Genomic DNA, 72,089 nt, shown 5'->3' with positions numbered 1-72,089 from the left:
TCATCAAATCTGTCAAACCTCAGTCATATCCTCAGTATCACGAATCCATAAGTCTTTCTGTGATTACTCACCTGAATCTCTTCCTTCATGGTGAACAATTTTGCAGTGCCATCCACCATAAACAAACCATGTGTTTACAAACAGAGCTGGGAGGTAACTCGGGCATCTTCAGAATTTTGTCACAGCGTGCATTGTGGAAAGCGGAGGTTCATGCCACCGCCTGGTAGTGGCAGTGCAACCATATGATATTATATGAATGAAACAAATGTGACGCGGAAACGGCTGGAGGGAAGCAGAGCTCCACCTGGCAGCAGCAGCTGCAACAAACACGACGCGGAAACAGCTGGAACTCCACTTCCCACAATGCACTTCGCAACAAAATTCCGAAGATGCCCAAGTTACTGCCCGGGTCTGTTTCTAAACACATGGTTTGTTTATGGTGGATGGCACTTCCAAATTGTTCACTGTGAAGGAAGAGATTCAGGTGGGTAATCACGGAAAGACTTACAGATTCGTGATACTGAGGATATGACTGGGGTTTTACAGATCTGATGAAAAATTGGTGACAAAAGTCTCCTGCACCTTTAAACATTCTTAGTGTTACAGATTTTCAAAGTGTGGGGTTAAAGCTTTATTTTTACTTCTGGAATCATGCAACATTATGTCAACAGTTTGTATAAAGGTCAAACAGTTACTTGCAGTAATGAGTCCTGCTGCTGAAGAGACTACCATGTTTTCCTCAATTTGTAATGTAGGGTGTCGAGTAGAAGAGGACTGATCTGTGCATGTGCAATGGTACAGGACGTAGAATACTGACATGCTTTACTGTAATGATAAAAGCAATAATACTCTGCTAATGCTGTCAATATGTCCCATTTATACTAGTTATAGTAAAAGTCCTGCACATAAAATGCTACTAAAATAAAACCAGCCTATGTGGAAAATGTCTATCCAAATAACAGAACAAAATTCTAACTCTCTCTGCATCACTATTTTGCTGCTTTACTACTCAAAATATGATTGTAATTATTATTAAAATAGTTGCAAGTGATTTGCATAGTAAATCGTCTAACTAATTATTGTGCTATTAGTTTTGGCTATACAGGTCTAAAATGTTGAATAGTTTCACTAATAAATACACTACATTTTACTAACTTTACTGAATTCTGCGTTTGCAAAGGTAATTAATCTTTGGACATACTGTGTCGCATACTACGCACCGCCCTCAGCGGTGTTAACAATTTATGTTTGTTGGTTTCGTTCATTTCCTGTTTTATTTTGGTGAGGGGTTTTGTTCGTCTGTGTGCACTGTGTCTGTCTTGTCTGCATCCTCCCTGATTCCCTGATTGTCTGCACCTGGGGCTCATTATCTCTCCACCCTTTATATACCCTCCTCTCCTCGTGTCTGCTGTCAGTGCGTCTTCCATGCTTTGCTGAGTCAAGATCGCCTTTGACCTTCTCCTGTGCTGCTTTTCTGTACTTTGTAAGTTTATTGTTTCCACATTTGTGAAGATCTTTTTGTTATATTTTTTGATACCTCAACTGAGAAGATTTTAGTGTTACTTTTTGATTCCACATTTTGTGAAGACCTTTTAGTTAGATTTTTTTGATACCTCATTTGAGAAGATCTTTTTCTTAATTTTCTGATACCACGTATGTGAAGACCTTTTTGTTAGACTTTGATACCTTGACTGAGAAGATTTTTGTGTTAATTTTGTGATTCCACGATTGTGAAGATATTTTTGTTACTTTTATATTTTGAGTTAATAAATACTCAAACTAAGCCTGTTTTGTCTCTGTCTCATGCATTTGGGTCCAAGCCTTGTGTACTCATAACACATACTGGAGTAAAAAAGTACAAAGGACCATTTCTAAGTCAAATAAACTCAACTACATTGAGTAACTCAGCTGGTATGACCCCATATAGTAGTAACTTACTTAAAATTAGTGTTAATCACAGGTTGATCAAAACTGAGTTGGGTTCCCTTATGTTTTTTAATGTAAAAACCAATGTTACCTTTTATGATGTAGTATCCCAGTTATGAGGCTTGTCCTGGTTTTGATTATATTCAGGATGTCTCATACATGGAATACAGAGACACCTGGATACTGATATACCTGCCTACATGATAAATATTAGCATCCCTGTTACTCAATACTGTCACTTTTTGCACATACATGTGATGTTAACAGTATTTTATGTTCATTTTATGAAATTAAATGTATTTGACATCGGAGACAAAGCCACTTTGATTTTTTTTTTTTTTTTTACCTGACTCTTTATTGAATGCCAACATCATGTTGTGGATTTGCCTTATCTCCATCTACTTCCGACAATGGCAGATGAGGTCAACAAATAAACATGTTCTATTTTTCTGTCACTGACACCTCATAGGGCAGGGAGGATGAAGATCTGCATCCATGACCGACGGCAGAGGGTTGTCATGATGGAGCCTAATATTAATCCACATGGTAATGTTTGTGTAGTGTGTTCCACCATGACTGAACCTGTTGTACTGTTTGTGTTGTTAAACCAGTGTCCAGTTGGATGTATTATGGCAGACTTGAAACCAGCCAGTACAGCCAAGTACATTTAATTTTTTCCTTACTAACAGACAAACTCCATGTCTCTGTTAGAAGTGAGATACTCTTGATGCCATGTTTGTATTTCTGTTACGTCATTTAGGGCCTGTGCAGTAATTCATAACTGTGACCATGATAAGATACTGTGTATTTGTGTAGCAGTTTCCAGGAAACTATCATAGTACTTCAGCTAAAGACTAGTTTGCCAAAACCATCATAGGGTGTTATCTAGGTCACTGAAATGGGATATGATGTTTACATGTACCAATACAAAGATGGAATATTTCAGAAACTTTCCAATATCTGGGATACTGATGAACATGTTCATAATGTAGGTTGTTTTATTGTACAAAAATCCTCATGCTCACTCCTGAGGTCTTCAGGACCTTTCTTCTGCTCCTCTACAAGACCAACACGTTGCAACACTAGATCACTTTATCTTAGGAATGGAGTTAAGGGTAACTTCAGCAACTTATAAAAAGCTTTAAAAGTCAGAGTCAGCAGGCGGTGAGCTGTTAATCCAACAAAGCAGTCATGGACAGCACTCAGCTGTCCCTCAGTGGAGTCACATCCTTGTTGTTATGCATAAATTAGACATTAATACAATTAAAATTAATTCCTGCACAGTTTTCATTAACTGGGAAATTAGCTATAGCGATCATTTGTATGAGGGTGTTAATATGTCCCATGGATTGACTTGTTTTTGGAGTCAGCCTCATGTGACCATTCATTGGACTGCAAGTCTTGACATTTCTGCATTTGCTACACTTCCCACCCATGGAGGCAGGGCTGCACAATTTTAGCCAAAAATTAAATCCAGATTTCGTCCTCTAAAAACTTGATTTTCGATATCAATTTCAGTTTTTGGGTAAAACTACAAAAGACAACAGAAAGCGGCATGTCATTTTCAGAAGCAGCCCGCAATGCAAGGGACGGCTCCCTACCTCACATTTATGATGGTATCACGGAATCCCAGAAAATTCCGTGATGGGCCCACAGAAGTTATACTAATGTAAGTTAGCGACAGGTATCACACATGAATGTGTGTGTGTGTGGGCCACATATGATAAGTGATCCCCATGCAGTTATATTTAAACTGGGGGATCCATGCATGGAGGAGACTCACCTAGGATACACTGGAGGGATTATATCTCTGGACTGGCCTGGGAATGCCTTGGGATTCCCCAGGAGCTGGTGGATGTGGCTGGGAGGAGGGCTGTCTGGGCTACTCTGATGAGGCTGCTGTGACCCAGACCTGGATCAGAAAAAGACGATATGATTTTTAACAAATCGTCCCAATTTAAAAATTCAATTTCGATTTAAAATCAGTTAACCATGCAGCCCTACATGGAGGTTAACATTAGAATGAAACATTACCTGAGACTACTGTGTGTAAAAGTGTTGGTGGTGGTTTTGGGTAGAAGACATACTGTGAGACTAACTAATAAAATAATGTGCTGCACACTTATACCCCTCAGCCAGAATGGACAGACAGACGGACCAACAGACAGATGACAAAAAGATTACAATACCTTTTCAGCCTGAAGTTGGCTGATGGGTAAAAAAAAAATGTAACTCATTGTGATTCTCGGCTGGTAAACTGATCCAAGTACAGAGCAGTGTTGTATAGTAACAAAGTAATACTTCACTACTGTACTCAAGTATGTTTTGGGAGAATTTGTACTTTGCTGAGTATTTTTTTATTCTGCTTACTTTCACTTTTACTTCACTACATTTCCTAACTCAATTACATACTTCTACTCCCATACATTTTTCATGCACAGTATTGCTACTTGTTAGAAAAAATAAATGAAAGAAAATTTGTGTTTTCATCACTGAGATTACCGATGACTGCAACAAAGTCAGGAAAATGATTAGTCATTGGGCTTAATCACATAATGCACAAGTGCAAACGACAGTCCACACTCAAACTGGGGGTGAACTATTGACCTGAGCAGCGTAATATTAAAAATTCTGACTGTCTTTGGTTGTTATTAACATTTACTTGTACTTTTACTTTCATTACTTGAGTACATTTGATTGTAGATTACTTGATATGCTTGAGTACAGTAAATACTAGCTAGGTGCTTCTATGAAACTGGGTTCATTTTGGTACCTGGCACTTTGCCAGCTTTTTTAGATCCAATAATAAATGAGAAATGTAGACGTATTTCCACCCAGGAGTTACCTATTGATCACCTCAGACAAATGCACAAAAAAAAAAAAAAAATAAGGACCAAAACTGGGACAGGAAAACCTACCTACGTGTCAGTGCATTTGATGTGCAAAACATGGCTGTAAATGGTCTTACATACCGCTATAAATAAAGACACTGTCTTAAATTTGATGATCCTAGTGGTTTTTCTAATCCAGACATTCGGGTTTTTTATGAATCGGCAGTCTCATTTCAGGTAACCCATCGTGTCCACTAGTGTTACATGCAGAATCTGCCCATTTAAACACAATAAATTGTGAGTGATTTTGCCACAGCGGTCATTTTTGTGAAACACTCTCCCAAAATGTACCTGTGAGAGAATAAAAAGATGTTCAAAAATAGTAACATGTAAATTTTGTGTCCTGTTGACCTTGTTACACACGGATTTTTGCATTAAAAAAGTATATAAAAAAATATTAAAATGTGTTTTATCTGAAAAATAGTAAGTATTTATTTTTAAAATAGACCCCAAGTGCTTCCAAACTTGCTTCATAACAGTAGTCTATGTCTTATTTGAATTTTTAGCCCCTCTGTCCTGTTTTTTGGACCAGATACTTAAAAACTTTAACTTGAGTAGCATTTCAGTGGGTGACTTGCAAGGTTTTAATAGTTTTGGATTGTTCATTATAGTTTAGTTTTATTTAGTTTTGAATTTTTTTCTCCAATTCAGTAAGTTTTAATTAGTTTTTAGAGCAGGTTTGTTAGTTTTTATTAGTTTTGGTTATTTTCTAAATGCTTAGTTTTAGTTTAGTTTTAGAATTAATTTCATTTTTGTCGTATCTTTTCTCTTCTTCTCCATCATATTCAAGTAAGTCCCAGACAGGACTCTACTGCTTTCTCCCAACTTTAGTCTCCATGTTTCCAGGTAGAGTGGGGACCAGAAGACAACTCTAAACCACAAGTGATGAGAAGTGACGGACCGTTAAATATCATATGGTGCCAAAAACTAAAATTGCTCGAGAGAAATAAATTGCTTTCGTATCAATCCGACATTGACAAAGACAAAAACTAAGGGAATTTTATCCATAATTTTTATACATTTTAGTTAGTTTTGTAAGCACACAATACAGTTTCAGTTAGTTATCATTTTTTCTTTTAATTATAGTTTTTATTTATTTCAGTTAACAATATTTTTACAATTCTAGTTTTCATCATTTCGTTAGTTTTCATCAACAATAATAACCTTGGTGACTTGAAATTCTACCAAAGTCATTTTTTGGTAGCCTACCTGTGCTTCTGCTCAAGTGTGACTTTCCAGTACTTTATACAACACTGGTACAGAGGGAATTTTGTCTTTTAACTTTTCAATAATTCAGTGTTGGGTAAAACTATTCTCAAACTCACTCTAAGAGCAGGAGCTGTGTTGCCTGTCAACCTGGAGGAGCTCTGTGTGTTTATCCACCCACAGTGGAGACATCTACTTCATCTGTTTCACAATACCACAGATCTGAATATTTCACCATTTCATTACGGAATGACTGAGGTAAAAGAGTCCTCACCACAGGGATGTCACCACCAACATCCAGGACCAGGATAAAGGATCCTCTCACAAGTTATTGTGACAGAAGTGGGAGAGGAGACAAATGATTTGCTGCATGTGTCACAGGACATGTCAAGCATTTTCTACCTCTCAGTAGGTTTTCTAATGTGTGTGCAACCAATGCCACATTCCATCCATCCTTCAGAAAGACGACAAGGGAACAACTGTGGTCCACCACCCCTAATTTATTCAGCCTCCAAATGAGTTTTCCTCAATATGTTCTAAGAGAGTACGGGGTGTGTAGTAGCTATTATCTTCGCTCTGTTCAATTATTGATTTGCAAGTGCCACAGGGTGAAAGCCATAGCACCCCACGCAGAGGCCAAATAAATCTGTTGGTGTGTTTTAGTCTTCACCCGCCTTTCAGATCCCAGCTTCACCAGCAGAGGCGTAGACTGTGAACAGGAGAAGGCAGACAGGAAAGCAACTACTTAGGGGCCCCGGGGTTATTATAGGGCCTTTATGACCTACAGAACTACCACACAAATGGAGCATGTGCAGCAACAATAGCATCTCAGTAGGACACGTCCCTGAAGGGGCCCCATGTCATTGTCATCAAACATCAAACACAGAGATGAGAAGCTCCAGAAAGTGGGCTTTAACTAATAAATCTGAAAATGGAAGTTATTACCAGCTTGTGTTTTCATCGGGGGTTTTCTGTCTGTCTGTCTGTCTGTCTGTTGGTCTGTTAGCAAGATAACTCAAAAAGTTATGGACGGATTTTCATGAAATTTTCAGGAAATGTTGATACTGGCACAAGGAACAAATGATTACATTTTGGTGGTGATGGGGGGGGCTGATCTGCCTTGGCGGAGGTCTGCACTCTCTGAGTGCTTTTCTAGCTGCTATTGTATCTAACTTTCATATTGGTTTATTGCTTTTTTTATGATTTATTGTGCTACATATCATGACCTTCCTAAAATAATTGTGTTAGTCATTTTTACCTCGGCCAAGGAGGTTATGTTTTTGCTGGCGTTGGTTTGTCTGTCTGTCTGTCTGTCTGTCTGTCTGTCTGTCCGTGTGCAAGATAACTCAAAAAGTTATGGACAGATTTGGATGAAATATTCAGGAAATGTTGATACTGGCATAAGGAACAAATGATTAAATTTTGGTGGTGATTGGGGGTGGGTGGGGGGGCATGGGGGCCCACTGATCTCCCTTGGTAGAGCTCTGCGCTCTCTGAGTGGTTTTCTAGAAAAGAGAGCCAGTATCAACATTTCCTGAAATTTTCATCCAAATCCGTCCATAACTTTTTGAGTTATCTTGCACATGGACAGACAGACAGACAGACACAGACAGACAGATAGACAAACATGGGGGGGGGGGCACTGATCTGCCTTGGTGGAGGTCTGCGCTCTTTGAGTGCTTTTCTAGTTTGTTTTTGTTTTTTTCAGCTTTTCAGCTCAACACGCAAAAAAAAACTCTACCAAAAACTGCATATCTGATGATTTAGGCAAAAGAGTAAAAGCAAAAAATTATTTTTAGGTAACTTATTGCCTTCTACTCTGCTAATATTTCTGTCTTTTGAATGAATGAATGAATGAATGAATGGTTTATGTTTTGGGTTGTACAGTAATTACCACACAGATTGCAACAACTACAATAAACACAAAAACCAAAAAAAGGAATAGGCCAGAAGCAGAAGCTTATTTTTTGCCTATCCTTCTCACCTGACACAGCGTTTACATTCAATTAAATGTGTACGCCATTGAGGATTTGCATTATAACAAAAGAATCAATAACAACAAAAACTCATCTACCATCTCCACTCTATATTCCTGAATGACCTTATACTTAAGGCATTTTTTAAAACTCTGTCAGAGAAGTGAACAACTTAAATTCATCATCAAATCCATTCCATAATTTCACACCCCCAACCGAAATACATCTGGACTTCACATTTGTCCTCACTTTCATATATTCAAAAATATAAAGAACTCACACTATGTCATTTATCAGCCTCTTTATTATTATATTATGTTATATTTATAGTCTCAAAATTCTACCCTGAACTGTGAAACAAAAAGCACATAACTTTCCATTCCCTACATTTTTGGTTGGAGTCAGAATATAACGGTGAGGAACACTGGTTTTAGACCCCTCTCTTGGGAATTTTTGCCCAGGGCCCCAACACACTCTGCAATCACCACTGTTTGCCTGCAGGACTAAACACTCAGCATCCCTGGGTTTCCTGAAAGCAGCATCTCAGTCTTTTCTCTCCGTATTGTACGAGGGCTCTTACCTTGGCAGATTTCCCCTCATCCTCATAATCTGATCAGTCAATGAGTCGGTAACAACGGAGAACACACTGACATCTTTCTGTACTCAGTCATTGCCTGCCACAAGGAGATTTGTCTCCGCCTTCTTGGCCCGAAGAAATGTTGATATAATCGCCCACAAACTGCTATAAAAGTCAGTTGTATCACTGTAGCAGACATTCTGCAACTGACATCATATATCACTAGTATTTAAAATGTGGTTCTCATATATTAAACATTACACTGATCTGTAAATTGACAATTGACTAAAAGTAAATAAATTTGTTCTATTTGGTCCTGAAGAGTGGAATGTCTTACAGAGTAACAGAGGCTTCACTAAATGCATTTCTATCCAGTTGGTTTTTATGCGCATTTTCAATTTGACTGTAAAAACAACACTTGGCAGAGGTATAAAAGTTAGTAAAAAAGGTGTATACACAATAAGTATATGGCAAATATGACATTTTGAGAACTAGTGTCATAATGTTGCAAGAATAAAAATGGAATGTTTTGAGAAGATGCTGTTATGAGAATAAAGTAATATTTTGAGGGAAAAGGTCAGAATTAAGCGAGAAAAAAGTACTGCAGTAATATTTTGAGAAAAGCCATAGACTGATTATACAAAAAGCTGTAATATTAAAAGAAAAAGGTTGAAAGTTTAATACTATAAGCACTGTCAAAATATATATTGTTTCATTATGTTGTTTGATGTTTCAGCTTTTCTGAATTTCTCAGACATTATTTTTTATATTTATTTCTAAGATATTTCATTAATGACACAATTATAAGGTAATTCTTGTTCTGTAATTAATTTTGTTGTTACAGCTAAGTCCAACCAGATGGTTTATTGTTGTATGAAAATTAATACAACCTGCTTCTTACAAAAAAAAAAAAAAAAAAAGTTTTTTTCTCTTCTGAAGGCACGTTTAGTCTGCAACAAATCTTTGCTGTGTAAAAATGAGTTAGCTAATTCCGTTTTAATTATACAGTGGATACAATTTCATTTATTATTTGAAAACACAAATACCAACTTTTGTAAAAAAAAAAAAAAAAAGTACTATAGATTTAGTTTAGATTTGGAATAACATGTAGGGGCTGGATTTATGACCCATACTGCAGTGGGCCACCAAGGGGAGATCAACATATTAAGACTTCCCTTTTAGGGAGTTGTCCTTATCCTCGTTTTAGCCACGCCCTCCATTATGACACCCTAAATTGCACCTGCCCATCATCCACTTGTAACGGCAAGTTATTCATCCCTCCCCAGTACCTCCATGTAAAACATCTGCAGGCAGTGATAACTCCAGACCTAGGAACCAAAGTCTAACTTGCCCTAAAATTCTACTGCACTACAGTCTAATGTGAGTTGATGGACTGAAATAGTTCTTGGCAAATAAGAAAAGAAATTAATTTTATACAGAAAAGAAATAACACCAAACAGATGGACTGTCCTCCTCATTAACCCACATAATTATCACTCATGTTTTTACAGTTTATGGGAGTGTTGGGGCAGACACCAGAGACACAGATGTTCAGACATTTAGGTTAAATATTATAATCTTGATAAACCATCATAGCTACACCAAATTGTTTTTACACCTAATTTAAAACCTTGAATTGAGTTTCACTAACACCATCATGGATATGTGCAGCCAGAAGTGACCATATTTAAACAAGGTGTGTAACAGGTGATGGATGCTTTAATGTTAATAATAATAATAATAATAATAATAATAATAATAATAATAATAATAATAATAATAATAATAATAATAGTAACTCATCGAAACAGTAAAATTGTAAACCTCAATGAAAATTTACGCAACAGAATCTTTTGAAATATTTACCACAACTGCAGTAGAGCTGTGTGTGAAAAAAAAAAAAAAAACACAGGAAAATGTTTTATTCAATTAACAAAAGCTGCTAACATCTGAGCTGTCAAACACACTTGTGAGTCAAAGCTCAACTCAGCAGACGTCAAATCCTTCTGCTAACCCTTTCACTGCATCTCATATGCACCTTCAAGCAGCAAAATTAGCTGCCATATTGTGTCTTTGTGACTTATTGCTGGTTTTGAACATACATTTGTGTTTTAACAGCTGATGGATGCAGGGAAGATGTAGTTAAATCTGTAGTGCAGTTTATTTACTGATGGTGATAATGTATCAGTGGGATCAGTTTATTCAGTGGGATGTTTAGTCATTTATCTTTAGCGTTAGTCTTTTGCACAAAAAGAAAATTGTTGACCATGCAAGAAAAGAGGCTAGCTTGGATCCTAATGATTGAAAAATGACCTTAAAGAACACTGTTGCACATTATATACATAACAAAACATGTATATATGTATATTGTGCAAGTGCAGTATGTATCAAATTGCCTATACATATATTACAGTATTGTTTGGACATAATTTGAAGACTAAACATTTATCCCCCACAGTAACTTCCAACCCAGCACCTGATAAGGAAGCTTTTATTTCTTTAATAAAAATTGTCAGATTTATCTATTATTAACTTGGCTACTCATAATGGCAACATTTATGTCTTGCCAAAATGGAGCAGAATGACTACCAGTTAATTAGCCTCCCTCCAGGTTATTGATTTTGCTCCTGCAGAACTCATTAACTTGAAACAGACAGTCTGAATGGCATGGTTGCAGTTTGCTTTGTAATACTGCATGAGATGCCCACATCGCAGGACTTTCATTCCCAGACTGTTATTAATCACACGCATTGCTTGAATTATTTCACGTGGATGGAACTTATAAGCTTTAGTGCAATAATAGCAGCGGGTTTGCTCGAAATGATTGCAAAAACACAATAGTTGAATTTAGAATCACTTTGTGTCGCACTGAAAAAAGACTTTAATCCACACAGTTGTGAGTACTTCGGTCTGATTGAAAAACCTCTGACAACATTAAAATCTCAACTTCTTAGAGACTTATAAATCTAAATCAGAGTCTGATAATCCACACTTTCCTTCTGCGGCTCTTTAATTTCAGTGCAAATCTAAAGACCAAATACAAACACTGATGACTTGATACTGGCTCCTGTTGCTGTGGAAAATAAAAGACACTTTCCAACTCACATTACTGTAGAGTCACATGTGAGTGTATCTGATCAGTGATTGGTAATTACAGTCGTCAGTTTAACTGGTGTTTGACCTCCGTACCTATCTGAAAACACCAGTGCATCATGGGATAGATTATCTACATCTGTCTGATGTTGAAAAGCTAATCAATACATTGTTTAAACCTTTTAGTATTTGTTATTATACACTGTAATGCTCACATGGTAAAACTTAAAGGTGGGGCGCATTTCCTGCAGCATTTTTTACTATATTGCGTAAAATCCCCTTCACACCCCGATTACAATCAATTAATTAAATCCTCTAACACAAAAATAAAAAAATGTAGTCACCTGTGGAACGGACAGGACTGAAAAAACACCATCCAATCATTTTGAGCACCCAATCTATGATATGTCTATCAAACTCAACTGCCATTTGTCCCTCCCCCCTCCCCCCTTTGCTCATATCCCTCTTCGTGCAAGAATCATGCGTTCTCAGAGGTTTGGAGCACTTGTTCAGGAAACGAAGCCAGAGCCAGAGCTTGGCTATATTAGTTATATTAGGATGGAAAGTTCACCAGCAAACTGTTTTGTCACTAGCATAAATCACTAGGAAATGTAACGTGGATTGGGGCCGGAGCCGGGCGAATTGTTGCTGTGCAGCGCTCGTGAACCCTCGAGAGCAAGCATTTCATGTGCCAGTACTCTGGAGGCGTGGCTTCAGGGGGACGTCTGAAGAAAGGGGTTTGGACTTTCGAATTGAGTATTTTCAAAATGTAGCTTGCTCAAACCGATTTTCTAAGATCTCATACCCCACCTTTAACTCTTTATTGGGCAAGTGACTGTTTTTGGTCATTTCCACATACATTACAAGACGGTAACAGCAACAGTTAAAGTGAGGACAGTGAGGCAACAATCTCAGGTCCAATGTGGTCTACAGGGTCTGCAGGGTCAGTGAGTGTACCTGCTTTGTTAGGTACTCTGTAATGGTTCTAATGTAAAGAATGATGTTCAAAGGGATAATGTGGATGTGGACAGGTGTCTAGATCAGCACTTATGTTGTTGTAATACTCTAAAAGTGCTGTTCTTTTTACTTTACATGTCTTTTCTTGTATATTTTATATATACTTTTTTTTTTTGGTGCCGCTTATGGGTAAGGAGCCAAATATGGTAACTTCATTGACCTTGATTTTCTACATAACAATACATTTTTTTGAAAATTTCATAAGAGTAATACATTTATACAATAACACACTCAGGTTGAAATAAAGAATTTCAGAGTATTTCTATGATTGAACTATAAAGTGTTAACCTCATGTACAAATACTAGTTCTCTGATACAGGTTTGTGATGTATCAGTACTTTCACATTTCTGTCTGTAGCAAAACATGGCATATTTGATTCCTTAATAAATATTGTTTGGTTATAGATTAAAATTTCCCATTTTACTGCAGACATGCTGTTTTAAGTGATATAACTGTGTTTGCAGTGATCATACTTAAGCAATATACTGTGCATTTGAAATATAGGGTTTTTGTTCATTTTAATCCATCCAACTTTATTTGTGAAGCACTTTAAAACAACCACAGTGGACCAAAGTGCTGTACAGAAAAAAACAAAATTAAATAAAATAAATAAATAAATAACAGAGTAAAATACAAGAATAGATTAAAAATAAATAAATAAATAAATAAAAATACAGAAAAATAGATAAAACCTTTAATGGCTCAGAAATCTTTTTTTTTTTTTTTTTTTGAGGAAATAAACACTTAAAATTTGGTACCACAGTAGTACTACAGCATAACAAACTTTAAAGATCTGATTCGCTTCAATGTGGAGATACACCTGGCCAAAATTGCACTGAAGCACAGAAGAAATTTTTTTTCTGCAGGTTCAGCAAAGCTATAATTTGGCAAATATGTGAATGTGAATGTGAAATATGTGAATGTGTAAACTGTGAATCTTCTTTTACAGAAGTTAAAAACACTTGTACCGTACAACAATTCCTGAAAATTTCATGCATCTGTCATTAATAATTAAAGTCATGACTTAGCATTTTTTAATAACTCGTTTTTACAATTAAATCAGCATCATATCCCATTTTCAAAGCCTTAAGAATTTATGAAGATATAAGGCAGAAATTTTATCTGACATTTTCTTGAACTACAAACATTATTTTCTGTAAGTTTGGGTGAAAACTGAGCTGGTCAGTCAGAAGGACTCCAGTGAGTCTGACCCAATTATGGAATTTTAGCCCAGTTGTGCCAAAAAACTATCAAGTCCTGCAGTTTAAACATCTGGCAAGGACATGAAACACAGTCCTGTAGGACAAATCATTACCATAAAGTCAGGCTCAAAGCTGCTTTTGCTTTATCATTTTATTTTATTTTGTGTTGAAATTATGAGCTGCAGCTGAAGAATGGAAACTAGTGCTATTAAACAGAGTCCTTTTCAAAAAGCTGTGTAACAGTTTCCATATATTCTATTGTGATCCTTTTGCCATGCGATGGAATCAGCTTTAATGCAGTTGAATGTAATGAGTTCAGCTTTATCTGTGTTTAAAATGAGGTCACAGAGAAAGTTTGAAGTGATTAAAAAAAGATCTGAGTGAAGAGGTTAGACTTAGACTTAGATTTAGACAAACCTTATTGATCCACAAGGGAAATTACTTAGCTCAGTCACATACAAAAACACTCTTGAAAAAACACTACCAAAAAGCAATAAAAAAAAGGAAATAAGTGTGAAGAGATAAAAGCAATAAATATAAATAGAATACACTAATAAAACAGAAAAGAAAAAAGTTGTTGAACATGTTGGTTGATGCCATTGGAGAACAGCAACTGAAGCGACTGAATACTTGGGATCCAGTTTCCATGACACCGAGGTCATTGGTAAGGGCATTTTCAGACTGGGTATCCGGATCCGTGCTGTACCTGGATATGCTCATGCCTTTCCCACAGATGTTGCACTCAAAAGCATGTACCAGGCCCGTGCCCGAGAACGAGTATGTGTTACAGGGCTGAAACAGTAGGTGGCGCTGTGGAAGGAATTCTGTAGCTACACCACTAACACGGAAGTGACAAACCTTTATGTCATCAACTGAGCAACTGTTCTGTTCTCAGGCAAGACTTTTCTATCTGTTAGCCTGTTTGAGGTGAAGAGAAGAAGAGCGACCCTCGTTGTCCCTGATATATCACAGAGTGGTTCGATCGATAAAGCGAGCCTGTGCCGTGAGGATCCAAGTATTTTTCAGGAGACCACAGGAGCGCCGTCTATGGTCTTGTGGTGATTAGGACGCATCCGGTCTCAGGTACGCATTGCTTTCAACACGCCAACATTCTGTATTGGAATCCACTTAGTCCATACCCAGGACTACCTTCTCAGCTGGACTCGGGTACAGTACTTGCACCTGGAACATTTATAAAATTAAGTGGACTTTGGGGTCCAACGTACTTGGATACGGACTCAGATACCCAGTGTGAAAACGCCCTTAAAGGTGGGGTGTGAGATGTTTTCCTGGAGCATTTTCTATTATATTGTTTAAAATCCCCTTCACACCCTGATTACAACCAATTAATTAAATGCTCTAACACACACACAAAAAAAAAAGTAGTCTCCTGTGGAACAGACAGGACTGAAAAAACACCATCCAACCATTTTGAGCGCCCAATCAAAATGATTGAACGGTGATATGTCTATCAAATTCAACTGCCATTTGTCCCTCCCCCCTCTTCATACACGTTCTCAGAGGCTTGGAGCAACTGTTCAGGAAACGAAGCCGGAGTCAGAGCTTGGCTATATTAGTTATATTAGGATGGAAAGTTCACCAACAAACTGTTTTGTCACCAACATAAATCACTTGGAAAAGTAACGTTAGTCAGATAGATATGAACTGGGGCTGTTCTGTAAGAGTGGAGGTGTTGGAGGAGACTGAATGAGGTATGCATGGATCAGAGCCGGAGCCGGGCAAATTGTTGCTGTGCAGCGCTCGTGTAACCCTCGAGAACAAGCATTGCATGTGCCAGTACTCTGGAGGCGTGGCTTCAGGGGGATGCTGAAGAAAGGGGTTTGGACTTTTGAATTGAGTATTTTCAAAATGTAGCTTGCTCGAACCGTTTTTCCAAGATCTCATAGCTACCCCACCTTTAATGGATGGTAACGCACAGAAAGACAGTATGAGTCAAGTTTTCAACATAGCTGTCACTATTTCCAACCCAAATATTTTTCTAACTGTGTGATCCAACTTGAATATTAAAAGTGCTCATCGGAAGCTGTCAAACAAAAATGAAAACACAGCTGTCAGGTGAATGACACTCATGACATGAACGGGGAGCATCATCAAATGCTAATCTGAGCGGAGATGTTTGACTGATCTGTGAACACAACGTCTTTGTTAAGTTCTTTGTTGAAACGATAACTGAATTATGAGCTACGTATTCATCCTCCTCAGACACTCCCTGTGCTTTATGCCATCCTGAAGCAGGGGATGAGTGATGACAGTGAGCGCTGAGCAGTTCGTCTCCAACACTGTGTCACATGAGTCTTAGCAGGCCTTCTCTCCTCTATCTGAAGAGACCAGGATGAAATATGGAGGTTCAGTCTCTGTACAGCCCAAACTCAGCCGCCACTGAGGTGGGGCGCCTGACAAGCATAAATTATGTTAATAGAATTTAATAAAAAACACTTTATTCCAAAGGTTTCAGTACTTTGAAATGTCAAGATGATCTAGTGTGCTACCTGCAGAGAATTCTGAAGCTTAAGTTAGAGCACTAAAATATTAAAACAAGAAATTGTGATCCCTCGTGAGGAATGGCAGCGCGTGATGAAAAATGGAGAATGCATGAGTGTGTCTCCCAGGTGGAGTTTTCTCCATTTATTAATTGATCTGTGCGCTGAATCTAGTCCTCCATTATGGCTCAGTATAATGAAGAAGATATGAAAAAGATTTGGGAATATTTTAATGAAAGAATTGCCGGTATCATTTTTTTGTCTATTCCACTCTGTAATTTACAATCACACTGTCCTTGTTATCTAAAAACAGCAAAATTGTAATTAAGTGAGAAATTGGGCTTTTGTGTTAAGGTTGGTGATTAGTAATGACAGTCTATTGAAGAGTGGAATTATCAGAAAATGATTCTTATGAATACAGAAAAACACTGTTTTTTGTGTTACAGCCCCAGCACACACACACACACACACACACACACACACACACACACACACACACACACACACACACACATACACACACATGAACAAACACACACATGCACACACAAAGGAAACTAATGATGGTGAGACTGTAAATTATCCTCTGCTGGTTGTTAATTGAACAGTTCCATTGTTACCATGACAGACTGCCTATTGATTGGCTATCGGTCCTTCCACCACTTCTCTTGGCCTGGGGATACAAACTGACAGAGGCCGACAGTTTACGCATTGACAGTGATTTGAGTCGAGGAAGAACACGAAGCTGAAATGAGGCTGAAACATTACAAGACTTTAAAAATGCTACCTGGGAAAATGCAAGAGAAAAGGCTCAGAAATGAAATTTTACAAATCACAATGGGTGATACGGGGGGTGAGGTTGTGCGCTTGGTCACAGTGTTCAATTACAGCATGTGGGAGGTTAAATCAATAACATTTAAATTGCTTATGGTAATCACCTGCACTCCAATCACTGGGATCAGCATAAGCAATCTGCTGACCCCAGCCATGCTCAGCTGCAGATTGAAACATATGAAGAGGAGTGGGCTGTTCGGAGGGTTCAGACCCGACGGTGTATGTCTGTGGAATTGTGTGCTCGTACAGACGTCCAACAGAGTCAGGTCTGTATAGCGACAGTGAAAAAAACAAAGCTGCCTAGAAACAGGCTGCATTTTGGCACTAAAATACAGGGTTTTGTCTTCCAAGGTCAGTCATACTTAACCAAAGCGCTTCAGCTGAGGCTTGTACGTGAAGCCAATGCACAAGTATCGTCAAGTTTAACACCATTTCTGGCTGTCTTCTGAAAATTTACAGTAGCATTTGTTATGGTCTCATTCACTTTAATAGTACTTTTGGCTATTTTGTAAACTACTCTTCTTTTAATCAGAGTTTAGGGGTATTAGAGGGTCTTCATATCTGGCATGTTGGAGACTTTCAGAGCCAGTGTTTATTTAGTAAAATACTTAAAGTTTTCAGTTTTACAATGTTAGCACGTTGGCATTAGCATTAACCCAGTCCATTTGTCCTAATACAGTCACTTCTGGCGTCAAAAAGCCAACATAAAGATGAAATGCCAGGCTTCAGAATGGTCGTCTAAAGCTCATAAGGTCATGGCAGAGTGATTATACCCACTTGTACCTTTAAAATAAAATCCAAACTCAAGTCAAGTCAAGATTTTTAGTAATATGACCGTTATATTATTACTGTCCCTATGCCTTACCTATCTATCTATCTATCTATCTATCTATCTATCTATCTATCTATCTATCTATCTATCTATCTATCTATCTATCTATCTATCTATCTATCTATCTATCTATCTATCTATCTATCTATCTATCTATCTATCTATCTATCTATCTATCTATCTATCTATCTATCTATCTATACACTACCGGTCAAAAGTTTGGACCCACCTGTTTTTTTTTTGTTTTGTTTTTTTCATGACTATTTACATTGGAGATTCTCACTGAAGGCATCAAAACTATAAATGAACACATATGGAATTATGTAGTTAAAAAACGTGTGACATAATTCAATTTATATTTTAGATTCTTCCAAATAGTCACCCTTTGCTTTTATTACTGCTTTGCACATTCTTGGCATTCTCTGGATGAGCTTCATGAGGTAGTCACCTGAAATGTTTTCCAACAGTCTTGAAGGAGTGTCCAGTGATGCTGAGCACTTGTTGGCCATCTGTGCTCCATCTCATGCCATTTAATCCTTGTGTGGTGTTCATATTTGTGTTATTCAGCTGGTGTTTGTGGGTCTGGTGGACCCGCTGCTTTTGTGGGTCTTTAATTCAACATAATCAAATATTTTTATGTTAAAATACTCAACAGATGTTTACTTCATCCCAATTACAAGCAACATGAAAAGCATGTTTAATATTTGCCTTTTGCATTTGCTAGATCACATTTATGAATTGAAGTGCTACCCATTTTTAGTTTGTTTCTGTTCATAAAATGTAATATAATCAAGATATGAGAGGAAAAAATTCATTAAAAAAAAAAAATTACTTATCATTTTTCTTTTAATAAAAAATTAAAACAGGTCCCACAGACCCAAACACCGTACAAGGGTTAAATGAGAAGGCATGTCCAAACTTTTGACTGGTAGTGTATATATTCTATTTTTAAACATCCAGTTTGTAAAATTAAGGGGGGTTTAAGAGACTGTAACTGCAAAATGGAGTATAATCTAAATAATGTTTAAATGAAGCAAATGAAATCATTGTTGTGTTTTTGTCATCCACATAGTGTCACCATGTTTACTCAATGCTTTTCCTTGCCTTTTGGTGAAATCCAGTGTTTGGGTGCACCAACATCACCCGTTATTCTTTACTGTGGACCAGATTTAATATCCCCATACCATAACTTAATTCTACTGAGGCTCTTAAGTACTGAATGCAGTTGGTTGCAGTCATTAGGTTTGCCACTGGATATCAGTAAATATCACACACTGATCCTTTTAAGTAGAGTTTGTAATGCACAATTTACTGTAGATGTATTGTCACAAAAGTCTCTATATAACTCTTATGATGGAAACCTTACCTCACAAAAGATAAACACCCCCACAAAAGTCTTAGTCACCTTTATTCCACAGCAAGGCAAGGCAAGTTTATTTGTATAGCACATTTCAGCAACAAGGCAATTCAAGGTGCTTCACACAGGACATTGAAATACAACGACAAAGGAAAAAGAAACACATTTAAAACATTATAAAAGAAACATGTAAAAGGTGATTAAAAACAGCAAGTAAGAAAACAACACATAAAATCCAAAAATATAAAAACACACACATATTTAAGTCAGAGTTGCAGTGCAGAGTTTCAAAAGAGAATATAAAATTTAAAAAGTCAAAAGCCTTTTAGTCAAGGCAGCAGTGAACAGGTGAGTCTTTAACCTTGACTTTAAAGAACTCAGACTCTCAGCAGACCTGATATTTTCTGGTAGTTTGTTCAAAATATATGGAGCTGAGAAACTGAACGCTGATTCTCCATGTTTAGTTCTGACTTTTGGAACACAGAGCACACCTGCACCTGACGACTTGAGTGGTCTGGATGGTTCATACTGGACTAGAAGGTCTCTGATGTATTTTGGGCCTAAACCATTCAGTGCTTTATATGCCAGCAGGAGAATTTTAAAGTCTGTTCTCTGAGAGATAGGACAAGTACATCCTATGAGCCCTAATTTCAGTGAACTTCAACTTGGGTTTGACTTCAAAAATAAAAGAGAGATTAACTTTGAGACAAGGGGACCTGATGCAACCACCTTTTGTTTTCAGAACAAGGTTAACTTTCCTTATTTGTCTCATCCCTGGTGTGTAAAAAGACCTTGAGGACCATGTTTATCCAAGAATCACTTCATGTCAAGTCACCACACATGTAGATAAGTTAAAAATTTTAATATACGTATGTAGATCATAGTGGAGCATGATACACCTGTATTTCTGTTGAAAAGGTGGACGTTGTATCTCCTTATATGACTTTTTTTTTTTTTTTATGAGAATGAGAAGAAAGGCAGTGCAGAAAATGTGGCCTCAAAATGTCCACTGGTGCTACCCAATTGATTCATAATTCTTTTTGCCAGCCATGTTGGATTCCTTCTAACCGTTCATTAATTTTTCAGGACCTAGGGTGCTGTTGTAAGATATAAATATCCGCCTCACCTCAGCGCCGGTGTGGAGTGTGACTTTGAAGTTGTGCCTAATTAAGCGTCTGTACAGTTAACTAGCTAACAATAAGGCACAGGGCAGATCTTAGTGATATGGATGACAGCTAATGAAACACAGGCACAAAGCAAAGTGAACAGACGTACAGAGGTAACATCTTCAATTGAAGACACTACTGAGTGTGATGAGGCTGATGAAACCGTGCACACTGTGCTACAGTACAGTTGGCAGACAATGAGTAGATCAGAGACAGGCATAGGCTACACGCAATTACTCTGTTAGTTACATGCTTGAATCTGCAGCCAAATCAACGCTGTCTTTTCCAAACTATAGTCTACAATCATGTATGTTCCAGAGAGACTGTATTTGTTTTGTGGATAACAGAAGAACACGTTCACTGCTGACAGTGCCCCTGGACCAGGAAGTGTGACGTGGTTACACTGATCAGTACCGGAGTGAGGAGGTCACATTTAGTCTGATAACCAACATGGATGTCTGAATTCACCTTTTAGTCCAGAGGTCTCAAACATGTGACCCAGGGGCCAAAGGGTCCAGCCTGGCCCCTGGGATGAATTTGTGAAAGGCAAAAATTACACTGAAGATATTAATCATTTTAGTTCAGGTTACACATACACAGGGTGCGATTTGTCAAAAAAACAGAGGGGGTGTGTTTTTTGTTTTTTTAATTTGTCAGAGCCGGGGGGTCCATAACTAACAGAACTAATGCTGGAAACAAAAGTGAAACTTTACATACTTTTAACGTCCAACTCCTGGGTTCTATTCTTCTATTAAACAGCAGATCTTACAGGAAATTTTCACAACTTCTAGCCTGTATCCACTGGACACACAAAGGCTGGGCCCCATGAATTTGTCACGCCCCAGTGCATGGGGACGTTCGCGAATTCTGAGACTGCCAACAGTTTGGTTCAGGTGAACGTTAGTGCCAGTAATGGAGGTGTAAGGTGTAAGAAAACTGTCACAACCTGCCTTTTATTTACATTGGCTGATTGTCCCCCCTCGAGGATGAAATTCATTGAGCAGAGTAGGGATGTAAAAACCAGAGGGGGGTTGATCCCCCCAAACAAATCGCACCCTGCACATACAGACCAATTTAATCTCAAGTGGGTCGGATCAATAAAATACTATCATAATAACCTATAAATACTCACAACTCCAAATTTTTCTCTTTGTAAATGTAAACATTTTCATGTCATTTTACTGTATTTACACTAAAACTATCATTTCACAAAAATGCAAATAACCTGAACAAATACGAACATTTTGAAATGTCTGAAGAGCAACTTTACCAATATTCTGCCTATTAAATGTTTTGTGTAATTGCAGATCCACTGTGATCTGTGAGTTAGCCCAATAAAATGAGACATAATATTATTAAAATTGCACTTAGTTTTCTTAAGCAATTTCAGTTTGTTCATATTATTCACATTGTTTTAAAGGATAGTTGGTAGACGTAAACATTTTCATCACATAATTTTACTTTTTTCACCCTAAAACATCGAGGAAAGTTTGGAGTTGACATTATTTATATATCATTATGTTATTATTTCACTGGTCTGGCCCACTTCAGGTCATATTTGGCTTAATGTGGCCCCTGAACTAAAAGGAGTTTGACACCCCTGTTTTAGTCCTACATAGCTGTACCATACTTCCTCAGCACTGTACCAGCACTTAGAATAGGTCTGTCAACATCCACTATCATTCCGGAGAGAAAGAATGTGTACAGTTTTTATTTCTCCAAACAAATCCCACTGAGCACAGGACATAGAGCAGCAGCGCCTTTGGAATATGGTACCAGGATAGAAGTGATGTTGGTCAAATCTGTGAGCATCAGGACGCAAGCTACGGTTTTAAAATCATTAAATATCTCCAATGGGGACTCAAGACGCGTATCTTTGTCAAAACCTGCCGCTTTCAGCATTTCAGTTGCAGCTTAGAGGTTGTTTTTCACTTATTGAAGGGGCCTTAAAATAGCAACACACAGGTAACAGAAGAAGTAGAATAGTAGTTAATTTCAGGTCTGTACAGGTGATAGTGTTATGCTATAGCATGATTAGTGGCTTGTTTATGAGACCTTGAAAACTAAAATTGATGCTGACCACTCAAGTTGCATTGAATATCTGTCTAGACGCACAATATGCTGAGGAATTTTAAGGATTTTGATAAAAGGCATTAAAACTGCAGGAGCCAAAATTACAACAAAAAAAAAAAGAAAAATACCTTCCCTCTGCTCTCTCTTCTCAGTTCAGTCCAAATCAATATAAATACAGATTACATGACACTGTTTCGTGCCACTTCTGCACTTCCACATTGAAACACTGTGTACAGCAGTAGAATCAGGTCCAGTTTACATCTGATGGTATTCTACCTCCCTACCAGTGTCTAAAGACTGAGTATATATTAGTATAACTCAGGGATTGAACAGACATGGAAGTCCCGTTTCCTCTCAGACCACACGGTTGTTTTGCAATACATTAAAAGATAATAATGAATTTTTTTGCCCAGTTATGTTAAAAATTCATCAAACACTGCAGCTTCAATTGTATATTTTGTGAAATGGAAGGCATGTATTTCCAGGGAATCATTTCCATTGATGCTACGTTTACACATAGCCATGTATTTTTGAAAACAGAAAATTTTCTCTGCATTTGTGCCTTTCATTTACACAACGACAGGTAGGCATACCAAAAATGAAGGTTTGTAAGAACTCTGGCCAAAGTGGAAATTTCAGCAAATCTCCGTTTTCCCACATAAACAGAGGGAAACATGAAAACGGAGATTCTCAGACAGACATCACAGTTTTTAGAGGAAATATTCTACCACTTTACATGAGATGATACAGTATAGAGCAGTGTTTTGGGGGTCACCTGGAATTCAAATGGGGTCGCCTGAAATTTCTAGTAATTAATAAAAAAAATTTTAAAAAAATTACTAATAAAACATATGGTGAGTTGAGAGAGACAATCCTAATACATAAAAGACATGACAAACTCTGAAGCTGAAACTGAAGCATTGTGGTACTGTTTATCTTTCAAATGTTCATTGTGGTCGGTTTAAGATGCTGCAGCTGTTTCATAATTCATTAACATTTATTTGCAACATAGTATAGCAAACTATTACATGATCAAAAACAAATTAATTTTAGCAAAAAAAAAAAAAAAAAAAGTCTCTGTTTTGAATGTCTGGGGTCGCCATGAATTTGTGATGTTAAAATGGGGTCGCGAGCCAAAAAAGGTTGGAAACCACTGGTATAGAGGAAGAGGATGGAGCTGATAAGTGAAGTTACAAGTATTAAATGAGAAAATAAGGAAGTTTGGTGCTTGCGAATGTTAGCATCTTTGCTAATTAGCGCCCACTACATCTGCTTAACAGGACCTTCATGTATTGTCTTGATATAAAATAAGGCTTTAATGAGGTGTTTTCACATCTTCAGAGTTCATATTTTATCAGTCAGTTATCTGTTCTGTCCAGTTCAGTGGATGGTAAATGAAGCAATAATTTACATCTGTGCACAGCCGGTCCTCATGAACTATTAAAGACAAAACATGATTGAAAAACAGGCAACTGTTAAAGACTAGTGCAGTTCTACTCAACAGAGTTCAAACCCTTTTTCATCTGCTCCGGCACATCAGAAAAGCAGTTAATGATTGTGAAAAAAAGTCACTGGCTTTTTTTTTTTTTTTTTTTTTTTTTTTTACGTCACCTGCTCATCCATTCACATTACTTTGTATTGGTTACATGTCTTGGATTTTTACTTTGGACCCAGACACAGGAAAACTACATCCCATAGGTTCATAGCAGAAGTAAGGTTTTGTTGTGATTATTTTCAGGATTGTGATTGGTTAAAGGTACTCAATCATCTCACCACACTGCCATCTACAGGCCTGGCATGCTCTTCACAGTGTAGCTATACGGGGCCGTGTCTGAAAACGGTCACATCTGCACAAGTTGTTTTTTTTTAACAGAGAGGGGGAAATATTTGTTTTCAAAAATACCTGGCTACATGCAACTACAGGTAAGTATGGTACTGAAAAAAAAACAAAAAGTGTTTTACAGAACATTAGTCTAGGTAGTGACAGTGAAATTGATTTAGGATCTTTTTGACATAAAATGTCATTACAGCATCATTTTTGCCATTAAAATTAGTCATAATTAGTAGGCCTGTAACAGTACACAAAATTTTGGTTTGGTACGTTTTCGGTTTTCAAAGCCACGGTTCAGTTTTTTTTCGGTTCGGTACGGGAAGAAAGAAAACCCTTCAAAATGTCTATTAATGCATTTATGAATTTTTTTAAACATTTTTCCCCCAATTTTTGGAGATAACAGAATATAGAAAAACAGGAATAATATAATTCTGCTGCTACAAATCAAATAGAAAATAAAATAAATTATTAATATTACTAAATGTATTTTAAACATTAGTATTCCACTTTTCCCTGAAAGGTAGTTTTGAACAAACAAGAAAAATCTAATCACAGTTCTGTCAGTTCACATTCTGCATAAAAATACCAAAAAAATTCCACATCAAGTGCAGCATTAACAAGAGGACAAACTGGTATTCTGTTTAAACAAACTTAAGAGAAACTTTGACAACACAATGAATCAAATTATTTATTTTAGGACAGAGAACAAACTGTTTAGGACACTGTGTGTATTTGTGTGTGCAGGTGCGATTTTTTATTTTTTATTTTTTTTTGTTTTTTTTTTGCCAGGGGGTAGGGGGGGCGCACAGTTATGTACCTGGGGGTGCGGTCCATAACTAACGTAATGAACGCTGTCGTGAAACGAAAGTGAAACTTTATATACTTTCAACGTTCTATTTATTCCCCTATTATACAGCGTGCGTGATAGAAGACAGACAGACAGACAGGCAGAGCTAGTGTCAGTGTTTTAGAACTACCGTAGTTCCTAGGGGCCAAACAACGTCCGTCTTCTTAACGTCTCTTTCCTCGTTGTTGTCTTTCACCTGAACCTGAACTGATCCAAACTGGACTGTCCTGATGGTGGAGGGTCCTCAGTCTCTTCCTTCCAGGTTCACATCATATTTTTTTTTTTTTTTTTAACCTTATATCAACTGCTATTTCATATTTCAGGTCAATGTGCGCTCCTTCAATATTTCCGTGTGAAACTTGCACGGATTTAAAGTTCTGCATCGAACAACGTTTTTCGTTCCTTTTTCTTTTTCTCATCATACTGTGCCGTTTCGGTACAGCTGTGTACCGAACCGAACAGGTGCGTACCGAAACGGTTCGGTTCAGTACATGTACCGTTACAGGTCTAACAATTAGGATTTGAATCCTTGACTTATGGAATAAAATGTGTTTTACCTTTGGCCATCAAAACATAACCCACTCATGTTTGAGTCTAAATGACTTGTTCTACTTTCTGTAAAGCTGTTTCTTAGATATGACTGAGGAATGACATGCATTAAAAAGTGGTTTACCTGTTCAAGATCCTATTGTTTGGGGAAGTAGAAGTTAAAAGGATCAGGGATATTTTTCAATTTGACATGGCCTGTTGAGGACTGGGGTGGGATGGTTTACCATTTGTACATTTATAAGGGTTAGTACACTGCTTTTGTTTGTAATTTCATTGTCACAACTTGATCTGGACTTGACCAAAACTCATGCATCCAACCAAAGTATTACCTATAACTTGACAATAAATAATTCTTCTGAATAAGTTTTTTTAGAAAGAAATATCTCAGGCAGTGTTCCCCAAACATATTCTAATGCAAAATGAGCAAAGTGTAATTCATCTGAGAAAAGGTTGCAGACAGACTCCAGCAGACACTGCATGCAGTATGAGTAAGGCTTCCTGGGTGTGTCTGAGGTTGTTAGTTATACAAGGTGGTCAGGGTGTTCCTCCCCCCACCCGAGCTGTGAAATGCCTGGCTCGTCTGAGGAATGAGAGACCCTGGAGGGCCAAGGGTCCCGAACAAATAAGCTCTCATAAAACACCTCTACTTATACAGGGACAGGACACAATGCAGACGAGCAGCCGCCCAAAGCAGCCTTCATGGTAATTTCACCCCACTATTTACAGTGCCCACCCATGGGTTTCACTGCGCTGTGTTGACGCCAGTCACCTTCATGTGCAGCGTGAGGCATTCATCATATCAGCAGCTGACACGTCTAAACAAGTCAGTACACTTTACAGCAAACACAAGTGGGAATCTAATGATGGCAATCGCTCCTAAGCAAATTGGGTTAAATGACACCGAAGCTGTTGTTGTTCTGTGCATTTAGTTCAGCAGAGATTCTTTGCATAAATATGTACATGAGGCAGCAGTGTTTGTGTGCACTATGCTTGGCTAGAAATGAAATAAAAGCTGCATTGTGGGATATGCAGGGGAATGTTTTTCAGAAAAGCTAATGAAGTTAATTGCTTGAGCTGAAGCACTTTTATGAGCTGCACCTGGTCCACAAATGAGTCCTAATGAGGACCGATGCAGTTGACTTTTAAAATGGCGCTCTCTAGTGGAAGAAAGAGGACCTGAACGCACCACGGCCAGGTCTGCTCTGCCACAACATTAGCACACTTTGACTTCTACTCAGAGCTGAAACACTGACTCAGTTCATCAGCGATCTGACATTTATTCAACTAATCAGATACTAATTTGATGACTACTTGTCATTTTAAAATCAGTTGGGGTTTTTTTTGTTACTTTAATTTTCTATGGCTGTAAATGTAATGTCTATGGGTTGCAGACCAACCTAAACATTTAATAGACCAACCAACTACTCATTTAATCAAGAAAAGAATCTACAGATGAATTACCAGCTAAAATAACCATTAGTTGAAATTTAGTTCAAGAAGAGCTGAAACAATTAGTCAATAGATCAATTGCAAATCAACTATTTAATTAAAGACCAACTATTTTGATAAGTTTGAGTAAAAATAGAAATTCTCTCATTCCATCTTCTTAAATTGTTCGTGTTTTCTGGTGTCTTTTTTCCTCTATGACAGTAAGCTGAATAATTTTGGGTTGTGGAACAAACTACACATGTTAAGACATCATCTTAGGAAACACTAATCAACATTATATATATAAAGGAATGACTTTTCTCAATCAACAAAACAATCAACACTTACTTGACACTGTATTAGTTGCTGCCATGAATTCAGTTATAGTTATTATTTTAAAATTATCATGAACACAAAGAGAAATATTTAATTAATGAATCAGTTATTTGTTTATTGACAAATGAAAATGAGTGGTTAAAGTAACTATATATGAGGGGAAGTATTTTTATGGTTTCTGTTTCTTAAACTTTAATATTTATTGGTTTGTTTCTTCGTTTATCACAGTAAACACATTTTTTTGAGTTGCATAGCTAACAAAACTTTTGAGGATGTCGTATTGGGTTTTAGTAAATACTGACTGACCTTTTTTTCTTCTCTTGCTTATTTGTTTTTTTACCATTTTATGACATTTTGTAGACCAAGCACCTAATCAATTAATTGAGAAAATAGCTGAATCCCCAATGAAAATAACTGCAGCTTATTCATTTGAATAGAAATGAATAAACATTGATGTAGTAACACATGCTGAAGTCTGACAAGTGTATTTGACAACTCAAATCAACTGCATTTCTTCAGAATTTGATTTCTTTCTCACCACAGCTTCAGTTTTTACATTTATCAGTTGGAAAATAACTATTAGACTTTATTCTTTGTGGAATTAGCTTTTGAACCAATCAAAATGTAAGTCATTTAATCTCTCTTTCAGTTAATAAAATAAATTAATAATGGACCAAGAATGTTAGAACTTTTTTTTTTTTTTTACAACTGAGATCAAATGAAAGCCATGCTTGGATTTCAGTATATTTAAAATATGCATCAATACCTATGATTACAAATATTCAGACAGAATATAAGTGATGCTTTCAATGTGTTTCATGTTGGCTAATTCTAAATATAAAAAAAAAAAAAAAAAAAATTTTTGTGCGATATTCAGCTCTACATTACATAGAGCACAAGCAAAAATAACAATATGAACATGGTTCATTTGTAGAAACCATTATAGTGATGTGTATATAGTATGTTAATGTATATATTTAAGTATATATCAGCATTTGTATGTGTGAAGAGTAAAGGGTGATCTGCTGTTGTTATACATACTTTAATCCATCATAGTTGTATTGAAGCACAACATAAAGTAAATCCACACTGTGAAACATGATTAAAACATTTAATAAATCCAAATGTTCCATCCATTAAAAAAAAACATTGCAGAGAAGAAAATTAAAGCTGTAGGCAGTAATGATCAGGCCCTAACACCTTCATACATATCAGGATGGGCTATATTCAGGGTTTTTTGTTGTTGTTGTTTTCAGTCACAAAACCACAAAACACTGTAGACATTGTACATTCAACATAAAACAGGTGGAGAACATGGCTCCATCTGGACATGATGCGTAAACCTGTACCTTGGTGCATCAAGGAGAAATCTGATACAGAGGTTTCATTTATATAATTTTGAAGGCGATGGTATTGAACTCTATTCAGGCACATTAGTTCACTGTGTTGCCACGGCAACATGGTTTAATGAAAAGCCCCTGATAAATTGAGCCATTTTGACACACCCATGGCCAGGATCACATTTTATTTTACTGCTCATATATCTGTGAAAAGTTTTATGATTTTTCAAGTACATTTAGGATGAGTGTTTTTGAAGAAGAAGAAGAGGAAGAAGAAGAAGAAGAAGAAGAAGAAGAAGAAGAAGAAGAAGAAGAAGAAGAAGAAGAAGAAGAAGAAGGAGAAGAAGAAGAAGAAGAAGAAGAAGAAGAAGAAGAAGAAGGAGAAGGAGAAGGAGAAGGAGAAGCTCAGGCATTAACCCATAAAGACTCAGTGCTACTTTTGTGGCAGCTCCCAAATTTGTATTTTTCTCTCTATTTTTCAATTTATCGCTTTTTAAAAAAATATAATACTATCCTCTGTGTTTTGTATTTTTCAGTGTAAATCAAGTATTTTCCTATATTTAATTTACTGATCATGTAAATGTTCATAAAAGCTCAGGTTAAAGTTGATTATTACATCTAAAACAGAAAACTGAAGAATATGAGGCTTTTTCAGTCAAATTTATCATTAAATGAACATAAACCAAGTGTGTCCATCCACTGGTCTGTCTGGTCTGAATTATTTCACTCTATTAATAGGATTAGTGGTTCTTAACCCATAAAGACCCAGTGTTACTTTTGTGGTGGTTCCCAAATAATTTCTTCTTGAGATTTCACTTTTCTTAAATGATTTATCACTATTTATTATAATATTATCCTCTGTATTTTGTATTTTTTCAGTGAAAACCATGTATTTTCTTGTATTTAATTTACTCATCTTGTAGATGTTCATAGAAGCTTAGATTAAAGTTGGAGGTTATTATATCGGAAACAGAGAAAACTGAAGAAAAAGTGACTTTGGAGAAGATGACGGTGTTTCCACATTCACTACGGAGCCTCTGAATGTCCAAATGGGTCATATCTGATGACCATGAAAAGATGACAAACTGTATTTTACACCAATTATTTCCATGTATTGATAGGAAAAATGAATCAACAGGTATTGAACAGTTTAAATCAGTAGATGGTTTTGGTCGACAGTGGGTGTTTGGGTCTTTATGGATTAATGTGCTCATGTCTTCTCTACAGGACAGTTGTACAGAGGACTCTGCAGGCCATGGAGAAGGTGACCAGCAGACCCAGTATAAAGGACAGAAACCTGCTGGGCTGAGGCAAAGCGCCCACATAGGAGATGGTGTGGAAGATACGAGAGCCGGTAAAAAGGCGGAAGTGGAGCAGAGCCGTGGAAAGTTCCGGTCCAGTCAGAGAATAGAGCAGACCAATCAGCACGAAGAGAATGACGTTCTCCAGGTCATTCTGGTGGCACCTGAAAATGGAAAATGAAGACAGTGAAGTATAACTGAATGACGTTTTCATGTTGCACATAATGCCGCTTTCAATGAAATTACATGGAACTGCCTTTACTCAGCAGAAAACCATGTGTGCATATTCTTTTGAAAGGGGTAAGAGTCATTTGCTGAGAAACAAAAACAGAAAATAACCTCCAAGCACATTTTTTAAAGACTTTGTCAGTTTTCAAATAGACATCTACATCAGCGTAGGACAAATGAAGTAGTCCAAGGCACAACAACACACACAAACATCAAACCCCACCCACCCACCCACCCACCCACCCAAAGGCTCAGAGAGAAGGAAAAATAAATTAAAAAAGAAAAGAAAAGAAAAGGGGACACACATTTCGACTAACTTTTATCAAATAAAAAGAAAGAAATTGTCAGGATCTGGGCCTGTGTGACTCTTTGCTCCTCCCTTGTGGTTATGGTCTGCCTGTGTGACCCTCAGCTCCTCCTTTGTTATAATCATTATCATCATCAGACTCACCTGCTGGCGCTGCGTGGCTGCAGCCAATTACCATTGGCCTATTTAAGGATTAGGTTTGCAGCCATGCAGCGCTGGTCCATTACTCCTTACTCCTTTCCGTAGCCCGGACATTTGATCCATATTCATCCACGGACTCTGACCCCAGGTTTTGTATGGTTTTTTTTTATGGACTCTGTTTTCTGATTTAGTTTTTGTGTTAGGTTTTTGTTGTGTTGTTTTCAGATTTTGTTAAATAAACTTCTTTTTTTCCCCCTTCAGTACTGAGCATTTGAGTCCTTTCTTTTCCCCCTTGTGACAGAAATTTAAATAAAGATTACAGTCTGATGCATAACGGTTGTGTTAATAGTCTGTTATTTGTAAACAGCTACACAATACCAAGGGTCACTGCAAAGATGAGGACAAAAATGAAAAAAAGAGAAGGAATGAAGAAGTCTACTGGAAGGGGATGCTTTGAATGAAGTTTTCAAAAGGGTTCTAAGTTAAGGTAAAATCCCTTCCCTTTTTATCTTTTCTGTATCTAAACTTTTCTCATTTTTAACTTTAACTCTTTTAAAGTATTTTTGTTACTTGGTCTGTGTTTGATTTATTCTATCCTCTAGTGCACAGGTGTCAAACATGCAGCCCGGGGGCCAAATCCGGCTCGCCAAAGGTTTCAATCCAGCCCGTGGGATGAACTTGTGAAATAAAAAATTACACTGAAGATATTAACAATCAAAGATGTTAAGAATAATTTTAGGTCATTTCAATCTAAAGTGGATCAGACCAGTAAAATACTATCATAATAACCTATAAATAATGAAAACTGCTAATTTTCTCTTTGTTTTAGTGTAAAAAAAACAGTTACATTTCACAAAAATGTTTACATTTACAGACTAGTCGCTTAGAAAAAATGTGAATAACCTGAAATGTCTTAATAGACGTATGTGGAATTTTAAAAGTATTCTCCCTGTTATTAAATGTTTTGTGTATTTGTTGATAAACTGTGATCCGTACGTTGTGAGGCACATGTATAAATGATAAACTAAGGCATAATATTGTTAACATTGCACTTTGAATTTTCAGGTTGTTCATATTTGTTCATGTTACGTTCAAGTACAGTTTGTGGATTTAAACATTTTCATTACAGAATTTTACTTTTTTCACTCAAAACTTCTTATACTACTATATATATTATTTTACTGGTCCGGACCACTTTATGTCATATTAGGCTATATGTGGCCCCTGTACTAAAATGAGCTTGACACCCCCGCTCTAGTGGTTTTCATAATAGTCAGGTGTATAAAAAGCTAAATTATTCAATCTAAAGAGAAAAGAAAAGAAAGTAATAGTACTTAAAGTTCAATATGTGACATTTACACATGCTCACGAACTAACATTTTGTTTTGTTTGGCACTTGAAGTCGATCATTTGTTGGCATTCACTCAATTTTTAATGCGATACCAGTCACAATGTGCTGATTTCTATATACTGGAAATAGACTCAGATCAGTCTTTACATGAAAACTTTACAACAGAATTACACACAAAGCTCCTACATTGAACCATTAAGCTGCCAGCACACAGATTTACTCAGCTTCATGTGTTACCTGCGGACTCGTTCAACATGCGGATCCACTCGGACCAGTTTCTTGTCTACTGTGGGGGAAGCAAGTTTAGTATCTTCCAAGTTGGCAAAAACCTAAAGGGAAAGCCCAACAGATCAGATTGAAATGTCTCCCTTTGTATGATGCTTTAATTCACACTTTCTCATTATTCAGGTGAAAAAAAAAAACACCTTTCTTGTCAGGCGGAAGTAAGAGGTCAAAGGTGACATGAGCATCATCTTCAGGACGACGACTGTTGCATAAGTGAAGAAGGCTTGAAGGACCTGGGAGTCCATTATGTTGTTTAGTGAGGACATTCTTCCTGTGAGCATCACTGCAGTAGATAGAATAGAATAGAATAGAATTAATTCAATTCAGTTTTGTTTGTGGAGTCCAATATCACAACGAAGTCACCTCAAAGGCCTTTACAGAAATCGTTGAATAAAAAAACAAAACAAAACACAATGAAAATAGCAAACAGTCAAGTAATAATCAGTTAGTAAACAGTTGATGACGCAAATGGATCAATGTCCTGCGCATCCCCTATCAGCTCCTTCTCAGCAAGAAAAAACTCCAAAAAACCCAGTGGGAAACAAAGAAACCTGGGGAAGAACCATAGAATAGAATAGAATAGAAATGTATTACCCTGCCCTCCAAAGGGGATGCAAGGGGTATTGATTTTGGTTAGGTTTGTTTGTTTCTTTGTGAACACTTTGGGAAAAATGATAAAAGTTAAAACTTTTAATGAATTTTTAAAATCTTTTTTTTTTTTTTTCCCCATTTACTTATAATTGGCGAAATTTCACATGTCCGTAACAGCAAAACTATCGGTTGAATTCATACCAAATTGGGTTTATACATTGCTAGTGACCCAGAATAAATATGGTTACATTTTGGGAAAAGTAGGTCAAAGTTCATAATTTTTATGAATTTTTTAAATCTTTTTTTTCCTCCCATTTACTTATAATGGGCGAAATTTCAAATGTCTATAAAAACATCAATTTTGTTCCAATTTACTTAAAACTTGGCACATATATAGAGGGAATTGATATGCTGATATCACAGGCATAGACATGATGACATTAGCTGGATCAATGCCAAAATAAGCTACAATACGTCAGAGGGGCGGGGCTTGTTGTGCCTGGTACCACTTGTTGTCATCGTTATGCTACAATGAAAAGCAATGTAGCAGCATCTTCCCTGGCAGCCACAATAAAAACTGACAAAAAAAAATCCAATAAAAGAAATAATCCAATAATATGTGGATGATGATAAATGGACTGCATAATTATAAAAACTGTTTAACCCTTAAAGACCTAATGAACCAGTGGCGACACAAACCATCTACTGATCTAAACTGTTTAATACCTGTTGAGCCACTAATCCTACCAATACATGTAAATAACTGGTGTTAAATACAGTTTGTCATCTTTTTATGGTCATCACATATGACCCATTTGGATGTTCAGAGGCTCTGTAGTAACTATGGAAACGCTGTCAATCTTCTACAACATTGATTCACCAGTAAATTTTTTAAAGTCACGTTTTCTTCTGTTTTCTCTTTTTCTGATATGGCCTTCAAACTTTGATCTGAGCTTTATGAATGTCCACCTGATCAGTGAATTAAATATAGGAAAATACCTGCTTTTTACTGTAAAGCACAAAATACAGAGGATAATATTACATCCTTAGCGAAAATTGAAATATAGAGGAAAAAACTATTTTGAAACGTCCACATAAGTAGTACTGGGTCTTTATGGGTTAAAACAGATGCTGCATATTTAATGTCACTCAGATCATCATTACCTCCGCCAAGGAGGTTATGTTTTTGCCAGGGTTTGTTTGTCTGTCTGTCTGTTAGTGTGCAACATAACTCAAAAAGTTATGGAGAGATTTTGATGAAATTTTCAGGGTTTGTTGGAAATGGGATAAGGAAGAAATGATTAAATTTTGGTGGTGATCGGGGGTGGGGGGGCCCACGGGGGGGGGCGCAGACCAGAAAATTTCATCAGCCACTGATCAGCCTTGGCGGAGGTCTGCGCTCTCCGAGTGCTTCTAGTTATATTAGCATTACCTTACATGACCTTGGTTATACCTTATTGAAGATGTCAGTTAACAGCAAAGCAAAGAAAAACTGTGGTGTAGAAACAGTACCATATGTGAGTGTATGGAAACACTAACTATCCTGCAGAATAAAGAAGAGGATGATGTGCCAGCGCCTCCAGTTGTCATTCAGCAGTGTTACTACACCTGAGCGCCTTATTGAGCTAATGCTTTCCCAGTGCATCACTGAAGCCTCCCAGGTTGGACGGAGCAGCCCTGTTGTTCAATTCCCAAAGAAAAACAGGTTTTACATCAACATCTGCTTTCTGAAACACTATTCCAAAGCCTGACTCATTCATTGATGACCTGATTGATCGATGAGGCGAGGCAAAACATCACACCACCACTGACCCCTCTAAAGGCCACTGGCAGGTTCAATCACCACATGACTGCCTTCAGGAGACCATTAGCCCTTTATGACCAACATGGAATCAACCAAAAATACATTGATTAGGAAAAAAAGCTGTTCCCAGCTGGAGACAAAAATAAAAGGGTGTCTATTGAACTGACATGTGAACTGTTGTGAATGTGCCATATTCTTTGAATTAGAAAAAAAAAAAAAAAAAAGATGGAGAAGGCAAAAAGTCGGAGAAACCAATGAAAAACAGAATGTGCAAAACCTGCTGCCTACACATAGTCCTTTGTGGTTAATTTAGTCCTTTTCTGAGTTTAAGGACAAGCTCACACAAGAAAGAGTTCAGACTGGTTTCACTGGAAAACAAGAACAAACAAGTGGTTCCGGGCACAACAAACCCCACCCCTCACACGTATTGTAGCTTATTTTGACATCGATCCAGCTGACGTCATCATGCCTATGCGTGTACTGATGTCAACATATCAACTGCCTCTATATATGTGCCAAATTTGAAAAAAATTGAAAAAAAAATCGATGTTTTTAAAGACATTTGAAATGTCGCCCCTTATAAGTAAATGGAAGAAGAAAAAAGACTTTTAAAAATTCATAAAAAATGTGATCTTTGACCTACTTTTTCCAAAATGTTACCAAATCTATTCTGGGTCACTGGCAATATATAAACCCAATTTGGTATGAATTCAAACAATAGTTTTGCTGCTACAGGCATTTGACATTTCGCCCATTATAGGTAAATGGGGGGAAAAAAGTTGAAAATTCATAAAAAGTTTGAAATTTGACCTACTTTTTCCAAAATGTAATGAGATCTATTCTTCATCACTAGCAATCTATAAACCCAATTTGGTGTGAATTCAACCAATAGTTTTGCTGCTAGAGTGCTAACAACAAAGAAACCGAACCAAAAACAATACCCCTTGTCCCCTCTTCGGGGGATGAGCTAAGAAAAAAGATTACTGCCATGTAGAACAAGGACAGCCGTCAGTGCCTGTTCAGACCATGTACAGTTGTACCTCGCTATAATGTGGTTCACCTTTCACGGCCTCGCTGTTTTGCAGATTATTTTCAGTGCAATTTTGCACGCTTTTTTTTTTACAGCGTATGAACACGCATTGTGTTCTGCGTCCTGATTGGCTAAGGGACAGTAGACTATTGTCAATTAGTCTCCTCTGTGCCACGTCTCCTGTACAGTACAGAATGTGTTCGGCTTGCCAAATTTACATTAATGTTCGATCACTAGCAGTGTGAAGTGCTGTATGTTTGCAAGTTTTGTCCCCGACAAAACCCACAATGTCCACAAGACATTCTGCACCGACAAAGGCACCTGCGGTCACACCCAAAAAGCAGAGGAAGATGCTAACCATCGCGCAAAAAGTTGGACTTCTGGACTTGCTGAAGGAAGGTAGGTAATTGTAAAAAATAAAGCTGACTACTCTGCAGATTTCGCCTATTGCGGGTTATTTTTAGAACATAACCCCCACGATAAACCAGGGACCACTGTGCACAAACACAAGTTACCAACTGTTGATGCGTCTGTTCATAACTGATGTTAGGTGTGTCTTGAGGGATCATCTATAATTGGTTCTGTAATTTCTACCTCACATACAGTTAAAGAAGCTTATCTGTAAGTTAAATACAGTACACATGTTCATATAACATTTAACACACTGACTTTGGAATGATTTATTCACTGTGTTGCAGACAACTTTGAAAATTCTATTTGTTTTTATCAGCTCTCTTGCATGTAGTAAAAGTGCTTAAAACATTAGATGAATTTTAGGTATTCTATTTCATCACGCAGAAAAGAGTAGCAAAGATGTAGTGCCTGTAGATGAGTTCAGGCAGCATCGCACACTATTAAGGACTCTATTCAGTATATCTATGAGGGCTTCTTGAAAATTCCAGACATCCTAAAAATGCTTTAATATGAGACAGAGCATGTCAGCTGAGTAGGCAGTCCTTCAATGCATCCCTGGACACAGACCTGATCAGACTAGTAGAGAATGTGGACAAATGTGTCCCAGACCGCTACTGAATCCATCCTGAGTGATTGGGTGGAAATATGCCTTGAAAAGCATCTGAGTGTGTTTAGAACCGGTGGAAACTGTAGACATATTTGTTTTTGGAAAAGGCTTGTATGGCGCAGTATCTGCACAGTTCACCATCATGCCTTTAGGTTTACATAGAGCTCCAGTTACATCCCCAGAAACTCATGGATAAGATATAGATTGGTCTGTTCCATCTGCTCATGTCTTAAAATCTAGGATGAGCACTCCAGTGTACAAGGAAAATGCTTCCAGAATAAAAACGTTATCAAATTTGAGTCACTAATAAAGAAAAATTAAGTCAAAAGTGCTAATTGGTTGTAGTTTCTAGGATACAGTTTTGGGCCAAAATGTGAAATTCTGAGAATTAATAAGAGAATGGGTTTTTTTCAAAAGGAATGTTTGTCTCAAATCCACCAGATCTACCTCAAAACAGTGTCACATATTGTAATACATTCACTTTACAGGATCTTGCTAGTGGAACATTTATAAATCCATTGTATAAATGTAGATGAACCAACAAATATGTGTAATAACACACATATGTATTGAAAACATGAGCTAACCAGCACTTTTGTAATTTGTTCTGTGATTCATCTTATGACCCCGCCCACTGAAGGGGAGGCAAGGGGTATTGTTTTTGGTTTGGTTTGTTTGTTTGTTAACACTCTAGCAGCAAAACTACTGGTTGAATTCATACCAAATTGGGTTTATAGATTGCCAGTGACCCAGAATAGATGTCATTACATTTTAGGAAAAGTAGGTCAAAGTTGAAATTTTTCTGAATTTTTTAAATCTTTTTTTCCCCATTTACTTATAATGGGTGAAATTTCACATGTCTGTAGCAGCAAAACTATTGGTTGAATTCATGCCAAATTTGGTTTATAGATTCCCAGTGACCCAGAATAGATGTGGTTACATTTAGGGAAAACTAGGTCAAAGTTAAAATTTTTTATGAATTTTTTAAAATCTTTTTTTCTCCCATTTACTTATAATGGGCGAAATTTCAAATGTCTATAAAAACATCAATGTTGTTTCAATTTACTTCAAACTTGGCACATATATAGAGGCAATTGATATGCTGGCATCAGCACACTCAGAGACATGGTGACATCAGCTGGATTGATGCCAAAATTAGCTACAATACTTGCGAAGGGTGGAGTTTGTTGTGCCTGGCACCGCTTGTTAAAGTATGTAAGATTGAGCACATTTAATGTCTGAAGCAGATATTTTCTAAGAAATTGTAGAGCAGTGACACATCAAGGTGGTCTTTGAGAGTCTGCAGATCTGAACATTAACTCAGACAAACAGAGGGTCCAGATGCTACAACAGGAAATTGTCTCTTCAAGTCCAGGCCGTTCAATGCTATCCCCCCTACCAAGAACAAAGCTCAAATCCTTCATCGGGATGTCAGGTTGGTCCGATACATTCATCATTTTCTGGCTTCAGTTATGGCAAGTCCAGTGTTGTGATCAGTTGTGGAAAGGGAGAAGAACGCAACATCCAACCTGGGGTGGACACCTTTCCTTCAGCATCCTGACTTCCAGTTGTCCCGTTCTGCAAACTCACGGCCCTAGTAGTCTCTGTGGACAGGACACTGGCCACAAGACTTTGAAGTGATAATGAAGAACAAACAGCAGACTATCCCACTTTCCAAATACAGACCAACAGCTATGGCCACAATGACACAATTTTGTTTTAAAATCCATTACACTGTCAATACTTAGCATCCAGACAACTGTAGTGTTTCAGGAACCCTAAGACAAAAACATTTGGAAGCACATATAATGATGTCCATATTCACTAAATTATTAGGTCTTATTAGTACACATGACCTTTTACAGAAGAAAACCAGTCACCAGCCTTCACTACTACCTGTTAATTAAACATGGATACCGACTTGCAGGTTATTCTATCATTTTGACTTCACTACTGAATGTTGTGCAGGTAAGTTGTGTCAGCATTAGTCTGTTCTATTTGTCTATTTATATTTCATTAATTAATATTAATAATTTCTAATTAACCCTTTCATGCATAGTGGTCACCATAGTGGACAGTTATTCTCCAGCTCTTCTCGTGTATATTCATGGGTTTTGTTGTTTTAGTTTCATATCAGCCAACACATTACACACTTTTGCATCATCCCACAATACACTACAATTCACACCATTACTGTAACTTTACTGTTCTTAATAAACCTGATCTGCACTAACATGTTTGAATGTAAATCAATTTCTAATTGTTATTAGACTGTAATTTACTTTTTTTTTTTTAACAAAAAGGTTTGGGTTTTTTTGCATATTATCTCCATGAAGTGAGTAATAACTAGTATTAGAGTATGATAAAAGATGAGAAAACATCAGATTAGCTGCATTTAAAAAAAAATATTCTGTAGTTTTCACACAGTATATCACTTTCTGATATTGCATTTTAAATATATGTTTCTTTGCTTCATAAAATTAAACACATGGTGTCCAGCTGAGTGGACATTTTTGTAACTCCATTAAAAATAAGTTCATTAAAAAATTTCAATCACATTGTTTTTTTCATGCCTAAAGAGGAATAAAAACACTCAGGAAAAAAACTCTTGACTAAGGTCCTCATAACTCATGCATCAAAGGGTTAAAACTTACCTTTTTATACTGTTATTGTACTCCTGACAAAGGACCTAATAATACAGAGAGAGGTCTGATGGAGTAAGAGTCTCTTAAACATAGCAATCTGTAAATGGAAGGGGCCAAAAGAGGAGTAAAAGGAGGAGACACTGCTGTAAATGATCAAAAATGAAAAAACAAACATACCTTTCCATTTTTCTAGTGATTATCTTTCTTTCTTATGTATTGTATAAGTCTTCCAATTTCATCTGTTGTTCATTTTTGGATGTCTTCAGGTGTCTTAGAATGTATTAGATTACTTGTAGAGATACCCAGTCCCCCCCCCCCCCCCTTTTTTTTTTTTTTGTGGTGGTCCAAAACTAACGTCTCAGATCCCAGGAAAACAGAGGTGGATTACATGCATTTGCAAATATTTGAATCAATAATTTATCAGTATTTTGTAATGACTCCAATGATATAACATTTAGCAAAAGTAAACATTTCGAAGTGTTAATCTTCTAACAGCATTTACCTCTTACCTTGTTTTTTTGCAGAGTCACTGTGAACAGCAAAGACATGTCTATCAGGTCTAAAGTTCTGTTAATCATGAATGCCTGGAATTCTTCCCGGTGTTGTGTAATCTGTGGGAGTAGCTCTGACCTGAGATAGCACGCGTAACTTTATCACTCACCATGAGTAAACAACAAAGTCAGTAATGTGTGGGTTCTTTTAGATTTGCGTCAGTGTATTTTCTGTATTTAACCATGTAATGAGAAATGACATTGTTTTCTGATGTGGGTGAGTGGATTTTACAGTTCACAGCTGTATTAGAGCACAAAAATAAAGCTTTACCAAACTTTGTGAATAATTCCACAAACATTAGTTGGATTTGATTAAAAAAGTTTAATAAAAGCAAATTTCCCAAGTAAGAAATAAGATGTGATGCAGTTTTTCATGTTTATGGCAACGTTTTAAGTGTTTTTTGCAGCAGTATTTTTTTGTTAGTAAATGTAAGGCATTCATGTTGCATATTTAACCCATAAAGACCCAGTGTGACTTTTGTGCCAGCTCCCAAAAGAATTTTTCTCTCTATTTAACCTTTCCTAAATGATTTATTATAATATTATTCTCTGCATTCTGCATTTTTCAGTGAAAACCATCTATTTTCCTAGATTGAATTCACTGATCATGTAGATGTTCATCAAAGCTCAGAGTAAATTCAAAGGTTATTACATCAAAACAGACAAAAACGAAGAAAAAGTGACTCGTTCAGTCAAATCTATTATTAACTGAGCATAAAAACAAGTGTGTCCATCCACTGTCATTGATCAAACTCCATGATTTTTACGGGTGAATCAGTGTTGTAGAAGATGATAGATTTTCCATGTTCACTACGGAGATTAACGGATGTATGGTTATTCAACAGTTTATATCACTAGATGTTTTGGTCGACAGTGGATGTTTGGGTCTTTATGGGCTAATGTCAGGAACTCTATGACATAGATGTAAGTCTCAGTATTTTATGAAGGGCATTGCTGTCTTTGGTAAACTTTAGGAAACCACACTGGTTAGCCATATTTTCAGAAAAGTACAGCAATTGGACAAAACCGCTCGGTTGCACAGAATTCACATTGGCTGGTTGAATTAAGTTCATTAAGACTGAAACAGCAAGAGGAAAATGAGACAGAAAAGATGCACTTGTGGTGGACTGTCTTCTCTAGAGGAGGAGAGTAGTGTTGAGGACGCTGTAGGCCATGGAGAAGGTGACCACCAGACCCAGTATCCAGCACAGAGCTCTGCTGGGCTGAGGCAAAGCACCTACATAGCAGATGGTGTGGAAGATACGAGCGCCGGCAAAAAGGCGGAAGTGGAGCAGAGCCGTAGAAAGTTCCGGTCCAGTCAGAGAATAGAGCAGACCGATCAGCACGAAGGGAATGATGTTCTCCAGGTCATTCTGGTGGCACCTGAAGATGGAAAAAAAATCAGACTTATGGCATGACTGAACAATGACTTGAACATCAAAATAATACTCCTGAAAAAGAAATGAAGCACGAGATACTGAAAATGAGGAAAAATATTTTTGTGGAAATGAAAAAAATACAACGAGTGATGTATTAATTAGTGTAAAACAAAGAAAGATACAGCTTGTCGTACAAAGTGTATGTTATACTTGTTATTATTCATAAGCAGTGTATCATTACTATTATTATTATTATTATTATTATTATTATTATTATCATTATTGTTATTACTACTACTACTTTGCCACTTGCTTTTACTAGTACTTTCCAATGTGCAATTGCAATGTTTCAGTATTGTTTTTTATGGTTACTATTATAGTTATATTTCTTGTGTGTATATTTGGTGTTTGTGCTGCTATTGGAACCTCAATTTCCTGAGGGCTCTGCCAAAAGCTTCAATAAAGTTCTATCTAATCAAATTGAATCAAATCAAATCTAATCAAATCTAATCTAATCTAATCTAATCTAACAATAGAGTCCTGCAGCGATGACTTTTGTAAGATAACCAATAAATTGGGGTTACTTTCGATCCATTGGATTTGAGTGGTTTAAGGTCATTTGGGTACCTCTTGGTTAAAGGAGTGATATTTTGCAATTTATAAAAATGGAATTATGCATTTTAAAACATTTCCCTGTGGTCTACATAAACTGTAAATGCTATGCTTGGGTCTGAATTCTTCATTAATCCAACTCCACAGGTCCATCTTCAACCCTATTTCTGAGTAATGACACCAGAAAGGTCATTTGGGCACTGGCCCTTTAAATGCACATTAGCCACTTCACGCCCCACCACCTCCAGGCTGTTGGCTGAGCTGCTCTGTCCCATTCAACCAACCTGTTCAACTTAAAACTTAGTAACAACTTAAAGTTTGGACATATTTACAGGATGGACTACAACCGCTGCTGCTGACAAACAATTATGGAGAAATGTTCATCTGATATCTTGTCCTTATATGTTGAAATATCATGATGTAACTAGTTATAGACGTAACAAATCAAGCAGGAATTAAAACGGGATGTAGAAACCCACTTGATTTTGCCAAAATGAATATAAAGATAGTTTTGCAGCACCTGGAGGGTTCAAATTCAAACTTTTAGAACTAGTAGGGTCCAAATACACAAATAAATGTACCAAAGACTAATAAAAGTGGGTTTAGCTAAATATGACCCCTTTAACTTTTGCGGTTAGTGTAAAAGAAAATGTAATGTTGGCCAGATGACGTCACTAACTATGGAAAAACCTTAGAAGAAGGTGGTTGTGGAATTCTATGGGATTACAGGAAGCAGACAACTGCTCATTTTCTGTTTCATACTGAAGGTAAACAAAGTGTTTACTTTGATAATATTTGCTTCTTGGTTTCTTAAATATGATAGATATAAATTGTTTTGGCAGTGATTTAGTTATCAACATATCCTAAGAGTTAAGTATGAGGATGTTTGGTGTAAATGCCAAAAATGAAAGTCTAACTCCACTGTTAATCTGATTTTATGTTGTTTTTTTGTAAACACTCTTTATCTATAGAGAAGTACGTGAGTTGTCATTGAGTGTCATGACATTTAATATCTCCAACAACCTCAGGAGTGTTATTTGGCTATTTGTCCACAGGCACTTTCTTTAAGAGATGTAAAAGCTCTGATGGATTTGGGATTAAAAGCTTGTTAAAAAATTTATTGACTTCAAGACCTGGAACCTGGGATGTTCAGAATGTTACCTTTAGGACTCATTACTGCAGAGACGTATGGCTACAGATTCTCACAAGAACCTCAGTACTTCTTTTTGTATATTTATCAATGATTTTTCCATTTGCCCTTACCTTCGAACACGTTCCACATCTGGATGAACTCTCAGAAGCTTCTTTTTTTCTTCTTCAGTCCTAGCCCGTACTGACACATCCTCCTCATTTACGAAGGACTAAACAAGAGAGAAAATAACTAATCTGAAACATTTATATGTGCATGACAGAAGAGGTTAAAGGTTTCAACCACCCTTGCAAATACACACAAAAGAAGTATACCATATATCCCAAAAAATGAAATTACAATCGGACTTCCTGCAATGATAACTTTAAAAATAGTGAATCAATCAAAATGCAATTTCAGGGTATGAAACTATAACTTATCACCTACATCTTGCAGAAAACCCCATTCGATTTGCTTCAGTGGTCACGGAGAAATGGTGATTTTTGTAAAGCATGTCAGAAGTCCCTTCCCTCCAAGATTTGTAAGGAGATGCATTTCCTTTCTCTAAACTCCTCCCTTACCCTGTCAAAATCGTGGTTTGTTTCAGTGTACCTGAACACAATGAATGCTGTCTGAGCAGGAGTTAGTTGCTGACCAACCAAACCGAATTTGCAGTTTGAGAATTGGATAGGCAAGAATCAAAAAGAAATGCTTGTCAACAGATGTTAGCTTCTTAGGGAACAAATGCAAAATGATTATTGAGAGATCAATACATCTTTCAACAACAGAACCTCAAATGAGTACACAACATTGATATAATGTTATGCACAGAATTTGAATTCATTTGTTAGTTGCCCTGTCAATTGTGAGCAAAATATTTTCATTCATATGGATGCAAAGCGCATCCAAGTGCCAAACTTGGAAGAAATGAACCCATAACATGTTTTATTAAGATCCACATTTCTCTGTGACCACTGAACCAAATTTAATGGGGTTTTCTGCAAGATGTAGGTAAGAAGTGATGGTTTCATACCCTGAAACAACATTTAGATTGTTGAATTATTTTGAAAGTTATCAATGCGGAAAATCCAATTGTAATTTTGTTTTGGGACATACAGTAAAGTGTAACATAGACTGTATATAATTAGTGGACAGAGGAACCATGACATCTGCCACTGTTGTCTGAACTACCATTTTGAAGCCAGTTGTGTGTGATTTGGTCATCACCATGTTGGCTTTTTAGGGGGCAGAAGTGATCATATATGAACAAAAAGGGAATAACTATGGGAGCTCAAGGGGTCAGAGGTTGTGTTAATTGACTTAATTCTAAGCGCTATTAAATAAACTCAAACTCCAACTCAGTAGGCGACTGAAATGTCAAACAGCATGATTCATCAAAGCCTGACAAAGCAGATATGAAAGCCTTTAATTAACATCAGCTCTAAAATTTTAAAGAACCATGAGATCTCTGTGTAGGTTCTCCACCATGAACTGAATAAGTTTCTTGGATGAGGGACGAACGTTTTCAAAAGAGCTAAACCAGTCCAGTTGAACTGAGAAGAACTACCAAGAAGAACCATGAGATCATTCATTAGAGGTTTCAAACCAAACAGATGAGACAGACTCCTGGATACTTTTTTTTTTTACTTTTTAGAGAGAGCTTTAGGGGGCCACACCCAGGGACTGCCAGTGATAGTACAACTGTATCATACAGTACCTCTGTATTGACATTTTTGAGTCAAGGTCCTTTCTCTTTGGTTGTGCCTTTTTATTTGTAATTATAAGAAACAGGAAAGGAAACATACAATTTAAACATACAATTTAAAATAAAAGGAGGAATGTTTATATGCTAGAATAATACTATGTCAGCAGTTATAGATTTTTCATTTTATTTATGTGTTAAATTGTTTGGTGAGACTGTACTACCATATGTACACTGTGAGTGAAATGTGAGTGATGTCACCATTGGTTTGTGGTGTAATATCTTAAATCTGTAATTCAGGAAGACTGGGGGGTTGAAATTTACCAAACACTAACTTACTAAAACACCAACTACACTGACAACTACAGTTATAGTAAAGGCTGCCATGTAAACTTAGCCTGTTGATAAATGGTCTGTGTGAAGTTTGTATGTTCTCCCCATGTTTTGGGCCTCCTCCCACTGTCTAAAGACACGCACTAATGGGTTAACTGGTAAATCTAAACCACCCGTAGTGAATGTGAGAGTGGATGGTTGTTTGTTTTAATATATCAGCCCTGTGATGAACTGGCGGCTCCTCCAGGGTGTCCCAGACATTCACTTGTTGGTAGTGGGATAGGCTCCACTACCCCCATGACCCTCTTGAGGATTCAGCAGTTCAGAAAATGAATGAATAAATGATAGTACATACAGTTGTGGTTTTGTCAACTTGTGTCAATGCTTAATATGTAAACACATTAATTAGCACTGGCTAGCCTGATTAGCAGGCTAACTGACTAACCATCTAATCCAATAAAAGTAAAGCTAACATTAGCAAGTGTACCTAAATTACACTAACAAGCTGGGTATTGAAGTGAAATAATAGCAAGTTTCATGACAGAATATTCTGATTGTTTTAATAGTGTCATTTCTTAATTACAACTACAGTTTGTCTGGCTTTTACTCACTAAACAGGAGCTACAACTCTGGGCTTGATGTCAAACAACATCACATTGTCTTCAACTATGCATCCCCGTAAGCACAATATAATTTAAATAGTGACTTAAATAAAAATTCACCTTCCACTTGTCATGAAATACGTAAATTATTTATAGAGACTAAAAGCTTTTTTTGTATGAGGCTGCATACACACCACCCTAAAGAGGGAGATTACCAGTTGGGTGGACCGAAATCTTGTTTGTTCATACTCTTTATTATGTAACTGAATAGAAAATGAAAGAGTGAATTCCAAGTCCTAAAAGTAACCCTGTAACTTACTCCTCTTCTGAATCGATAGAACCCAGTCAATGGTCCCATCACCAGCATCTTTACGAGGACGATAGCTGCATAGGTGGTGAAGGCCATGAGCACCTGATCTTCCATCAACTCAGCCATGTCTACTGGTTTTCAACTATACATCAATAAGAAGAGATACAAGTCATTTCATTTCCACTTCAATGCACTAAAAACCTGTTGTATGTGTCACTGTCTATAGAAAAAATATTAGCTGACTCTTTGGGCACCAGAGTGTTTTCTTTTTCTTTTTTTTTTTTGTCAAGAAACATTCAATTTTGATTACAAGATTTCAAAAAGTTGTCGGTTTGTTTCAATCATGTTGCTTGTTGCAGTATTTCAACTTTGGTGCTTAAAGGGTTAACATGTCAAAATAATCAAGATGTTGATAGAAAGTATTATTCAGGGAGTTTATGGTGCTTTATTAGATTAGATCAGATGCAATTTTATTGATCCAACAACAGGGAAATTCACTGGTTAAGACAGCAATAGGGCACAGTGAAAAAAAAAAAATGCATGCATAAAGTAGTGAAAAAAAAACAAACAAACCAGCAATGCAGAAATAATAATAGTAATAAGTAACAAACCTGTATAGGGTATATACATATTTAGATAAGTTACTATTGTTAAGATTAACACCATTTGATGGTTTACAAATGTGGTGTGGGTGGTGGCTAAACCGTGTTCCTTTTTCCAGAGAATGCATGACTGTTATTGCTGAAGGATTTGCTTATTTGAGTCAGAAAAAGGAAGAAGTCATGTTGCAGTTACACAGGAAAACACTCCATTAGATTCACTTTTTGTCTTCACAACTTCTGTAGAACTACTGTCTGGTAACTTGACAGTGAGAAAAACAACACAACAACACACATTTGTAGTTTAAGAGTCTGTCTTACCTCCTGTTGTATCGCTGCAGAAGTGGCGCAAGTATGGATCTTTTGCAGAAGGCGGTTTGCCCTGTCACCCACTCACTGAGAAGGCAGGACAATTGTAACACGACACCTCCTCTGTGTGTCTCTGGCTTTCCACACCTACAAGGAACTCATAACATTCACGCATTCAAACACGCAGATTCAAATGCTTCGTGTGAGTTACAGGTTTATCTACGGATATGGATGACTTACATTTGGATGTAAGAAGTTGGTTACAGTAAGATCGTGTCTAGGTTCGCTTAACCCTTTAAAGACTGCACAGGAAGAGACACACCAGCACAAAGTTTTACGTTTTTGCTTATTCTGAGCTTCTACCTCATCAGTATCAAGAGTTGTGCATCATATCTTTTGTATTTGGTGCAGAGTAAAGTACCATGGTAGATTACTGTGGTTTGAACAGATCATATTTAATATTTCAAAACACAGTGTCTTTGTTACATAACGTCACAGTCAACCAGGAAATATATTTATTGATTTATTTAGTTTCTGCAGAGCCCCCTAAAGGACACTGGGGGGCATAAAATGATGGGTAAAAACCAAAAAAAAAAGACAAATTTTTGCGAGATCTCGCTAAGTGGGATGAAAAAAAAACTTTTGCGAGATCTAGCAAAACTGTTTATATTAAGAGTAATGTTCTTCCAGGTCATCCATGCTCAGAATGGAAACAAAACAAACACGACAAGAGAGTGGGAGAAGTTTACTGAGTTTTATTTTGACCTGGGCCTAAAATACAAAGATATTAAAACAGTGCTTGGCAGTAGACACGGGTTCGATGTTAGTGAGAGACGTCTAAGAAGTTTCTTCAGTGAGAGAGGACGTTCTCGTCACAAAGCATATTTAGATCTTGCGGTCCTGGTTGATTTCATTAAGAACCAAATGCAATACTCCGGACAGCTTCACGGGTATAGATGGATGTACGCAAAATGCAGAGAATGTGGACTACAAGTGAGGACAGAGGATGTGAGATTGGCATTAAAGGAACTGTACATCCATCTATACCCGTGAAGCTGTCCGGGGTATTTTATTTGGTTCTTACTGAAATTAACCAGGACCACAAGATCCGAATATGGTTTATGAAGAGAAAGTCCTTCTCGCTGAACAATCTGTTAGATAAAGTTTGTCTTTTTTTTTTTTTTTTCACCCAATTTTTTTTTTTCTCCCAAAGTCCCTCAGGGGGGGCTCAGTAATTTTCAGTGTGAGAAGTTTACTACATCTTTTTCTCATCGAGTTAAAGGTGTTTCATTTCTTTGGTTCTAACAGTATTAGGTGCAATTTTGTACAAAAGGTCTTGTAAAATACAGTAAATATTAGGGATGCACCGATACCACTTTTTTCCAGACCGAGTACAAGTACAAGTACTTACATTTGATTACTTGCCGATACAGAATACTGATATGAGTACTTAATAATACCATTACAGTTCTTAGTTACTTTTGAAAATATGCTTTATTGTTGTTGTCATTAGTCTGACTGGAACAAAGTGCTGCTACTGACATTTTATGCGTTGGAATGAGCATTTCTCAATCAATCCACCAGGGGGCGCCACTCTTAATTAACCATACTGGACAAATACCACGAAGAAGAGTAAAGTTTTTTGAGAAGAGGACAATCAGTAATAATCAACATGGAGACGACACAGGAGGTAACACTTCGGTGGATACTGATGTTGATATTGATGAAGGTAGTTGTCATAAATATGTCAGTAGTTTTTCACTAACTCACACAGTCACTTGGTTCCTGGAGGTATTCTCCGTTATCCGCGAGCACCTAGAAAACAGATGAAATGTACGCAAATGACGGACAGAACGCTCCGTCCGTGTCTTTAACTTTTCTTGCAGTCAGCGTTACTTTTCTCACCGTCATTCATTTTAAAAAATCTCCATACTGCTGACATTACTCCTCCACCGCGTACCTGCTGCACTTAACTGCGAATGTCACGCTGCCATAAGTGGTATTGGTGCAGTTGTATCGGCGTACTTTTACAAGTACAAGTACAAGTACAAGTACACACGCTGAGTATCGGACCCAATACCCAATACTGGTATCGGTATCGGTGCATCCCTAGTAAATATATGTTTTGTGTGTGTTTGTGTGTTTACAATAGGTTTGTCTTTGTGTCAGGTTTGTGCTGGGAGCTGGTTATGAACTAAATTCATAACAGAACCAAGTTTATCAGAAACCAACCCTCAACCTAGACATCAGTGACTGTTACCATAGACAAAAGCAGCTGAGGCCGTTCTTATCTCAGAAACTGGGCTAGCTAACATGTGGAGTTAATTAACAACCAGCAATCAGCATGGACCAGACTCAACATAACTTCATTTAAGCACTTGCAAATTTTATATATTGAACCTTTAAAAGCACAAAATTGTAAAATTATACATGTATCAACTATAATTATATTGATGACAGGCTTTAAAGGTGGAAACCTCTCTGCCAATTAAAAATAGATATAGTATATATGGGTTAAAAAAAATTTCAAAACCTGTTTGACATTATATATAATTATTTTCTTTGCTGTTTTTTTTTTTTTTTTTTTTTTTTTTACTTCTTTTGAAACTGCAATTTTCTATCAAATTCTGACCTGTCGAAAACGTCTGCACCAGTGAGTTAATGCAAAGTTCTGTTCTGCATGACAGGATTACACACACCATAAACAGCATAAAGACGGTCATAAAGGCACCATTCAAGTTGCGTCGAATAGCTGTGACTCTCATGGTTTAGACACATTTCATGCATGTTTTGCAAATGATCTGGTAAGTTCTGTGTTCACAAACTTGAATCTTGTTCAGGTCATGAAGCTGATGACTTCAAATGTCTCCAGACTCACATGAGACTCACAAAATCCCTCGATAACACATAGGCTTTGTGAAAATATTTGTCATATCATATTTATATGCAGTCAGTATCTGCCTCCTTTTGAGTTTTGTATTTTATTTTTATATAAATTGTATTTGACTTTAAAATCTAAGAAATACTTCTAGTGCGTCAAACATAAAACTGAGTCTTCTGCTGTTCATGAGGATGTTGAATGGTTTAAATTATTGAAAGGACAGTAGAGATCAGGAGTGTGTAAAACTAGTGCATATGAGATGTGTGTTGAGTTTAATGCATTTTTAATTCTACTAATTGAAAATGTCCTTTTCAGATTAAATTGCAGTAGGTTATATCATTATAAGAAGGGGCAGATACTCTTCATCATGCATGTGGGCTGTATCTGTGTGTTTCAGTCTGACCTGAACTATACAAAGCATATAGACCCACGCTGCTCAGTAGTTCTAGACTCGAGGTCATCTTCTTTTATCCTGCATCCTGCATGAATACACCCAGACAGAGCACCAGAGGTTAAAGCCTCTTTCAACCCCTGTTTTTTCTGTTCTGACCACAGACCAGATACACAGTCATCTGTTCCTGTTGGTCTGAAAGTAGAATAATAGTACAGTGATTTTGAACTCGAGTGTTCATTATCCACTTAATTTGGAAAACATCAGTAGTACCATAAACAGACTAAAATGAGTTCCCTCAGATGCCTTACCCCCTAAACCCCATCCTCACATCCTAATCTGTTCATGAAAATCTATTAATTATTACCTGTTATGGCCAAAAATAGGTTTTGTGAGGCCACAACGCTCCTGACCTTTGACCTTGAAAACCAAATCTGACGAAATTCAACCTTGGATCCAAGTGAACATGTGTGATACAATAGGAAAAAAATGTCATGATGTGATTTTTCACATATTGCAGTCATAAGAATGGACAGACATCAAAATAATTTGGGTTCATCTTTGCCTTAAATGTCTGTTCCAAATTTGAAGATAATCCCAAAAAGTATTCCTGACAATTAATGCTCATAAGAAAGACAGACCATGACCTTTGACCACCAAAATTGTTTCAGTTCACTTGGTCTATATCTATCAGAATGATCAGTGATTGGATTTTCACCGTTATCTTCCCTACAATCCTGTATACTATATTAATAATTACATATGTGGATAGAATTTGGCCTTAATAATAAAACCAAACCATTGTGGAAGTCTCAAAACCTGCAGCCACTTGAGGCCAATTCTAAAACTGAGTTAGACCCCCACAGAAACGAAACACAACGTCATATTCTGAAAATAAGATGTCCTTATGTCTAGTAGACAAAATACATTAATTTCCAGTCATTCCAAAAATGTCATATGCATATGAATCTACTGTAATGACAGCATTAAAAAATACATCTGTATATAACTGTTACAGTCTAGTTAAGGCTTGGAAAAGGTAATTGTTATGCTGAAATTACATGCATTTACCCATCAGGGGTTTATAGAATGAATGTATTATTGCCTCTCGGCTCATTAACCACTGTAGACTACCTGGTATGGATCCTGGAAGCCGGTAGACATTTTAAAATTCTGCAATGCTATTTGGAACCTTAAGGATGACTTCAGCATCTCCACAAACACGACCATTAAAATATATCATTTCATATCTGTGGTAAATAAAAGGCTCCAGCACAAGAAACATGTAAACATGTATTTTTATGACATGCAACAAAGTGGCCTTTAAAAGGCTTTCAGGTAAGGGAAGTTTTTCCTCGCCACTGTCACCAGTCACAAGTGTTTGCTCCTAGAGGATTCTTTTGGGTTTCTGTAAATTGGCTTAGAGTCTGGTTTTGACCAACTCTATATGTAAAGTGTCATGAGATAACTTTTGTTATGATTTGGTGCTATATAAATAAAATTTGATTTGATTTGATTTGATTTCAGACAAAGTCACCAAACACCATGATGTACTGTCTGTATACAGGCTCAGTATGTAGAGGATTTACACAAATTAGTGCTTGTGTTTTTGCTTAACAAAGTTAACCAGTTCAGAGCCGCCACCCTTCGAGCACACACTCAAATGCTGTGTATTCTGCATACTGTTTGCACTTTGACATGTGTCTAACAGTATTTATTTTGGTGATAGACTGTACACAAGAATCAGCAGTGCTACAGCTCGTCTTCTCTGTTCTGCATCCTTCCATCAAACCTCAGAGAACGCCGAGTCTCCAGACTGCAGCTCCACTTCAGCTGGGTATAGTCATCATCACTTTTGTCTCAAACATCCCTGTCATTTCCTTTTAATCAAATGTGTGTCAGGTTGCCGTTCTGGAAGCCAGGTGCTTGAAACACTCAGTCTGAGCTTGAACAAAGAGCCGTGTCATGCCAGCATGAGGTGCTTTGAAAAGAGTGTGCAAAACAGCGGATAAAGAGAAAAAATCTCGTTATTTCTCCCGCTCCGCCAGCGCCTCATCCTGTCATAGCCCAGTAAGCCCGGTACAGTCGCGTAGCTGGGAGACTGTTCGCCAGTTTGGGAAAGGAGTCACAGCCTTTTCTGAGGAACTGTGAGTGAGCACTGTGTGCCTAAGAGAGACTGAATGTTCATAATGTATCTATCTGCCCTTAGGCGTGCTTTCCATGATTTGACATGCTGATACATGTGGAAACATGATATTTATGACAGGTGACAAGCTCAGAGACGTTAGTTTTCTAGGCTTCTCTCATTTTCCCTTTGCTCTCTGCTCACTACAGGAAAGGCAACATGTCATTATTATTGTTCATAATCAGACCTTGTAAGGCTGGACAAACTGCCCTTTACACCACTTCCTCCCTGAGGTAAATTCAACAGTGCTCGTCACATTTATTTAAAAATGATCTGCTCTTCATTAGACTATAACTGTTTTAGACAGACACAAAATTAATGCATATATCAACGCATTCTCACACCTGAATAAGAGAATCATCAATTACCAATTACTTCCAAAACAACATATACTGTGTGAGACTCAAAATAATATTCGTAATGTTAAAAATCTGCAGAACTGTTACAATTAAGCTGTGACAATGTTTGGTTAGGTTAAACACTAAACAATGAGAAAAAAATTGAAAAATGATGAGAAAGTAATTCCTTTTTGGTTCTCGTCTGCTTTTGGTAAATCCACAGTGTGTTATTTCTCCATATCCACCTCACTCTGAGGTTTGTCCCTGTTCAGTGTCACCTGACTGATATGTAACTATTTGCTTGGATGACCTTATGTGATAAACCAGGTCGTGTTTCTATCACTAGATGAGTTTTCATCTCAATGTTTTTCAAAATCCAATAAAATTTAAAAAAAAAAAAAAAAAAAAAAAACTGTGACAGTTTTGCAAGTTCATCAATTATCATTATTTGATTTGATTTGATTTGTATAATTTTTGCATTATTTTGAGATTGTCCTACATGTTACTGTAATATTAAACGTTAGATATTGTGGTACTATGTAAAAACTAGAAGGATAAAGAAGTATACATTATTTATGTATTTATTTCTGTTTTATTCAGCCTTTATTTAACCAAGAAGCCCATTGAGCATACAATCTCCTCTTTGAGAATTAAATATACAAAACTGAAATATGGCAAAGTTGTACAGATATGTATAGATTATACCACAGATAAAAATAGGACCAATGGCCCTGTAGTTTACCGGCACTTCCTATGTCTTCTAATGGGGAAACTTTTCAAAGTTGCACCAAATCCAGAATTAGAGCTGGATCCAAATAATTTCACTAACTTTTGTTGACATCATCATAAAGAAGCTGTATACCAAGTTTGAAGTCAATCGGAAGTGTAGTTTCGGAGAAGAAGACTATTGAAAGTTTTGTAACGGATGACAGACGATGACGACAGACGATGACGCCGGAGGCCGCACAACAATAGCTTACAGCCTATTGGCTGGTAAGCTAAAAACAACAGGTAAAAGTAAGAATAGGAAAGGTACATACAGACCCGGCCCTGTTCATGTGGGGGCCCTAAGCAAGACAAGTTAGGGGGGCCAAACACCATACCAAACAACAGTTAACACAAAATAATTTCACTCGGAATTACGACACTAATTCATGTCAAAAGCTCACCTCATATATGCCAATGTGTTATATTTGAACACAGTGGCAGTTAAAACATTCAAAGTCATTTTAAATGAATGGGAAAAGGACAAATGTGGGTGTAGATGTTTTTTTCTAATTGATTGAATTGGGTTTGAGATGCTTTTAAGGAACATTGTTATACTTTTAGCACCTTTTAAAATAATGGTGACATTTTATATGTATGTTCTTCTCAGTTTAAAGTTTGTTTCTGGTACTGACTTTCATTGTGTTTATGTATATTAGGGTGGATGAATGTGTCATATCAGTACTTGGACTCTTGTATGTTTTGTCTGTCTTGTGTGTCATTTCCTGTTTTATTTTGTTTATCCTCCTCTTGTGTCATGTCTGGTGTCTTTGCTTCCTCTCCCTGATTGTTTCACCTGTGTTGATTACCTGTCTCCGCCCTGATTTGTTCCACCTGTGTCTCATTGTCTTCCCTCCCTTCTGTGTATTTAAGCCCTGTGTTTTCCCCTGTCCTGTGCCAGTTCGTATTCCTTCCTTGTGTTGTGTCTACTTACCAGCGTTTCTCTGAACCTGTTCGTCTGCCTGTCTGTTCGTTCCTGACCCGGATTGTTTCTCGTTGTTCTGAGCTTGCCTGATCCCCTCATCGGTACTTCTGCCTGATTCAGCCACACTGGTTTTCGACCTTTTGCCTGGACTCACGGTTAGTGCTTTTTGCTTTTCCCCCATGTACCGTTGCCTGTTTTTTGGACTTCCCGTGTATGACCTGGTCTGTCCCCTGACACTTCTCTGCTTGTTTCTAGTCGGGTTCCCCTCGTGTGCTCCCGACCCGGGCAGAGAGCTCCCTTTACGGGATTCGGACGTCGTGACGAATCCACACAGACTAACCAGCGAGGATTCATTCAAAAAGCCTTTTTGTGAACTGTTTTTCCTGTCCGTGTTTAATAAACACTCATTAACTGTATTCCTGTCTGTGGGTTGTGCATTTGGGTCCAAGTCTTGTGTCTCTGGTTCTAACAGTACGAACTGGCCAAGCATGGACCCAGCCAACCTAGACCAGGTCAGGGAGGCCCTTTGCTCTCAGGGGCAACGGTTAGGGGGGCATGAGCAAGTACTACACTCGCTTATGGACAAGATGAACCAATTATCTGTTCAGATGTCCCAAATTTCCAACACCCGGGCCCCTGAGCCTATTCAACCTGTCGAACCAGTGGCTTCGGCTTCATCGGTTCATTCCGCCGATGAACCTAACATTCCACCGCCTAATAAGTACGCTGGTGACCCTGAGACCTGTAGAAATTTTTTCACCCAGCTTCAGTTGATTTTTGAGGCTCAGCCTCGCCGTTTCTCCGGTGACGCAGCTAAGATTGCTTATGTTGCTAGCTTATTGGAAGGCCCCCCTTTAAGCTATTTCAATGCCCTGTTTGAGAGTGATTTTCTGGCTACACACTCTTTTGATAGCTTATGCTCCGAATTAAAACGTGTGTACGATCACCCAGTTCGGGGCCAGCAGGCGGGCCAACAGCTTATGAGACTTAAACAAGGAAGTATGTCTATCAGGCAATATGTGTGTCGGTTCCGGTCTCTGGCTGTCGAGGCAGGGTGGAACGAACTATCATTAATCAGTGCTTTTCAGTCGGGCCTTAATCGCACCATCGGCCGGGAAATGGCTCTCCGGCAGGAGCTGAGGACGCTGGAGGAGGTCATCGCTGCGGCCATCCGTACCTCGGATCAGATGTCGGTTTGGCAGGCGGAACCAGCAGAGGAGCGACTGGCTGCCAGCTCAACCGCTCCCCAACTCCCTCTACCGGCTGCCGAGGCAGGTGACGGCGCTAGAGGGGAGGCCAGGCAGTTAGGTCGTACCCGGCTCTCGGCGGAAGAACATCAGCGCCGGCTGGCGGCGGGCCTCTGTCTCTACTGTGGACAGGAGGGTCATCGTGTGAATACCTGTCCCAATAAGAGAGGTTCTGCTCCAGGTGAGGATAAGCTGCTTAGTCGGACTGTGTGTATGTCTAGCCTGTCCCGTCAGCTTCCCCTGGTCTGCCTCTGCTCTGAATCTCTGTCTCTACAGCATCCGGTACTGATAGACTCCGGTTCAGATGCCAACCTGATGGACAATCAACTCGCCCTTAAGCTGGGACTCTCCCTGTCTTCTCTCGAGCGACCACTAGAGGCACGTGCATTGGATGACCATATCATCTGCAGGATCACCCATCAGACCCAACCTGTGACCGTCCGTTTTGCTGACGGACATACGGAGGATCTTCCTTTTCACATTTATCACTCTGTGGCTCACCCGCTCATCCTGGGTTTCCCTTGGCTCCAGCGCCACAATCCCCAGTTGGACTGGAGTACGGGGGAGATCCGGTCCTGGGGTAAAGACTGTTTTTCTTGTGGTGTTGGACACAATGACTCTGATTTTTTTGTCCCCAGCTGATTCAGCTTCGGTGGCCCCGGTTCAGGTGGTTTCTGAAGAAGTGGCGGATTTTCCTGCTCTTAATAAGGTGCCTGCACACTATCACGATCTGAAGCAGGTATTCAGTAAATCCAGAGCCACCTCTTTACCCCCACACAGACCCTATGACTGTGCAATAGACCTTCGCCCTGGTTCCTGTCCCCCTAGGGGAAGGTTATATTCTCTGTCTGGTCCTGAGACTGTTGCTATGCAGAAATACATTGATGAATCTTTAGCAGCAGGTCTAATTCGGCCTTCCTCGTCCCCGGCGGGGGCGGGGTTCTTTTTTGTGGATAAAAAAGACAAGACCCTGAGGCCCTGTATTGACTATAGGGGTCTCAATGACATTACTATTCGGAACCGTTATCCACTTCCCCTGATGTCATCGGCCTTCGAGCTCTTACATGGAGCTCGAATTTTCACCAAATTAGATCTCAGAAACGCTTATCACCTGGTGAGAATTAGGGAAGGTGATGAGTGGAAGACCGCATTTAACACTCCTAGCGGTCACTATGAGTACTTGGTGATGCCTTTTGGCCTGACAAATGCTCCTGCTGTTTTTCGGGCTTTGGTTAATGACGTCCTCCGGGACATGCTGAATCAGTTTGTTTTTGTATATCTGGACGACATCTTGATTTTTTTCCCCAGATGAAGAGACACATGTCCAGCACGTTCGGCAGGTTCTACAGAAGCTTCTGCAAAACCAGCTTTATGTCAAAGCTGAAAAGTGCGAGTTCCATCAGACATCGGTGTCCTTCCTTGGCTTCATCATCAGTGAGGGGAGCGTCCAGATGGATCCGGACAAAATCAGTGCGGTCAGGGATTGGCCAACCCCTACGTCTCGTAAGGAGGTACAAAGGTTCCTAGGATTTGCCAATTTCTATCGCAAATTTATTCGGGGTTTCAGCAATGTTGCTGCCCCTTTACATGCCCTCACCTCTCTAAAGACTACTTTCAGGTGGAGCCCTGAAGCAGAGGAGGCGTTTATCCGTCTTAAGAGGGCTTTCACTACGGCTCCCATCCTGTCCGTTCCTGACCCATCTTTGCAGTTTGTTGTTGAGGTAGATGCCTCTGATGTGGGGGTGGGGGCTGTTATTTCCCAGAGATCCCCAGGTGATGGCAGGCTTCACCCCTGTGCCTTCCTGTCACGGAAATTATCTAAACTGGAAAGGAACTATGACATCGGTAACCGGGAGTTGCTGGCCATCAAGGTGGCACTGGAGGAGTGGAGACACTGGCTGGAGGGAACGGAGATTCCGTTTTTGGTATGGACCGATCACAAGAACTTGGAATATCTGCGGTCAGCTGAACTCTCGACAGGCCAGGTGGGCTCTTTTTTTTACCCGGTTCAACTTCTCTCTTTCCTATCGGCCGGGCTCTAAGAACGGCAAGCCTGACGCTCTGTCCAGGAGATTTTCCCCTGCTAAATCTGTTTCTGAACCTGTCACTATTCTACCGGATTCCTGTGTGGTGGGGGCCTTTCAGTGGTCGATTGAGAAAACTGTTTCTGATGCTCTTAAGGACTGTGATGTGCCGGTGGGGGTACCGCCTGGTCGGCTGTTTGTTCCTGTGTCTGTCCGTTCTCAGGTTATTCACTGGGCTCATACCTCCAGGATGACGTGCCACCCAGGAGTTCAGCGCACCATGTTCGTCATCAGGCAACGGTTCTGGTGGCCCAATATGGATAAGGAGGTAGCGGAATATGTGGCGGCATGTCCTACCTGTGCTTCATGCAAGGCTTCGCATGCGGCACCGGCGGGTCTGTTACGTCCCCTGCCGGTCCCCAAGAGACCCTGGTCGGATATCTCTCTGGACTTTGTAACTGGTCTCCCATCCTCTGACGGTAACACTATGGTACTCACTATTGTTGATAGATTCTCTAAAATGGCCCATTTTGTGGCGATGCCCAAACTCCCCTCCGCTAAAGAGACGGCGGAGGCGGTCTTGTATAATGTCTGTAGACTTCATGGGTTTCCCAGAGACGTGGTTCTGATAGGGACCTCAGTTTGTGGCCCGTTTCTGGCGAGCCTTTTGCGCCCTCATTGGGGCATCTGTTAGTCTGTCTTCTGGTTATCATCCCCAGACCAACGGCCAGACGGAGCGGGTCAACCAGGTGCTGGAGTCCGGCCTGCGGATTTTGGCCACTCACAGCCCAGCGTCCTGGAGTCGTCAGCTCATGTGGGTGGAGGTCGCGCACAATTCCCTTCCCTGCGCCTCCTCAGGACTCTCCCCGTTCCATGTGGTCTACGGATATCAGCCACCCCTGTTCGCCACTTCTGAGAAGGAGGTCAGCGTTCCCTCGGCCCAAGCCCTTATCCGCCGCTGTAGGAGGACCTGGTTACAGGCCAGACGGGCTTTGTTAAAATCAACCGGCTACTACAAGACCATGGCCGACCGTCACAGAACTCCGGCACCGTCCTACCAGCGGGACCAGCGGGTGTGGCTTTCCACGCGCCATCTGCCTCTGAGGGTGGAAAGCCGTAAGCTGGCTCCCAGGTTTGTTGGACCTTTTCCTGTCTCTAAAGTGATTAACCCTGTGTCTGTCCGCCTACGGCTACCTAGGACCATGAAGATCCACCCCACGTTCCACGTCAGCCAGGTCAAGCCTTGTAAGGAGAGCCGACTGGTACCCCCCACCCAGCCCCCACCACCACCCCGGATCGTGGATGGAGGACCAGCATATACTGTGCGTCGTCTTCTGGCAGCCCGTCGCCGTGGCCGTGGTTTTCAGTATCTGGTGGACTGGGAGGGCTACGGGCCGGAGGAACGGTCCTGGGTACCGGCGTCCTTCATTCTGGACCCGGACCTCATCAGGGACTTCCATCAGCACCATCCTGAGGTCCCTGGGCCGTCTGGAGCCGTCCCCTAGAGGGGGGGGTACTGTCATATCAGTACTTGGACTCTTGTATGTTTTGTCTGTCTTGTGTGTCATTTCCTGTTTTATTTTGTTAATCCTCCTCTTGTGTCATGTCTGGTGTCTTTGCTTCCTCTCCCTGATTGTTTCACCTGTGTTGATTACCTGTCTCCGCCCTGATTTGTTCCACCTGTGTCTCATTGTCTTCCCTCCCTTCTGTGTATATAAGCCCTGTGTTTTCCCCTGTCCTGTGCCAGTTCGTATTCCTTCCTTGTGTTGTGTCTACTTACCAGCGTTTCTCTGAACCTGTTCGTCTGCCTGTCTGTTCGTTCCTGACCCGGATTGTTTCTCGTTGTTCTGAGCCTGCCTGATCCCCTCATCGGTACTTCTGCCTGATTCAGCCACACTGGTTTTCGACCTTTTGCCTGGACTCACGGTTAGTGCTTTTTGCTTTTCCCCCATGTACCGTTGCCTGTTTTTTGGACTTCCCGTGTATGACCTGGTCTGTCCCCTGACACTTCTCTGCTTGTTTCTAGTCGGGTTCCCCTCGTGTGCTCCCGACCCGGGCAGAGAGCTCCCTTTATGGGATTCGGACGTCGTGACGAATCCACACAGACTAACCAGCGAGGATTCATTCAAAAAGCCTTTTTGTGAACTGTTTTTCCTGTCCGTGTTTAATAAACACTCATTAACTGTATTCCTGTCTGTGGGTTGTGCATTTGGGTCCAAGTCTTGTGTCTCTGGTTCTAACAGAATGGCTGTGATTTCCATTTTGTGTAACTTCTGCTGCTGCTGCTGCTGTCTTGGCCAGGACACTTGAAAAAGAGATTTTTAATCTCAGTGAGCTTTTTTTCCTGGTTAAATAAAGGTTATAATAATAATAATAATAATAAACAATAAAAAACAATAAAGACCGTAATACATATTGATGGACTTGGTGCAGGAGGCTGGGGTTTGTATCCTGGCCAGGGTGTTCCAGTCTCTGATGCACTCAGCACCTGTCAGAAAGGGGCATGTGCACTGCAGCTTGTGAAGTGGCAGGAGGTCGGCACATCTAAGACGACTCAACTTAAAAGGGTTAAAATCCCACTAGCTGTCTGGAGTTGTCAGCAGTGGAGTGGCCTGGAGAGTTAGAGGAATAGCAAAGTGCCTTCAGTTTCAGTTTCACTTTGCACGCACGCCCGGCCCCTCCCTCCCCCCAGCTCCAACATTCACAGGCCGTTACCACCCCCCACCCCCGACAAAAATGCAATTGTCACAGCATAGTTTTTATTATATATAAACAGCTGAAAGTGGTACTGACAATGATGACTCAGGACATCATGAGCACTGCATTAGACTGTAGCCGAACACTAAAAAGACAGCGCACAGACACTCCGCTGAGTTACCATGAAGCATTTGTTGTCCTTATGTGTCCATGGAAAAATGTCTTTTACATTACCTTGAGAGAGTTGTTTCTTTTCTTCTGCAACTTTTTTCTTTTTACGTTTATCATCCGCTAGCTCCAACAAACTGACTCGCTTCATCCTGGGTTGCCAGGTTTTCATTACAATCACTGTTTTCACTGTTTGGCGTTGCCAGATCATCAACAAATCAAATGACATGATACATAAGTTTGGGGCCCCCTGGTGGCTGCGGGACCCTAAGCAGTCGCTTAGTTCACTTGTAGAGCAGTCCGGCTCTGGGTACATGCAACTAAATTCAGCTAGGAATAGTAATTACACTCTTTACTTACATCCAACAATGAGATTTTAACCCTTTCATGCATGAATTATGAGACCATTAATCAAGATTTTTTTCCTGAGTGTTTTTATTCCTCTTTAGGCATGAAAAAAACATGCCTAAAGAAAACCTATTTTGAACCTATTTTTTATGGAGTTGCAAAAATATCTGCTCAGCTGGACACTGCACGTTTAATTTTTGAAGCAAGGAAGCATGTATTTACTGATATATTGTCTGAAAACTATGAAATAAAAACATTATTAATGCTTTTTTTTAGGTAATTCATTTATCAGACAGGGGTAGTTGTTTGTTTACTCTCTTTACTAGTTTGTCTGATAAATTACCTACAATAATTATATGTGTTACACAGTATGAACCTTTACCAAACATTTATTTTTAGTGCTGCTACTCTGTTTTCTCAAATTTTAACACTTATACCAGTCATTACTCACTTCATGGAGATAATATGCAAAAAAAAAAAAAAAAAAAAAATTTACAAAAACTGTTAATTACAGACTAATAACAACAATTGATTTACACTTAAACATGTTACTGCAGATCAGGTTTATCAAGAACAGCAAAGTTACAGTAATGGTATGAATTGCAGTATATGGGATGATGCATAAGTGTCCACTGTGTTGGCTGATATGGAACTAAAACAACAAAATCCATGAGTATATAAGAGAACATCTGTAGAATAGCTGTCCACTGCGGTGACCACTATGCATGAAAGGGTTAATGTAGCTGGACTTGGTATAAATCATATTAACATTAAATCATTTATATAAAATAACATTTGAGATAAAAATAGAAAGAAGCTACAATAGATTTAACATCTTTGCACACAAAGGCATACATGCTAGCATTAGAATTCAGTTTGTTCAGCTAAACCTCCACGTAGCTGAGGCGAAGCCTAAGTACAAAATGTGAGGTTAAATTTTTGTTGCTCCGCTAAACTGTGAACAGTTGTGCTCCAGGTCTTATATCAGAGTGAGTGTATATCAGGACTCGAGGAGTTTTGACATCTTTCACAAACGAAAAGCACCAACGCTAAAAATTCATACTGGTTTGATTCTGGGGGGGGTGTGCACTAAACAGCAGTTCTCCCTAAGCACACATGAAACAAACCCAACAATGAGGAGGAAGAGAAAACAGGTGAGAGGCTGGTGTGGAATCTGGGTTTGAACAGCAGCAGCTGCAGGGAAAACACAGTGGAAGTGAGGCCAGCGCTGCCAAAGCTAATGGCTCCTCAACATACAAATAAGACGGAGGGAAAAGAGGCGCTGCAGCATGGATCTGAGAGGAACACACAGGCCTCCACTGGAACTGAACTGGAAACCACTGAAAATCTGCCTGTTTCCATCCACCATAGTCACAAGCAGGTAGTAATGGTAATTGGTAGTATATGAAGAGAAATTTGTTTCTTTATTTATCAATCAAAAATAATGGATTTGCAATTAAAAAGAACAGATTTGCAACCAAAAAAGAGATTTGAGAGCAAAACACAGTAAGTGGCAATAAAAAAAAAAAAAAAAGATCATTTTGCTTAGAAATCAGTCCTCATTGCTTGTGAGTTAAAAACTTTTGCTTGAGACTTAAAAAGTTTTGCTTGAAAATCACTCCTCTTTGTTTGCAACTTCAAAAATTTTGCTTGCAAATTTAACTGCACTTAATGGGCGGGGCCTACGCTGATGGATGAAAGAAGAGTTTCTATTGGTGGGTTTGACCTGGCTCCAGCGTCGGCTCCAGCTTCCACGTCATATTTTGCTAAACCCACTTTTATTAGTCTTTGGTACATTTATTTGTGTATTTGGACCCTAATAGTTCTAGAAGTTTGAATTTGAACCCTCCAGGTGCTGCAAAGCTATCTTTACATTAATTCCAGCAAAAATCAAGTGGGTTTCTACAACCCATTTTTTATTCCGTCTTACTTTGTTATGTTTTATACCTAGTCTTGTCACAACATTTGTACATATAAGGTCAAGACTTCTGATGAACATTTCTTCGAGTACGTCATAATTGTTTGTCAGCAGCAGTGGTTGTAGTCCATCCTGAAAATATGTCCAAACTTCGAGCCGATTACCTCAGATGTTAAGTTGTTGGTTGAATGGGACAGAGCAGCACAGCCAACAACCTGGAGGGGGTGGGCCATGAAGTGGCTCATTTGCATTTAAAGAGCCAGTGCTAAAAATAACCTTTCTGGTGTCATTAGGGTTATACAGGGTTGAAGATGGACCTGTGGAGTTGAATTAATGAAGAATTCAGACCCAAGCAGAGGATTTACAGTTTATGTAGACCACAGGGAAACGTTTTAAAATGTATAATTCTATTTAAAAAAAACAAGCTAAATATCACTCCTTTAAACTTTTTATAGAAATTGCTAAAATTAATGTTTAAGCAGCTCCTATAACATTTTAAGTGGGTGGTACCGATGCACTCCCAATGGCATGTCCATTTTCTTCGTAGAACTGACAACCGTCTCTTTTGTTATAGGAAACATCAGAATCAGTGTATCTAATGTGAGGAGAAACTCTGTAATGAAAGTAGTTCAGTCAGTCAGTGTGTCTTTGTGTTCAGGGGTATTTGAAGCGTTTGTTTCATCTGTCGGTGACCAGTGTGTTACTAAATCACCTTATTTCTAAGGATCAGCCATAAGCTAATGCTATCCTGACACAGGCCTGTCTTTATTGTGGATCCGACAGCAAAGTGAACATATTCAAGAATGTTTTGACAGCAAGTTGGTTTTCAGTCAGAGCCTTGTTATGAACTTCCAGGGTTATAAGCCTATTGGTAGCCGGGATAGACTCCCTCACAAGGACTAACGCAGTGGTTCCAAACCTTTTTTTGCGTGTGACCCCATTTTAACATCACAAATTTCTGGCGACACCAAACATTCAAAACAGAGACTTTTTTTTTTGTTAAAATTAATTCATTTTTGACCATGTGATGGTTTGCTATACTATGTTGTAAATAAAAATTCATTTTAGACGATATTTAGGCTATAAAATGTATATTATTTAGTGGTGGTCAGCGATTAAAATTTTTAATCGTGATTAATCGCATGGCTTTCTGCGCCCCCAACAACTATGCAATTAATCGCGATTAATCGCGATTAATTGCATAGTTGTTGGGGGCGGGGGGGGCGCATCAATACGCAATCGTATTGCCTTTCAGTGATATTCCAGACAGAAGTACTCCGGTGATAAAAATAATTGCACGTCAGTGCTTCCAAACAACTGTGTCCTTCTCAACCCCACCCTCTGAAGACATTTAAAATGAAAATGTCCATGTAAAAAACCACTACTTTTACACGTTTATGTCCCCACCAGTGTATTTACAGTTGTGAGTGATTGACAGGAGTCTTAAGCCCACTAATCAGTACTAATACTAATAAGCCCATTAATATGTGACGTTCAGTTGTTCAAAGCAAGCAAAAGGGGCCCTGAAGTGGTCAGAATAAGTTGCACTAACGTATGTTTGTCCCTTCCGTGTTACCGTAATTAGTTCGGACATAGAACTAACAGACATGTTTCTTTCACTCTGTTTGTATGGCCCCAAAAACATTTGCCTGTGAGTATTTGATGTTCAGTTGTTGTAAGAATGAATAGTATCAAATATCTCTGATGTGAGCCTTTGTTGCTGAGTAAAAAGACGTAAGTCTTTAATTAACCTGTAAATGCTAATCGTTAGCGTGGCTATGGATTTTCCCATTCAAGTTAGCATCGAGATGAAATGACTGCTAATACAACATTCACATCGTAAATGAGTAAAGGTTAGTTCAAAGGCTGATATATTAGACCTAAACACAACCAATGAATTTACATAAACTTGGCATGAGCCTTCATAAAGAATTAGCAACCCATCTCCGACTGCTTGCATAAACAAATTAGTTTAAACATCAGCATTACTTGTAAAGTTTGCCGGTTTTCTCCTCTCAGCTGCACATACATACAGCACCGGTGTGTGGACCGGCAAAATAAAAGCATGAGTTTCAAAATAAGAGTCCGTATGTATAAATCAACTAAGACTTGCTTGAAAGGCAGAACAATAATAAAACGGCGTTAACGTGAGATACAAAAAATTGTCGGCGTTATTTAATGAATGCGTTAACGCGGTAATAATGCGTTAACTTGCCCACCCCTAATATTATTATGGATGGAGGCAGAAAAGCCAGGTGTAGATTACTGCACGGAGTGAGAATTTTATTTTCCTTGGTCAGGATATGTACAGCCAGTCCAGCTTGGATTTACAAAGCTGACAATTAATACTGAACAAACAATAACTCAAACTATGAATTATGAAAGAGCTGCAGCATCTGAAACCGACCACAATGAACATTTGAAAGATACACAGTACCACAGTGCTTCAGTTTCAGCTTCAGAGTTTGTCATGTCTTTTATGGATTGGGATTGTATCTCTCAACTCACCAGATATTGTTTATTAGTAAGTTTTTTTAAAATTATTTTTATCAATTACTAGAAATTTCAGGCAACCCCACGTGAGGTCCCGACCCCAAGGTTGAAAAACACTGGACTAATGTAATGGATACAGTAAAGATCCAAATGCACAACCACAGACAAAGTACTCAGTTTAGAACAGTCTTTATTCACTCGTAGATGCACAGGAATAATTAAGAGCACTAAGAGTCCAGGGAACAGTTTGTGTTCCGTAGCCACAGCTGAGTTGGGGCCTGATAGCTCACCAGGGCAGACGAGAACACAATGAAACACCATATTCAGGAATACAGCCACAGCAGTCGAGCAACAGACAAGGAGCAGGCAGCAGGTGAGTCAGGGACAGGCAAAGGGTCCGTAATCAGGAAAACCAGAAGAAACCAGAAGAAAAAAGACAGGAGACACAGTCAGGGACGGAAGGCAGATGGGTGAACCCAAAGGCAGACAGAGAGCCATGGTCATGCAAACAGTCAGGAAGAGCAGGTCAAGGACAGTCAGGATCAGAGTTCAGGCAGGAATAACACTGGAAAGTCTCGCACAAAGCAGAAGAACAATCTGACAACGAACAGAGAGCAGAGAGGTGAATATACACGCCCAGTCTGATGAGCCACAGCTGTGCTCACAGGTGAGAGGAGTTAGCTGATGAGGAGGTGTGGCTGAGTTCAAGAGAGAGTAACAGCAGAACAGACAGATGTGACAACTAAACAGTTCAGAAAATGGATGGTTGGGCTTATTTTTGGATCAGATGCAGATTTTTTTATTTATTTATTTATTTATTTTTAGGGTCGTGAAGCTGAAAAAGTTTGGCAATTCCTTCTATAATGGCATGTAAAGTGAATGAACTTACTATGACAAAGTAAGTTTAATGGGATTTAATCTGATTTTCAAGCTTTCCCAGTTAGTTGTATATTATTTCATTAAGTAAAATATCACCTTTATGTAGCTTGGTCTTAAAAAAAAAAGTAATACATATGAATAAGTTGATATGTTCAATAAATAAATAAATAACAGATAAGTTATGTTAATAAAGACATAACATGTTCATTTGATTGTAATTCCTGTATTTGTAAAAAGGAATTGGTTTGTGTTTCTGTTTAGAAGAAATGAGACAGTAATTAATGTTAATGCTATAATAATGTTGTCTTTTGGATTTTGCATGTGCCAGAAAATGTTTTGATATGTCATTTATAAATGAAGCTTGTCAATTGGTTTTCCTGCTCAGTTGTCATTTAACTGTCGTCTAATCGTGAGATATGGGGGTGGGACATCCAGGGGGCAGGTTAGATCAACACAGAAAAGAGACTGAGAGAGCGTTGGAGAAACATGAGATGCTGGAGCCATTTATATTATTTATTAATTTTTTTGGATAATGGTAAATCAAAATAAGGCCAATGGTCATATTGATTAATGAATTATGATTGATTTCATATTGTTTTCAGCTGCTCACGCCCTTCTCCTGGTCGGACCGTCCTCCTCCTGTGATAAGGGAGAGAGGACAGCTGGTTTTCCCCTGGGCCTGACTGTCATGTTGAAGGAGTGAGGAGTGAGACAGTTTATCCACCGCTAAATATACACCAAATACGCCATATCTGCTAAAGAAGTTTTTTGTTTGATTATTGTAAAGTTGAAGTCAACCATGGGGAATATTTTTGTTGGTGAAAATAAATTCAGATCATTTTGAATATAGAAATATCTCTGCGAGTGCTTATTAAGGAATTTAGTGAGTCATAGACCTCCTCCTCAGACTACTCTGCTATTTTCATTTTTTACCCTTTTTCTTTTTGAATGCAAGACTAGCCGTAACATGTGATTGTGCTGTAATGTCAGAGTACTATCCCCCTACAAGGATAGATGCAGAGTTTATAGGTGGTAAATGGGCATACAAAAGCATACAGAAGGGAAATGTTTGTATTGTGGTTATCACGGACTGTGTTACTGCGGATAGTGTTGCAATGTAAAGCTAAACGCGATTAGTGAATTAGCTCGCGCCAGCATGCTAATGGTGGTTTACACACGCTAAAGGCGGCCATACATTGTGCGATTTTAGAGACGATTTCTCACTCGTGCGACTATTTCTGGGATCGGGGCAGATGTGCCTCTAATTGTGTGTCGTGCTTCAAGTAGTGTACATGGGGTAAGGAGAGGCGATCAACACCTCACGACCAGCAATCGTGTGTTTGCAATTAAAACGGAGCTGTTTGAAATCCTGCTCGCTCCTCGTGAGGGTATCGCACTGTCAAAGCAGTGCCACGAGCCGATGTGCCTGAAATTCACACACTGTGCATGCGCAAACACAATAATAGCCAGCTACTGTAAGCTAATTCTAAGCTTACAGTAGCTGCTATTGGCCTAGTGCAATTTAGCTTTTGCAGCTTACCTCTAGTTCCCGCTGTAGGATTGACAGCCCATACTGTCCACGTCTGGCCAACCAATTCCTGGACCAAACACGTCGTCTTTTCTTCTTTTTTGATTCCCCACAGATAATGGCACATATTGCCAAAGCAGCTCATTGGTTTTTGTTTAGCACTGCCATTTCGTGACTCACGCCAATATACAACCGTCTATGCACTTCCAGATTCCTTGGTATTTTAACGTTGTATTTCTGGATACAACACTTGAACGTGTTGTGCGTCCTCTGGTGTATGGTCCAACAGTGTGAGCAGTCAGGTCGCATACAGGCATCGATCTATACAGTGTGAGAACATGAATCGTGAGCCTGACCTTACGATTGATTCGCACAGTTTGAGATGGAGCTGCGTGCAACGATCGAAATAATCGCACAGTGAATGGCTGTCTTAAACTAGTAGCCTCACGTTACTTGTTGTGTTAAATGTGTGTTAATATGGTATGCTATATGAACTCGGAATGATTTCATGAAAGTGCATAAAGACTGTCGATATGACGGGTTAAACGACATGTATGTATGTTTGTCAGAGGACAGGGCCAACATATACGTCTTGGACCTTGTTTCCCATCGGAGCTGTGAGCGGCAGGAGTCGGCTAAGAGTGAGAGGTCACGTGTGTCAACGCCATGGTCACTGGATCTCCTTTCTCCCCTCTTCTTCACCATCCATAACCTCTTCATCTTTTTCCCATCATCTACACACACCGCACGCTAACTGAGGACAGACAGTGTGAGTACAAAAACCAGTTGCACGTGCATTTATTTTATTTTATTTTGCTTGTCTACAGTGGTGTGCAAAAATATTACAACACTTGTCAAATCTTAAGAAACTGGTGGTTTATTTGTTCCCAAAGCCTGAATTTCACTTTTTTGTCATTGCAAAAGGTAAAGGCAAAGGTACTGAGAATATTTCACCTACAAATTTATCAGTCCAGTCCTTTTTTTTTTTTTTTTTTTTTTTTTTTTTTACATTTTACTCTAATATTTAGCGTGGCCCCCCTTGGCAACAATCACAGCAGCACATCTTTCTGGCATTGTGTCGATGTATTTTCTGAGAATTTCAACCCCAACGTCATTCCACGCTTTCAGAAGCTCATTCCAGAGAGTTTCCTTAAAGTTTCCGTAGATTGTTGCCAAGGGGGGCCACGCTAAATATTAGAGTACAATGTGTAAAAAAAAAAAAGGACAGGACTGGATTGATAAATTGGTAGGTGAAATATTCTCAGTACCTTTGCCTTTACCTTTTGCAATGACAAAAAAGTGAAATTCAGGCTCTGAGAACAAATAAACCTCCAGTTAAGATTTGACAAGTGTTGTAATACTTTTGCACACCACTGTAAGTGAAGCGGTCGCTAAGTTTTTGACCTCGCCGACCCCAAGCATTGACTCAGGTCTGTGTTGTTTGTTCGGAGACTTTGGGGTTACGTACAGTGTACGTAGACATTTTGTTTTTGAATATTGAATGTTGTGTTTTGCTAAAGATATTGTGAATATTACTGGAAAATTTGTGAATATTGTGAATCAGTTATTAGTGAGTTTATTGCCTTTGATAAGTGATATTCGTTATTTAAACTTAATACAACGACTTTATTTTTAAAGTACTGTGTCTGAGTGGTAATTAGAATTCATTATAAATATTGGATGGTTTAAAATAACAATTACTACTAGCTCAGAGTTAAACCATCTTGAGTGAAACAAAGATAGGGACCAGCCCACATAAAACTATTTAAATTCATAATTATTCTTGGTAGGATTCTTCATATTCGTTTTTAATGTTCTACTAAGTGGAGGCACCAAACAATTAATTCACTTACTTTATTTCTGAAGGTTAAAAGTATATCATATGTTACAACTGTTACTTTAAGTTGATATGGCACCACAAAACCAAACTAAAGAACCCAGAGCCCGCCCAGAGTGTGTGTATGCTTAGTCACATGGGTAGGGTGCTACATTTACTATTACACTTAAAAAGACTTGACCTACAATTTTATCCACTTCGTCCAAAATCCTGAAGTTGGCCTTAGCTTTGCCCTCTGAACTCTAACTACTTATAGATATCAGAATTTTTATTTGCATTTTTTCCATATATGTGCATTCTGTTGTTTCACAAGTTATTCCATGGTTTGTGAAAAACTGCCTAACATTTGTTTCTGCAGCTTTTCCTAAACAGTTGTTTCATTATTTTTACATCTAACCTCACTTACACTTTTTATTTATTTTTTTTATTTTCATTTTGACGTGGAAAGAGAGGAAGAGACTGGTATGACCCTGACTGAGCTGTGTGCTCTCTCAGTGAACTTTCAATTATTATTGTAAATTTTTTATAATGACATCAGTTATTATGGTGGGTACTTGAAGATGAAGTGCATGATGTTTTTTTTTTTTTTTTTTAGCATCACTGTAAAAAAACTCCACAATTACCCTTCAGTATATTGTAGTTCACATGGTATGAAAGGACATGAAACTTCTGTATCTACTTTTTCGGTGTCTTTTCAGAATGTAGAAAACCAAAAAAACAGATTTTTTAGCTAAATACGACAATTAAGTACACGACTGAATTCTATAATTACAGATTGCTGACCAATTTCAGTCAGATGCAGCCTGGACGTGACTCCACTGCCCTTCTTTGTGTCTTCATGTGGAAACTTGGAAAAGTTGCTTCACTTTTCCACAATAGCATGAGGCAGTGTGAGGTCATCTGTATTTAGGAAGGTTTTTTTTTTTTTTTCAGATTTTGGCTCCAGCAGCTCTAATGATTTCATCTTTACATCTTGTTAGTAAAAAGTTTAATGCAAGAACAATTCATATAAATCAATTTTATTATATTTTGCATAATTAGCTGCAAAAGTTACACATTAAGACAAAGATCAAGGTTCAAGTTTACATTATTTTGTCATATTAAAACGTGTTAAAAGCATGTTGGAAAAAAAAAGCATTACATTGGTCCAGCAGTGTACATAATGTGTACGGGTAAAAATAAAAAATAGAAAATGTCCTTTATCGGGAAATTTGTCTTAAGTAGTAGTACAGCTGCAGTGGTAAATACAAATAATAAGTACAAATAATACTATTAAAATACAACACTGTAACTCACACACACACCCTCCATTTTATATTATACTAATGACATGGCAATAGCGAGATAATAGTTTGGTAATAAAGAGGCGATTCCTAAGTTGTGCAACTAATATAACTGTGGGATGTATATATATATTTATATATATATATATATATATATATATATATATATATATATATATATATATATATATATATACATACACACACACACACACACACACACATATATCAGAGATGCATGGCTCACTGCCTAATACACTGGTTGTAGATTATGATATGGCTTTATATATGTGACACTTGTTATACTGATTGGTATACACATACATATATACATGTTGTGTTAATATACAGGGTGGGGAAGCAAAATTTACAATGAACATTTAGTTGCTTTTTCTCAGCAGGCAGTACGTCAGTTGTTTTGAAACCAAACATATATTGATGTCATAATCATACCTAACACTATTATCCATACCTTTTCAGAAACTTTTGCCCATATGAATAATCAGGAAAGCAAACGTCAAAGAGTGTGTGATTTGCTGAATGCACTCATCACACCAAAGGAGATTTCAAAAATAGTTGGAGTGTCCATAAAGACTGTTTATAATGTAAAGAAGAGAATGACTATGAGCAAAACTATTACGAGAAAGTCTGGAAGATACTATTAAAGAAGAATGGGAGAAGTTGTCACCTGAATATTTGAGGAACACTTGCGCAAGTTTCAGGAAGCGTGTGAAGGCAGTTATTAAGAAAGAAGGAGGACACAGAATAAAAACATTTTCTATTATGTAAATTTTCTTGTGGCAAATAAATTCTCATGACTTTGAATAAACTAATTGGTCATACACTGTCTTTCAATCCCTGCCTCAAAATATTGTAAATTTTGCTTCCCCGCCCTGTATATTGATACAGTCTATATGTTGTATTGTTGTAAAGGGGTGGATTAAATAGGTGTTGACTTTTCACTCCATT

At 38.3% G+C, this 72,089-nt stretch overlaps 2 protein-coding genes across 4 annotated transcripts; both read right to left on the bottom strand.

Annotated features, from left to right (window-relative positions):
• Window positions 1-30,179: 30,179 nt before the first annotated feature.
• On the bottom strand, window positions 30,180-40,809 carry LOC115429737 (microsomal glutathione S-transferase 1-like). 3 transcript variants are annotated; one of them, XM_030149437.1, is made up of 6 exons: window positions 40,197-40,809; window positions 39,865-39,947; window positions 39,697-39,784; window positions 32,737-32,879; window positions 32,549-32,640; window positions 30,180-30,448 (listed from the first exon to the last, which is right to left on the bottom strand). In XM_030149437.1, exons 4-6 carry the CDS (start codon window positions 32,875-32,877, stop codon window positions 30,205-30,207), a joined length of 477 nt encoding a protein of 158 aa, XP_030005297.1. In that variant the 5' UTR covers window positions 32,878-32,879; window positions 39,697-39,784; window positions 39,865-39,947; window positions 40,197-40,809; the 3' UTR covers window positions 30,180-30,204. The 3 variants fall into 3 exon arrangements, with proteins under 3 accessions (XP_030005297.1, XP_030005298.1, XP_030005296.1); XM_030149438.1 differs by lacking the exon at window positions 39,865-39,947; XM_030149436.1 differs by lacking the exon at window positions 40,197-40,809 and having other exon boundaries at window positions 39,865-39,988.
• A 121-nt stretch (window positions 40,810-40,930) lies between these two features.
• On the bottom strand, window positions 40,931-47,368 carry mgst1.2 (microsomal glutathione S-transferase 1.2). Its single transcript, XM_030149441.1, has 4 exons — window positions 47,226-47,368; window positions 46,315-46,447; window positions 43,493-43,590; window positions 40,931-41,621 (listed from the first exon to the last, which is right to left on the bottom strand). Exons 2-4 carry the CDS (start codon window positions 46,429-46,431, stop codon window positions 41,375-41,377), a joined length of 462 nt encoding a protein of 153 aa, XP_030005301.1. The 5' UTR covers window positions 46,432-46,447; window positions 47,226-47,368; the 3' UTR covers window positions 40,931-41,374.
• Between the last annotated feature and the right edge of the window lie 24,721 nt (window positions 47,369-72,089).

This window comes from Sphaeramia orbicularis, chromosome 12, assembly GCF_902148855.1.
Source record: "Sphaeramia orbicularis chromosome 12, fSphaOr1.1, whole genome shotgun sequence".
Lineage (NCBI taxonomy): Eukaryota > Metazoa > Chordata > Actinopteri > Kurtiformes > Apogonidae > Sphaeramia > Sphaeramia orbicularis.
Note: the sequence above shows the minus strand (reverse complement) of the source record. Positions and strands in the feature narration are given on the sequence as shown.

What these genes read in the sequence shown, in the direction of transcription:
- LOC115429737 (XM_030149437.1), bottom strand. Translation starts at nt 32,877, where the DNA reads ATGCTCACAGGAAGAATGTCCTCACTAAACAACATAATGGACTCCCAG. An exon ending in ACTTCCGCCTGACAAGAAAG is followed by an intron (nt 32,641 to 32,736) that starts GTGTTTTTTTTT and finishes CTTTCCCTTTAG; the next exon opens with GTTTTTGCCAACTTGGAAGA. An exon ending in CATGTTGAACGAGTCCGCAG is followed by an intron (nt 30,449 to 32,548) that starts GTAACACATGAA and finishes TTCCATTTTCAG; the next exon opens with GTGCCACCAGAATGACCTGG.
- mgst1.2 (XM_030149441.1), bottom strand. Translation starts at nt 46,431, where the DNA reads ATGGCTGAGTTGATGGAAGATCAGGTGCTCATGGCCTTCACCACCTAT. An exon ending in TCTATCGATTCAGAAGAGGA is followed by an intron (nt 43,591 to 46,314) that starts GTAAGTTACAGG and finishes TCTCTTGTTTAG; the next exon opens with TCCTTCGTAAATGAGGAGGA. An exon ending in GATGTGGAACGTGTTCGAAG is followed by an intron (nt 41,622 to 43,492) that starts GTAAGGGCAAAT and finishes TTCCATCTTCAG; the next exon opens with GTGCCACCAGAATGACCTGG.